General features: G+C 31.9%; 5 protein-coding genes across 8 annotated transcripts in view; 1 reads left to right on the top strand and 4 right to left on the bottom strand.

Annotated features, from left to right (window-relative positions):
- Positions 1 to 13,504: 13,504 nt before the first annotated feature.
- On the top strand, positions 13,505 to 16,308 carry LOC101492479 (formin-like protein 4). The gene is made up of 2 exons (XM_004489832.4): positions 13,505 to 14,707; positions 14,970 to 16,308. Exons 1-2 carry the CDS (start codon positions 13,650 to 13,652, stop codon positions 16,168 to 16,170), a joined length of 2,259 nt encoding a protein of 752 aa, XP_004489889.1. The 5' UTR covers positions 13,505 to 13,649; the 3' UTR covers positions 16,171 to 16,308.
- Positions 16,309 to 26,735: 10,427 nt separating this feature from the next.
- On the bottom strand, positions 26,736 to 33,443 carry LOC101493141 (pyruvate dehydrogenase E1 component subunit alpha, mitochondrial-like). Its single transcript, XM_004489834.4, has 8 exons — positions 32,559 to 33,443; positions 32,160 to 32,239; positions 31,205 to 31,282; positions 30,980 to 31,075; positions 30,817 to 30,888; positions 27,785 to 27,838; positions 27,609 to 27,674; positions 26,736 to 27,216 (listed from the first exon to the last, which is right to left on the bottom strand). Exons 1-8 carry the CDS (start codon positions 33,244 to 33,246, stop codon positions 27,172 to 27,174), a joined length of 1,179 nt encoding a protein of 392 aa, XP_004489891.1. The 5' UTR covers positions 33,247 to 33,443; the 3' UTR covers positions 26,736 to 27,171.
- A 5,922-nt stretch (positions 33,444 to 39,365) lies between these two features.
- LOC140918716 (uncharacterized) lies at positions 39,366 to 40,208 on the bottom strand. The gene is made up of 3 exons (XM_073363511.1): positions 39,888 to 40,208; positions 39,603 to 39,662; positions 39,366 to 39,497 (listed from the first exon to the last, which is right to left on the bottom strand). The coding sequence occupies exons 1-3, from the start codon at positions 40,206 to 40,208 to the stop codon at positions 39,366 to 39,368; spliced, it is 513 nt and encodes a 170-aa protein (XP_073219612.1).
- A 1,105-nt stretch (positions 40,209 to 41,313) lies between these two features.
- Positions 41,314 to 42,067, bottom strand: LOC101495609 (uncharacterized). The gene is made up of 2 exons (XM_073363512.1): positions 41,713 to 42,067; positions 41,314 to 41,621 (listed from the first exon to the last, which is right to left on the bottom strand). Exons 1-2 carry the CDS (start codon positions 42,065 to 42,067, stop codon positions 41,314 to 41,316), a joined length of 663 nt encoding a protein of 220 aa, XP_073219613.1.
- Positions 42,068 to 67,641: 25,574 nt separating this feature from the next.
- LOC101493694 (paired amphipathic helix protein Sin3-like 4) overlaps positions 67,642 to 72,089 on the bottom strand; it is an 11,439-nt gene continuing 6,991 nt past the window's right edge. For all 4 annotated transcript variants that reach the window (XM_073371001.1, XM_073370999.1, XM_073371000.1 and 1 more), the window contains exons 15-22: positions 71,772 to 72,089; positions 71,547 to 71,647; positions 71,318 to 71,456; positions 69,748 to 69,906; positions 69,268 to 69,425; positions 69,071 to 69,176; positions 68,707 to 68,887; positions 67,642 to 68,093 (exon numbers count right to left, since the gene is read on the bottom strand). The exon at positions 71,772 to 72,089 is cut by the window's right edge and continues 315 nt beyond it. In XM_073371001.1, the coding sequence (XP_073227102.1) occupies positions 68,732 to 68,887; positions 69,071 to 69,176; positions 69,268 to 69,425; positions 69,748 to 69,906; positions 71,318 to 71,456; positions 71,547 to 71,647; positions 71,772 to 72,089 (1,137 nt within the window). In that variant the 3' untranslated portion in view covers positions 67,642 to 68,093; positions 68,707 to 68,731. The remainder of the gene's footprint in view (positions 68,094 to 68,706; positions 68,888 to 69,070; positions 69,177 to 69,267; positions 69,426 to 69,747; positions 69,907 to 71,317; positions 71,457 to 71,546; positions 71,648 to 71,771) is intronic.

Below are 72,089 nucleotides of genomic sequence, written 5' to 3' on the forward strand. Positions count from 1 at the left end.
ATATTAGGATGCGATATTGATTGACAATTGCTTTTAGAAAGTTTTATCTCATACTCCCACGTCTTGATAAATTTTATATTTTTATATTTTTTTATATATTTGTGTTCTAAAAATTTTGAAAAAGTTTTTCAAAGTATAATTGTGTTCGAAAAACTTAAAAAAATAATTTGAAAAAATAAAGTTTAAATTTTTTGAAAATATTTATGTTTCGAAAAACGTTTTTGAAGTTTTTCTAAATACATTTGTATTCTAGAAAATTTGAAAATTTTTTATTTTGAATTTTTCAGAAAACATTTGCGTACTAGAAAACTTTTTTCTAAAGTTTGACGGCATAAATGTATTTTGAAAAAAAATAATAATAATATACAAAGTTGAACTTTTTAAAACATATGTATATTGGAAAACTTGAAAAAAGATTTTTGATATAAAAAGTTTAAATTTTCTAAAACACATGTGTTCGAGAATTTTTTTTTTTAAATTTTCCAAAATACAAATTGAATTTAGTGGAGTAGAAAAAAATTATTTTTTTGAAAAAAAGTAAATAAATTAGATAATTTGTATAAAATGTAAAAGTAAAAATATAAATGTAAGGGTACCTTGTAAAATTTGCTTCCTTTTACCATTATTAGAGAATCAAGTTGAAAACAAGGTTACACTGTATTTTTCGAGGAAAATTAAGGTTGTAACATTTTGTTAGAAAGAATATGATGGATTACAATTAATAATTAAATTAAAAAAAATAGGGGTAACCCAATACCTATCCCAACTCAACCTAAAAATGAGCAGTTTGATCAAACTCAACATAGTATCTTAACATACCGTTCTTTTACCAGGCTCAACTCAGTCTTTCCTACACGGTTTATGTTTAGGTTTTAATCAAACTCAACCCAAACCAACTCATGTACAATCATACTTTCAACATGTTATTTTATCACAATAACAAAAATAGTTTTTTTTTTTTTTTTTTTTTTTTAAAATTAAATCTGTTTACCTTTCAATTATCACATTTATTGTAGTTTTGATCTCAATTTATATTTTCGTCACTAAAATGGTTACTTTTGGCACACAATGGTAATTTATTGCTCCAATTGTAAATGTAAAAGAAAATATCACTTCTAGAGTGAAAAATCACTATTTCTAGTCTAAAAAATGTCATTCTAAGGATACGAGTTATGGTTGAGTCCAACATTGCAACAAATATGATAATTGATAAACTAAAAAATTTGTTTTGAGATATTGTGACTATTTTTATTAGTATGATAAACTAGTCAACCAAAAGTCCAATTACGTCTAACGTATTTAATTGATACCATAATACTCATCAACTTCACACAACGTTTGAACTTATAATTCATATCGTATCATTCTTCTCTTAATTTTAACTTCACTTACTTAATTGTAATTATTTAAATATTAATTAACAATTGTCATTTGATATATATTAGTTAGGTCAATTACTAATTTTGTTATCAACGAGGTTGGATCTAAGTGGAAGGAACTAGTCCTGCACAAGATAACGAATCATTGTTCGAATCTCCATTTGGAGAAGTGCCAAGGGGACAAATTTTTTTTGGATAAATATTAATCTAATTTCAATCATAAAAGTTACTTCCTTTATCTCTATATATAATACTCCTTTGACAAAATCATAGGAATTATGATAGTGGATTATATTATTAAATTTGTTGGTAGTTTGAATTGTTTTACTAGTTTGTCTTTGGAGAAAGAGAATTAATTTATGTTTTTATTTTAGTAAGATGTAATATAACTAGAGATAGATAAGTAGCGAAATAACTAATGTAATTGAAAAATAAAAAAAGATTTTACAAAGAGGGACAAAGAAAAATCTCAAAAGAAATCTTATATTTAAAGACGAATGTAGTATATAGTATAATTAATAAAAATTTAGTTTATATGTTTAGATAATAAAAAATAGTTTAGATAATAAAATATATTAATGATGATGATGTAAACTATTTCCTCTATTCCCCGATAATTAACATATTAGTTTTAAATAATTGATTCTTTTAATTATAGTTTTCTAAATGTATCATCTATTTAATACTAGATGTATCATTCCTTATTCAATATCTTCAATTTTGCATTTATAATAATTAATAATAGTTATTACATAAATACTTTATTAAGATAATTTAGTACTAGTGTTGTTCTCTCTATTTTATTTATATATTTTTCTTAATCAATATAAAATGGTAAAATAGGTCGATTATTATGGAAAAATGGAGTATATGTTATAAAGCTTTACCACAAACACACCATTCACACATAGACATCAATGACAATTTAGATTAGTAGAAGTGATTATATATAATTATATGTTTCGATATCGGATATTAGATGCTTCTTCAATGAAGAAAGTTTATATTACAAAGCTAATATGTAATATAATATAGGCAAAATTACCTTTGTAATTATTTATCATATTTATGATGTGTTTGGTTGGAGGGGTCTCGACGGGAGGGGAGGGGAGATAATATTTATAAAAAAAGTTTGTACTTGATTCAAATTTTAAGAAGGGATAGAGAGGAACATAATCCTTCCTTGAGTGATTTCTGTTTTCCATCTATTTTGGGGGGATTTGGAAGGGATGAGAGGGAGCCAATATAATTCAAAAATCATTTAAAAATTTCTTCCATCTCCTCTTTTGAACCAAACATGTCTCAACTTCATCTCCCTTCTCTCCCATTCATATTACGATTTTTTTTTTCCCATGTTCTTGCATATATTTATAGATGTAATTTTTTCCGTGTCGAAGCTTCTGACTCGGATTTAGTTGATTTTGAAGAATCAGATCATTCCAAAGATACTTCAAGAATCTAGCTTAGGCTACACAGATTGCAAATAATCATAACTGTAATTCAAGAAGTCTTTGGGTCCAACTTATCTATTTCAACTAACACGTAACAACTACAAGAGGATAATCAACTTTAAGATATGTGTATTGTAGGTTCTTGGAGTGAAGCACTGTTAGAGGAGAACAATAACTATCAAATATCTTTTGATTTGGAAGTCAATTTACACTCAAAATCTATGGTGACATATATGACATATCTAAAAATTATTGTCACATATGATAATTTACATCCCACAATTGCTTATGACTAAGAGATATTAGAGAAAAGAAGACAACTGCTATTAAATATTTGCAACATTGTTCAACTGCCAGTGATAAACCTTTTATAGAAGTGATTTCTAACGAAAGAAAAAAGAATATGGAAAAAACCAATGTATATAATACTCATCAAATGGTCAACAAACCTGATTAATTTGTGGAACTATTTTTGTTTTTTCTTGGTTCTTTTCTTTTCCTGTATAAGGTTTATGTCCCTCAATTTTTATTTTATGTTTTTTCTTCTAACATTGAAAGAAGAACCTTTACAAATAAAATCCATAATACCTTGGAATCAAAATCGAGCACTACACAAGGAAGTGGTAAACCCATGACTAACTTGATACTCAACGAAAGACCTAAAACTCCATTAAAATCTCTAATGATAACACCACAAACACTATTATTAGTAGAAGGAATATGATAGTCATCCACATTAATCTTTTAAAAACCTAAAGAAGGAGGTCTCCAATTAAACAACATAAATGCTTTGAAAGCTAGAAGATTGATGGCAGGTAAAGGAAGTTTGATCCTTGATCTTGAAAAAAATATTGGTCGTTATAATCGACTGCAGAGAGAACACGAGAGCATTTTTAGAATTTGGTGAATAATCTTAATTAGTTAACAATATTGTACATCATAGAACCCACCCTCAATCTTAATTTATCATTTGTGCTTTTGCTCAAATTTTTTTATAAGAGATCAAGAAATTTTGGTGCCCAAAAAATGAGGCTTGTTCAATGGAACCTCTATAACGTGTTGGAAGCCACCACACCCACCACAATATATATAAAGGAAGGACATGCAACAAAATTCTCTAATTACTTTCAATAATTTTAAGTTGTATTTCAGTAAACTTTAGAGTTAGGGGAATGCGATTGTTATTAGGAGGCTGCAAGAAAAGGACTTTGGTCTTTGTTCACATAAGATGAGAGCAAGATTTTGTGCTTACTGAAATAATTAGAGTAAAAATGTTCATAATTAGAGTAAAGTTACATTTTAGATGTTGTGAAGTTTCCACGACTTCACTAGGGACGAGTACCTAACGTGCATTTAATGACACTTAGGAGTAACATTGAATCCAAATTATATTATGGTAAACCATTTGTTGATTAGGGTGATCAATAAGGGAATTCAAGGATGCTTTTTAGTTTGTTGTTACAAAATAAGTATTATATGTGCTTTATGAAATTGACTATATCCATGTGTTATATGATTGTTTTTATGACTTGTTGATTGATATGTGGAGATTTGTTGATTATGAGTTGCTATCTCCTTAAGATATATGATCTAGATAAGATAATGATTGTTTTTACATACATAACTGAGGCAATGATGAAATGATTGGGTCTAAGAGTATTATATTTTCTTGTGCTTTTGTTTGTTTGTTTTAAAAATAGTAAATGACAAGGTCACACTCACTACGCGAAAAAACGCATTTTACAGCGTTTTTTTTAAGTCATTTACAACGTTTTTTCAAAAAAATAAGCGCTATAGTATCTAGCGCTATAAAAAGATACAACAACGCTTTTTAAAATAAAAAAGCGTTATAAAATAGGTAGATATTGCGCACTTGTTATACTCATTTTACGGCGCTTTTTAAAAAAAGCGTTGTAAATGGTGCATTCAATATAGCATTATTATGTATCTATTACAACGCTTTTTTGAGAAAACGATGTAAATGGTGCATTCAATATAGCATTATTATGCACCTATTACAACGTTTTTTGAGAAAGCGCTGTAAAAGGTGCCAACAATAGATGCATTATTATGCACCTATTACATCGCTTTTGTGAGAAAGCACTGTAAATGGTGCATTCAATATAGCATTATTATGCACCTATTACAGCGCTTTTTTGAGAAAGTGTTGTAAAAGGTGCAAACAATAGATGCATTATTATATGAACTCAGATCAGATTACATGGGTTATATAAAATAATTAAACACATTAAGATGCCTTTCTTCTTTTCCTGGTGGTATTCACATTTGTTTGTCCATTAACGATACAAAACGATGTATTAATCCAAATTCCATCATCGTGATCATCTCTAAGATATAAACCATCATCAGTTGAATCAATTTCATGTGGTTGTGATGTTGCAAATAAAATATCATTACCAACATCTTCATCATTATTGTTATCATCACTTATTTTATTGGTCGATAGGACAACATACCATTTATCATCAGTAGGATCAGTGACATAAAACACTTGTTCAGCTTGCGACGCTAAAATAAAAGGCTCATCTTTGTATCCCACCCTATTAAAATCGACAAGCAAGAACCCTGACTCATCAATCCGAACGCCATTATTATTATCGGCCCACTTGAAACCAAATATGGGAACATGAAACATTGTGTAGTCTAACTCCCATATGCGCTCGATAACCCCAAAATATGATAGATTTGCATATATTGAGTTTTTGTCTTTTGCACTTGAGATATGCATTGCTTCAGCTACGAGAGTGACTCCGCTATTTTGCATAGTGGTTTGATCATCTTGTTCTTTGCATGTTCAAACTAGATAACTGATCCATGTGTATTGTAACATATAGTTGAACCTCATCATCATTGTGCAAAACATACAATTGTGCCTGCTCTCATTCTATCCTTGATATAGTCATTAGTCTCTTTCCAACTATCCCTTCTCCTGATATTCTTCCCGAATGACGAGACATGGGAAGCCCTATGGATTCAACATTGGACAGATATTCAATACAAAATTCAGCAGCTTCTTCGACAATATACTGTTCAGCAATACAACCTTCTGGTCGACTTCTACTTTTTACGTACCTTTTTAATATTTTCATATATCGTTCTATCGGATACATCCATCTCATATAAGCTGGCCCACAAAGTTGTGTCTCCTTAACAAGATGAACAAGGGTGGGAAATACATTTCAAGCTCACACAAAGTAACTACAATTTCCCTCTGCAATGTCGGTAATTTCTTAGAATCGATCACTTAACTAAAAATTTCCCTAAAGGAGAAATATAATCTAGTTATGGCTCGTCGAACTTTTTCAGGTAAAATGGAACGTATACCTATTGGTAGCCAATGCTCCATTAGAATATGACAATCATTGGTCTTCAAACCTTTTAACTTGAGGCCTTTCATACAAACGAAATTTTTAATGTTTGAAGAGTATCTATACTGTTCAGCAATACAACCTTCTGGTCGACTTCTACTTTTTACGTACCTTTTTAATATTTTCATATATCGTTCTATCGGATACATCCATCTCATATAAGCTGGCCCACAAAGTTGTGTCTCCTTAACAAGATGAACAAGGGTGGGAAATACATTTCAAGCTCACACAAAGTAACTACAATTTCCCTCTGCAATGTCGGTAATTTCTTAGAATCGATCACTTAACTAAAAATTTCCCTAAAGGAGAAATATAATCTAGTTATGGCTCGTCGAACTTTTTCAGGTAAAATGGAACGTATACCTATTGGTAGCCAATGCTCCATTAGAATATGACAATCATTGGTCTTCAAACCTTTTAACTTGAGGCCTTTCATACAAACGAAATTTTTAATGTTTGAAGAGTATCCTTCTAGAACTTTAACTTCGTGTAGAAATTTACATAAAACAATTTTTTCCTTTCTAGATACAGTATGAGCGGCTGGAGGTAGATATGTGTGATTTCCTTTCTTTACGGGACCCAATTCATTTCTTATTCCCATATCGACCAAGTACAATCTTGCATTGATGTCATCTTTAGACTTTCCTAGAACATTGAGTAACATACCAATAACACTATCAAATACATTTTTTTCAATATACATCACATCGAAGAAATGTCTTATATACAATGACTTCCAATATGGCAATTCCAAGAAAATTGACTTTTTCTTCCACCCAGTTTTGACCAGCTCTCCTGCAAAAGGTTTGCCAAATTTATTGGTCAAACTTTGTAATTTTTCAAGTATTTGATATTCAGTCGGTGCTAAGGAGCTTTACCTTCCTCTGATTTTCCATTGAATGCATTTCTCCACCCACGATACTGATGACTATAAGGTAAAAATCTACGATGTGCTAGAAATACATTCTTTTTACAATGTTTCAATTGCATCCAAATTGTACTCTCTTCACATATAGGACATGCACACTGACCTTTAATGCTATATCCTGATAAATTACCATACGCTGGAAAATCATTAATTGTGCCGAACAACATAGCCCTCAAATTGAAACATTCTTTCTTATACGTTGATATCAATCTCCGGTTGTTTGGGTCCAGAAATTAACAGAGAAAACATCATAAACTTACGCTTCATAACCATGGAGGTAGGTTATAAATCAACAAAATAACAGGCCACATGTTGTGTGAGATGCTTTGAAGACCATGTGGATTCATTCCATCAGTAGAAAGTGCAAGCCGTAGATTTCTTGACTCTATCCCGAATTTAGGATACACGTGATCAATTTTTGCCCATTGTGGAGAATCTGCAGGGTGGCGAAACTTTCCATCTCTAATTCTTTCAGCTGCAAGCCATGTCAACAGTTTTGAATCTTTTTCAATGCGATACATGTGCCTAAATCTTGGTATTATAGGAAAATACCACACGACTTTTGCTGGAGTAGATTCTTTCTTCTTATATCGAGAGACATTGCATTTCGGACACACCTTTAGTAATTCATATTCGTTTCGAAATAAAACGAAATTGTTATGACACACATGAATCCTTTCGTAACTCATGTCAATAGAGCACAAAATTCATTTAACCTCGTAGGTTCAACTGAGAAGTTCATTATCATCTGGCAACATATATTTTAAGAGTGTTAATAATTATGTGAAGCTTTTATCAGACCATTCATTACTCGCTTTTAAGTTGTACAACTTTAATATCACTCACAGTCTTGTAAATTTAGTACAACCATTTTATAATGGTTTCTCTGCATCACTCAACAAACTCTCAAATATTTTAGGACAATCCCGAAGATCTTATTCAACTGCTTTTGCAATCTCCTCAACTCGGCCTGGCTCATATGTATCTGTGTCGAATTCAGTTGAAGCATATGTCGAACCATTCTCAAAATTAATGTTTCCTTTTTTTTTTTAATCACTATGTCTTATCCAACATGTATAGCTTTGATCAATTCCATGTCATACTAAATGTCCTTCCAATTCATCTACTCTAACGCATTTTCCAAAACAACATTTTAAATAAGGACAAACGACTCTATTTGGATCTTTTGAATTCTTCATTGCAAACTCAACAAACTCCTTCACTCCATTTTCATACTCTTTTGACAATCGATTGACAGACATCCATTTCTGGTCCATATTATATGACCTATATAAATGCAGTTACACAAATAATAAGCTACTGATAACATTATACTAATATATAGTACACATATCTAATATTGGAAAATGGAAACCAACGTCCAAGTCTGATTTCAAAATAGAACAGATCAACATATTTCAAAAAAGAATAGATTTTATATGATTTATTATGTAACAATTTATTAGTTTTAGTGACAACAACAAATTAATAAATACAGTAAATCTTGGTATTATAGGAAAATACCACACGACTTTTGCTGGAGTAGATTCTTTCTTCTTATATCGAGAGACATTGCATTTCGGATACGCCTTTAGTAATTCATATTCGTTTCGAAATAAAATGCAATTGTTATGACACACATGAATCCTTTCGTAACTCATGTCAATAGAGCACAAAATTCGTTTAACCTCGTAGGTTCAACTGGGAAGTTCATTATCATCTGGCAACATATATTTTAAGAGTGTTAATAATTATGTGAAGCTTTTATCAGACCATCCATTACTCGCTTTTAAGTTGTACAACTTTAATATCGCCGACAGTCTTGTGAATTTAGTACAACCATTATATAATGGTTTCTCTGCATTACTCAACAAACTCTCAAATATTTTAGGACAATCCCAAAGATCTTATTCAACTGCTTTTGCAATCTCCTCAACTCGGTCTGGCTCATATATATCTGTGTCGAAATGAGTTGAAGCATATGTCGAACCATTCTCAAAATTAATGTTTCCTTTTTTTTTTTTATCACTATGTCTTATCCAACATGTATATCTTTGATTAATTCCATGTCATACTAAATGTCCTTCCAATTCATCTGCTCTAACGCATTTTCCTAAACAACATTTTAAACAAGGACAAACGACTCTATTTGGATCTTTTGCATTCTTCATTGCAAACTCAACAAACTCCTTCACTCCATTTTCATACTCTTTTGACAATCGATTGACAGACATCCATTTCTGGTCCATATTATATGACTTATATAAATGCAGTTACACAAATAATAAGCTACTGATAACATTATACTAATATATAGTACACATATCTAATATTGGAAAATGGAAACCAAGGTCCAAGTCTGATTTCAAAATAGAACATATCAACATATTTCAAAAAAGAATAGATTTTATATGATTTATTATGTAACAATTTATTAGTTTTAGTGACAACAACAAATTAATAAATACAGTAAATCTTGGTATTATAGGAAAATACCACACGACTTTTGCTGGAGTAGATTCTTTCTTCTTATATCGAGAGACATTGCATTTCGGACACGCCTTTAGTAATTCATATTCGTTTCGAAATAAAATGCAATTGTTATGACACACATGAATCCTTTCGTAACTCATGTCAATAGAGCACAAAATTCGTTTAACCTCGTAGGTTCAACTAGGAAGATCATTATCATTTGGCAACATATATTTTAAGAGTGTTAATAATTATGTGAAGCTTTTATCAGACCATCCATTACTCGCTTTTAAGTTGTACAACTTTAATATCGCCGACAGTCTTGTGAATTTAGTACAACCATTATATAATGGTTTCTCTGCATCACTCAACAAACTCTCAAATATTTTAGGACAATCCCGAAGATCTTATTCAACTGCTTTTGGAATCTCCTAAACTCGGTCTGGCTCATATGTATCTGTGTCGAAATCAGTTGAAGCATATGTCGAACCATTCTCAAAATTAATGTTTCCTTTTTTTTTTTAATCACTATGTCTTATCCAACATGTATAGCTTTGATCAATTCCATGTCATACTAAATGTCCTTCCAATTTATCTGCTTTAACGCATTTTCCAAAACAACATTTTAAACAAGGACAAACGATTTTATTTGGATCTTTTGCATTCTTCATTGCTAACTCAACAAACTCCTTCACTCCATTTTCATACTCTTTTGACAATCGATTGACAGACATCCATTTCTGGTCCATATTATATGACCTATATAGATGCAGTTACACAAATAATAAGCTACTGATAACATTATACTAATATATAATACACATATCTAATATTGGAAAATGGAAACCAAGGTCCAAGTCTGATTTCAAAATAGAACAGATCAACATATTTCAAAAAAGAATAGATTTTATATGATTTATTATGTAACAATTTATTAGTTTTAGTGACAACAACAAATTAATAAATACAGTAAATCTTGGTATTATAGGAAAATACCACACGACTTTTGTTGGAGTAGATTCTTTCTTCTTATATCGAGAGACATTGCATTTCGGACACGCCTTTAGTAATTCATATTCGTTTCGAAATAAAATGCAATTGTTATGACACACATGAATCCTTTTGTAACTCATGTCAATAGAGCACAAAATTCGTTTAACCTCGTAGGTTCAACTGGGAAGTTCATTATCATCTGGCAACATATATTTTAAGAGTGTTAATAATTATGTGAAGCTTTTATCAGACCATCCATTAATCGCTTTTAAGTTGTACAACTTTAATATCGCCGACAGTCTTGTGAATTTAGTACAACCATTATATAATGGTTTCTCTGCATCACTCAACAAACTCTCAAATATTTTAGGACAATCCCGAAGATCTTATTCAACTGCTTTTGCAATCTCCTCAACTCGGTCTGGCTCATATGTATCTGTGTCGAAATCAGTTGAAGCATATGTCGAACCATTCTCAAAATTAATGTTTCCTTTTTTTTTATCACTATGTCTTATCCAACATGTATAGCTTTGATCAATTTCATGTCATACTAAATGTCCTTCCAATTCATATGCTCCAACGCATTTTCCAAAACAACATTTTAAACAAGGACAAACGACTCTATTTGGATCTTTTGCATTCTTCATTGCTAACTCAACAAACTCCTTCACTCCATTTTCATACTCTTTTGACAATCGATTGGCAGACATCCATTTCTGGTCCATATTATATGACCTATATAAATGCAGTTACACAAATAATAAGCTATTGATAACATTATACTAATATATAGTACACATACCTATATAAAAACGCTTTAAAAGCCATGTAACATAAGGTGGGAGCGCTACATTTTACAGCACTTGTGTTTAAAGCGCTCAAAAAGCGTTGTAAAAGTTATGGGAGAGCGCTTCAATTTACAACGCTTTTACAAAAAGCACTATAAAATGGTGTTAAGCATTATGTGTAAGCGCTATGTGACCCTATATGACCCTACAACAGCATTGTTGTATCATCCGTTATTTTTAAAAAAATTCTACAACAGCGCTTGTATTTAATAAGCGCTGTAAAAGACGCGCTATAAAATATCATTTTTAGCGTATTGACTGGAAATTAGTGTTGTTACGATCTTTGAGTGGTGTGACACCAGATTGAGGTTCTGTTTTGGTGAAATATAGTTATTAAAGTAAATGATAAGGTCGTTCTAGTAGTAGAGAATTTCATGACTTATGAAATGAATAAATGTTTTGAGAGTCATCCACATTAATTTGTTGCAATCGACTTATAACGTCTCGACTCCAAATGAAGTTAGATGATCTCCACCTAAATGTTACGTAGGAGTGTGTACGAAAAATAAGAATAAATGTCTGGGTTTGACATGCATTCATGACTAATAATATTTGAGGATGCTATATGTTTTCTATATATGGTCTTTGCATTAGTAATTTATACTTTACAATTTTATCTCATTGATATCACAAGAATCTTAATCCTATGTTGTTGTAGTTCTTGTCATAATTTTTTTATAATTTATAATTCTTTAAATAGATATTAATAATTATTTTGGAAATATTTCAAGATGAGTGCAAGATAATTTCAAGTATTGTGAGACAATGGTCTAAACTTTTATTATTAAATTAAAAAATTAAAAACTTTATCCTATATCTTTCTCTCCAAAATTTCTAAAAGAGGTCAAGAAAATTCGGGGACTAAAAATAGGCTCGTTCCATCGAACCTCTAGAACATGTTGGAAGTCAAATATATGTGTGTGTATAATTGCTCTTTTTAGAAAGAAAAAAAATGAATGTGACTGTTTTAATCCTCTTGATAATCCAAAGCAAAGGAAAAAGAAGAGAATCCAAGAAAAAATTTCAATGAAAACCAAATTGAAATGTGGATAAAATGGCTTTTAGTTAAGGCTATAGTAATGTTCCAAGTAAAAGTTAATTTTTAGAGAAATAAACTAAAAGCTAATTTGGTGAGCCACTTTATCCTATTTCTCAACATTGAATATTCAGGAATGGCCCCTATCATGACTACTAAGTCACAACTAATTCCTTAAGCTAAAAAGTACTTTAATTGAATCGGTTTCCATTTTTTTTATTTTAATCCCTTAATTAGAATCTATAGTTTAAGAGGAGTTGTTAGATTAAGTTGCACATAAGTGGACACCAACTAAAGTCAGAAATCGGAAGACTTCTTAAATTTTTGGCACAAAAATAAATAGCTTTAATATATTTTTGGTTCTATTATATATTTCAATTTTTTAATTTTAACTCTGCAATATTTAATTTATGCTCAATTATTTCTTGTTGTTGTTAAATAACTTGATTAATCGTATATAGTATAAACATTTATCGTATATGTGATTATGTATAAATTATTTTTATAATAAAAAATAAAATAAAATAATAATATTTGTATATAAGTTATTAAGTATTTTCTTAAATTATCTTGAAAAATTTATAAAAATTAAATCGAAACAATATATGAATGTCATAAATTGTTTCTATAAAAAAAAATTGATGTCATTAAACTCAAATAAATCTAAGAAGACTAAATCAAAAATATATATATTATAAAGAATAGAACAAAATAAAAATATATTAAAATGACAAGTTTGAAATAGAAAAAAAATTAGGGACTAATCAAAAAAGAGAAATATTTACTTAGAAAAAACATACTTAAGCAAAAAAAGGCATTAGAATAATGAAAGCAACACTTCACATGTGTGGCATCATTTTTTGTTTGACAAAGTAAAACCAATCACTTTCAACCCAGCTGCATCATTGCATGTATCCATCCATTTATGATTGTTAACAAATACCAACTTTCCATATTAAAGTACAAAAATAAATAATCCCTCATATCAATATGCATGGCCTATTCAATTTCATGGAAGGCCAACAACAATTTAACTGCTTCAACTCTTTTGAAACTGTCAAAAACCAATTAACATAACTTGCAGTTATCAATCATCAATGAACACAAAAACTAAAACAATAACATTCTTTTCTTTAGAAACCTCATTTCCTCTATGGCTTTGAATATGATATTTCTTTTGTGTCTTTTTTTTCTTTTTCATATTTTTTCAATACCAACATGTTATTGCCAAAACAATTCTAATTCTCTTCAAAACATAGAAACTTTCTATCCAAATGAAACTTCACCTTCTTCACCAACAAATCAATTACCACCACCATCACCTTCACCAACACCTCAAGGATCAATTGATGTATCAAAAAGTAGTTCATCAAATGCTAAGATAGCAAAAGCTGTGGCTGCAACAGCAGCAAGCACTATAGTTATTTGTGGTTTAATTTTCATTTTAGTTAAAAGGTTCTTAAGGAAAAGAAAGAGAAAATTAGAGACAAATAACAATACTTTTGATGGAGATAGACAAGTTGTTGTGGCAAAAGGGAATGTTTTTGAAAGAATTGATGGAAATGTGAGAGGTTTGATTGTTGATGAAGATGGTTTGGATGTTATTTATTGGAGAAAACTTGAAGGGAAGAACTCAAACAAGGATCTTCATAAAGAGGTATTGAATAGTCCTAAAAATAAAGAGGAATTGGAAGATGAAAATTCAGTGAAAAAATCTAAGTCCATTCAAGAAATTCCACTTCTTAGAGGGGAATCTTCAGCCTCTTGCATGAATATATTTCAAGAAGAGGATGAGCCTTATAGAATTGCAAGAATCCATCCTTCTACTAGTTTTCGTGACGGAGTCGATATAACAGGTGTTCAGATGAAAAGTCTGGTTGACAAACCAGATTTTTCATCTGAACCATCCGCTCTACCATCAATACAACCGACTGTTTCTTTTTCCGCGGTTGCAGCACCACCTGCCCCTCCTCCAATTCCAGCTAAGAAGAGTCCAGCAGCACCACCACCTCCTCCTCCTCAAATGAAGACAAGGGCTTTGAATTCATCAACAAAACATATCTCCAACAGCAATCAGAGAAACTCTTCAGGGAAAGGCATGCAAGAATCAAACAGTGATCAATTGAAGTTGAAGCCTTTACATTGGGATAAAGTGAATACTAATGCTGATCATTCGATGGTTTGGGACAAAGTCGATCGCGGATCATTCAGGTAATTCTAATGTGTTCAAATTCTTTAAATAAATTTGTATATGCAAGTTTTGGAATTTAACCCTCTAGTTCTCAGAGAAAAAAGTTCTCGTAATCTAAAGATTGACCGAGTGATAAGTAAATTCTAGTAAAAAATATTTCAATTAAGACTTGAATTTAAATACTTTAGTTCATTAACCACTTGAAATAAATATATATATTTTGATGACTCAAGATTTGATTACATTGATCATCATAACAAGTTTATGAATTCATTACATCAGGGTTGATCAAGATCTTATGGAAGCTCTCTTTGGTTACGTCGCAACGAACCGAAGGTCGCCTAAAGGAAAGAGTGAATCAACAAGTCCAAGCAATGATGCCTCAACAAAAACATTCCTTCTTGACTCTAGAAAATCACAGAACATTGCTATTATTTTGAAATCTATAGCCGTCTCACGAGACGAAATCATCGATGCACTCATGGATGGAAAAGGCCTCAATGCAGAAACACTTGAAAAGCTTTCAAGAGTTTCTCCAACAGAAGAAGAGAAATCACTTATCCTTCAATATAGAGAAGATCCATCAAAACTTGCTGCAGCAGAATCATTCCTATATCACATCCTTAAAGCCGTTCCTTCGGCATTTGATCGCTTCAATGCAATGCTATTCAGATTGAACTATAACTTAGAAATTATGGAAATCAAAGATTATCTTAACACAATTGAATTAGGGTGTAAAGAGCTTAGAACTCAAGGACTTTTTTTGAAACTTCTTGAAGCAGTGCTTAAAGCAGGTAATAGAATGAATGCAGGAACTGTTAGAGGTAATGCTCAAGCTTTTAACTTGAATTCTCTTAGGAAACTCAATGATGTCAAAAGCAACAATGGAAAAACAACATTGCTACACTTTGTAGTTGATGAAGTAGTCCATTCAGAAGGAAAACGCGCGGTTCTTAACCGCAGCGGAAGCCTAAACCGAAATAACAGTAGGAGCAGAAGCAACAACATTGACACAAATTTTGTTTCTGATGAACTAAGAGAAAGGGAATATACAATGCTAGGGTTATCAATTGTGGGAGGAATAAGTTCTGAATTCTACAATGTTAAAAAAGCGGCGAATTTCGATTATAAAAGTTTAGTTGGTTCAATTTCAGCACTGTCAAATAGGCTAGTTGAAATTGAAGAACTTGTTAACCAATGTGGGAATGGTGAAAGAGGGTATTTTGGAAAAGAAATGAAAAGTTTTATTGGAAATGCTGAGGAGGAATTGAAACTAGTGAGGGAAAAACAAACAAGTGTGCTGCAAGTTCTTAGTAAAACAACTCAATATTATGAAAGTGGTGGAGATTCAAAAGTAAATGCTGAAAATAGTGTTGAATTGTTTGTCATTGTTAAGGATTTTTTGGGAATGGTTGATCGAGTTTGTATTGAAATTGCACGTGACATGCAGAAGAAGAATTCCAAAGGAACAAATAAGTCGTGAAATTTTCAAGAATTACAGTTGCGTGAAGAAGATACCTTACATTCAAAAAAAAATATAACTCTTGGAAATGGTCAATGAATTTTAACTACTGCTTAGAGTTTTGTTGTATGGACCAAAGCTTTAATAGCAAGAAACAAATTATCATGGCATCAAAAAGAGAGTTAGTCAATGGCCTAAAACTTAAAGACTATGTTCTTCTCCTAGCCAATGAAAATTCACTAGCAATGTGGAAGTTGGCTATGATTTTATAATTCATAATTTATCTATTATAGTTTTCATGTAAATTAACTAGGTTATGATTTTCTGTTTTTGTACATTCACTTGTATTTTTGTAATTTTTTATAAATTGATTTATTTTTGAAAAATTAAATGGATAAGATGGTGTGGAGCAATTGACTTGGCATATCTCATAGGTCACACAGAAGGGAACAAGTCTAATCAAGATATATTTGACTTCATGAGCCACTTCAAATCATGTCATCCACTATGTTGTTATTTTATCTTTTTTGCCTAAAGAATTAATCATCATTGATTGCTACCAATTCTTTTACCTAACACCATATTTGACGTAATTATGCTTCCTATTTATTTTTCATTTTTAAAATTTTCAGCTTCAAAATTTAAATTATATATATATTTGCATCATCCTTAATAAAAACTGTAATATTTTGATAAATTTTTTTTATCGAGTTTACTTTTTTGAGATTTAATATTAATTATAATTTGTTTCTGTTTTTTCGATTTAAGTGATCTTAAGATATTTTCTATGACACATGTTTAACCAAGCATCCAACAAAATATAAAATTATATTATATAAATCAACAAGGAGTTTTGAAATAATGTATGTATAATGAAACAATTGCATGTGATTGTTGAGTTTAAACCTTCAACTTAAATTCTTATTAATCAAATAAATATAATATTAATAATTACTAAGCAATAAAAAATTTGGTGTTCTTTAGTAGGTCATCCATCATGTCTATGTTTAGAGTCACTTAGTTGTTGTGAGATATAATTGAGTACATTATATTTAATTTATATTCATATAAAAACTCTTTCACATATATATTCAAACACATTTTCTGATTTCACTTTATAAATATTTGTAAAAATCTTTTATGAATTATAATAACTAGTGACATTATGATGTAATTTGATCGATTTAATTGTCAAAAATATTATATTTTGTAAGTGAATATAAATTAGAAGTTATTCTTATATTGTGATTGGATAGAATATATATAATTGAATATCTTTATATGAGTACATACAGAAATATTACAAACATGAGCAACTAATCCACATAATGGATGTTTCCTCTAAATTTAACCTTAAAAAGAATAAAAAATAAAAATAAAAAGTCAAGAATAAGACAGCTAACAGTCATGAAACTATCTGTATCAATTATGCTCCAACAATTTGGTTGACAAATTGCTAAGGGACTAAGGTTAATTATGTGATTGAGATTCTATCTCAACAACTCCAACCTAAAAGTTAAACAAACTAAGTAACTTATACAATGCATATTACAATGAAATTAAAATTACTTCGAACAAATTATTTGGTTGATTGATTCCATTATTAAATAAAGCATATTGTATGATAATGAACTTCATTAATATGGATCTAATAACCCCACTAGTCTTAAACAATTAATGAAGCATAGAGTACGAGAAAATATTTGACTAGTCACAAGATCTTGGATATAAAATTTAAACACAGATAAAAATATATTATTTAGTTATTTTCTCTTTTTATATTTTTTTATTTTTTAGAGTGTGTCCAAATTTTGTATCTAAAATCTTGTGATTGCATCAAAATTTCTCTTATGTATTATATATCCAACTAGAGAGACCAATTGGGTAGGGGCACAAAAACAGATTGGGCATGTGATAAATCTATGTCGATGTTCAGTAAAAAAAAAAAAAAAAAAAAATCTATGTTGATGTTGGAGTGATTGATCTATTTTGTCTAACGATGGATAAAGTTCAATTCTAAATTAAAATTGCTTATAAACCACAATTTTTTGCATTTTTTTATAATATAAAAATTTGTAACATAACCACAATTTATCTCACACATATGACCATTTTTCAACAAATAAGTAGTTGTCTATAATATTTTATGGAAAATTCTAAGATAAAGTAGAGAAATAAACATTTTTGGTGAAGTTAAATCTATAAAGAATAGTTGATTGTCATTTTATTTAATGAAATCAAGTCCTCCCTTTTATATTGCAATTGAGTTCCTAAATTAATTAAATATAAACTAATTTTTAAAAAAATTCTTAATTATTTATTTAATATTTTCAGCTTAAATTTGATTTTTGTAATATTTTTCGTATTTATATATTAAAATAGTTCAATTTATTAAGGCTAATAGATAAATATAATATATGATATATTAAGTTATTAATTTTTAAGGTATATTTAGTTTAAATAGTTAATATTGAATTCATGGATCATCGAAATTTAAATTTATAAGTTATATTCAGTCTAAATAGTTAATATTAAATTAGGCTAAATTACATTCGTGGTCCCTTAACTTAATTTCAGGTAACGTTTTAGTCTCTTATCTTTTTTTTTCCCGATTTAGTCCTTTATTCCTAATAATATCAAATAAAGTATGAAAATATGAGTTTATTTGAAGATTTGCGTTACGAATTTGATGAAATTTGTATTATATTGAAGAATATAATTAATTTTATGAGCTTTGATTGAATTTTTTTTTTTTTTTTGAATTTTTGTTTAAAAAAGGATAACGTTGTTGAAATTTTAAAACATAAAATATCAAATTGTCATTTAAAATTAAAATAAAGGAATAAGTCGAGAAAAAAAAAAAGATAAAGGACTAAAACGTTACCTGAAATTAAGTTAAGGGACCACAAGTGTAATTTAGCCTACTAAATTATTAGATAATTTAAATTTAAATTTATATGACTTATTTAGTTTAATTAGTTTAGATTAAACTGTTAAATCATCAAAATTTAAATTTCTAAGTCATAGTCAGTCTAATTAGCTAAAATTGAACAATCGAATCATTAAAATTAAATTTTTCAATCATAGATAATCTAATTAAGTTAGAATTAACCGTTGGGTTGATGAAATTGGGTTGATGAAATTGGAATTTCTGAGACATATTTAGTCTAATTATTTAATATTAAATCATTGGATTTTCAATATTAAATTTTTTAAATCATAGTCAGTCTAATTAGTTAAGATTGAAATGTCTGTGATCATCAAAATTAGAAATTCTTAGTCATATTTAGTTTATTTCGGTTAGGTTTAACTTTTGGATCATTGAACTTAGAAATTCTTAGTCATATTTAGTCTAATTATGTTAGATTGATCTTTTAGATCATCGAAATTAAAATTTCAGAGTCATATTTAGTGTAATTAGTTAACATTGAATTGTTAAATCATCGAAATTTAAATTTCTAAGTCATAGTTGAACTAACTAAGTAAGATTGAATCGTTTGATCATTGAAATTTAAATTTCTAAGTCATAGACGGTCTTATTACCTAAGATTGAACTGTTGGATCATTAAAATTAAAATTTCTAATTAGTTAAGATTGAACAATTAGATCATTGGTTTTTTTATTTCTTAGTTATAGTTATTCTAATTAGCTTAGATTGAACCATTGTATCATTCAAATTAGAATTTCTTAGTCTAATTATGTTAGATCACAATTTCATCATTTAAATTGAAATTTCTAAGTCATGGTAAGTCTAAAGAGTTAAGATTGAATTGTTCGATCGTCGGAATTATAATTTATAAGTCATATTTAGTCTAATTAGTTAAGATTGAACCGCTGGATCCTCGAAATTGAAATTTATAAGTCATAATTAGTCTAATTAGTTAAGATTAGACCGTTTGATCGTCGAAATTAGAATTTTTAATTAATATTTAGTCTAATTAGTTAAAATTGAACCGCTAGATCATTGGACTTAGAATTTATAAGTCATAGTTGATCTAATTAGTTAAGATTGAACAGTTTGATCGTCGAAATTAAAATTTAACTATTGGATCGTCTAAATTAAAATTTAACTATTGGATCGTCTAAATTAAAATTTTGAAGTCATAGCCAGTTTAAATAATTAAGATTGAATAGTTGGATCGTCAAAATTAGAATTTGTAAGTCATAGTCAATCTAATTTTGATTATCCAACAATTAAATTTCAATAAATTAATTATGACATAAAAATTAAAATTTTGATGACTCAATAATTTAATCTTTACTATTTAGACTAAATATGATTTAGAAATTCTAATTTTAATAATCCAATAATTCAATCTAATATAATTAAAGTAAAAATGATTTAAATACTTTAGGCTTGAATATGCAAAAGGTCTATGCAAATAGAGGTCAATTTGATTTTAATTTATGTAAAATGTTTTTCTTTCAATGTAACCTTGCAATTTTAAAGAGTTACTAGTAACTTTTTTGTTCTCCCTAATATGGAAGTAATCTTCTTGCCAGAAAATTTTGCTTATAGTTGAATAAATTTTGGTGTGAGTTGATGCAAACCTTGAACTTCTAGAGGTAGAAATTTGGGATGCTATTGCTACATATAAAGGTGGTGCCTGTTTCTTCTTCATCTTTGCTGCATTGTTTTTTCTATTCGCAAGCGTAATAACCTTTCCAAACTAGATGGTGAATAATAGATTTTTTTTGAAAAAATATTTTTTAATTTTCGTTTTCTAAAATTTGTATTCATTTTTAATTGCTAAAGAGATGGAAGATAGAAGACTCATGTAATAAAAATATCGTATTAAAGAGAAGATGGAACACAAACTAGGAATAATAATCAGCAATAATAAATGGTGATTTGATATTTTTGAAATTTTCAAAAATGCGATATGTTTTCAAAAGATATAAAAGAAAATGGTGAAGAAAATATCTAATCTATATTCTTTGAGATTAATTTTGACGAACTGTTATCGTAAAATTTTGTATACAGACAATTAATTATAAATCATTATTTGTATGATTTTTAAAATAGATGCTATTGATATGTTAAATCTTTTTAAAGATTGTTATGATGGATTGTAAAATATCTTTAGTACATATCAACTAAAGTCATATTATTTTATGTTTATTGATCAAAGTAAAAATAAAAACAGGAACATAGGAAGTTAAAAAAGTCTTAAATATCCAAATTTCTAACGATGTTGGATGTGTTTGTTATGGCTTTTTTGTAAAATAATTATTTTTCAAAAAAGGATAAACACTTTTGAAAGTTTGTGTGTGTTTGTTAGAACTCTTAAAACAATGAAAATAAAATAATAATTTAAAAAATGCATAAAATAGATATTATTAGTACTTTCTAAAAAATATTTTTAATAACTTATTTTTTTTTATAAATAGTGATTTTCACTATGACAAATAAACACAAAATAACTTTTAATTTTCTTAAAAATCTCTAAAATATAATCTTCAAATAATAGAATCTCAAAACCACTTTTTTTATAATCTATAACAAACGGGTCGTAGTGTAAATCTAAGAACTACTCTTAATTTTCGATAATTGAAAAGTTGGTGAATAAATAAACTAAAACACGCCCTTTTAGTATATCAAAAATATTTGCACACCGTGGGGTGGTTATGATCATGATAGGATTGTCATCAAGTGACTTAAGTGGATATATTTTAGATGAGCTATCACATCCATCATCATTGGATCTTTTCCATGTCATCTAGTGGTTATGATTGGTAGTCCAAGTGATCTAGAGTAGACCATCACTTCATACTCCACCAATGTGGGCAGCTTTCCATAGCTTCGAGAAAGTTCTATGATACTTTTTGGTTGGGTCAAATTTGTAATAGGTCTGGCCTATGTAGGCGCGAGTCTGGCCTAGAACAGTTGCCCCAAATCGGCCATGTCATGAAGTCAGTGATTGACTTGAGTACAGATTTGTTTGTCTCTTTCATAATGGTATCTCTCTCGGAGTATGACTTCAGATGCATAACGATCGATTATTAATTTGTGACAATTTCAAAATTGAATTTTCTTGAAGCCCTTCTTGATCTCTGATCTCAAATTATGAAGAATCACTTCATTAATGAATGTATGTAAGAGGATTCTTTTTTTAGATGTCTTTTCAATCACTTTCTCATGACACGTGTCAAATTTGAGTGTTTATCATTACTCTAGACTCTTAGGGTTTTTAGGTCAAACTTTTAAGAGTCGTTGGATGCGTGTGTTGGAATTTGTGTTAAGCCTTTGGATTCATATTATAAATAATGGTGAGAATCTTTTTGATTCCCCTTCTTCGAAATTTTGAAATCTCTCTGAAAAACCCTATGATTTGTTACCGCAAGCTGATTCATCTTTTACCTTTTTCCTCATAAGACTTTACTAGTTAGTTCTTTTTCTTTTCTTTCTTCTTAGTTTGGTTTCAATGGTGCTTTTGAAAGTATGTTTTGTTGTTACGATTGAGTATTACATGTCGCCACTTCATCTTGTAATTCTTTGATTCTAGTCGCCGTCTGCGGTGGATCTCATGATGGTTTTAAGAGTTTTTGTTTCTTTCTCCACTGTGGATGGGGGTTTTGAGAATTTATTCTTTCTCCCTCTCCCGCCATGAACGGTGGCGTTAGATATCCTCTTTGTTTCTGGGTTTATTTCTCCATTGCTCGATTTAAGTTTAGTTTTGGTGACCCTTCACCTCCTTTCATTCTTTCTTTATCAAAGTGCATGAAGGGGTGTGAATATTTCTTTTGATTCATTCTCATCCATTTTGATCGAACATGATTTGAAATAGTTGATGATAGAGCGTCAACTTCAGAAGTACATATATTTCCTCCATATTTCAAATATATGAATTGGGTTACTAATGAAATCCTTAGAGATGTTTCTATTTTCTCAGAAGAATGGAATGATATTGCGGATGCGTTCAGGAAAGTGGGGTCGAAGAATGTTTGGACTACTAGAAGACCTCAGCAAACAAAGATGATACGTAGTGACCCCGACAATTGTACGATTATTATGTATGAATATTTTTTTGGGCACATGGGATTCCACATTCCTTTTAGAATGTTTTAGATAGAGATCTTGGACCATCTCCAGTTTTCCCCTTCACAACTTCATTCAAATAGTTGGGCTTATATCATGGCTTTTCAATTCACATGCGAATTTATGAAATTGATCCCCTTTGTTATTTTCTTTTTCAACATCTTTGGATTACTCTTGCATAAGGAAAATCCTAGATTGAAACGGGGACATGTATCCTTTAAAAATATAAAGAAGTGTTTCATGGATTTCACTAATAAATTAAAAGGGTTCAAGAGGCAATGTTATATTGTGGCGAGATTAGAAGAAGCCCATAAAAACTTATGCATTATCAGTCCTATTTAAGATCGAAATAGGAAAATTGTCATGGACGAAGATGGTGAACCGAAGACGACTTGTCGGGTTCAATTTCCAAAGGTTTGGACTAAGGCTCACTTCAGTCGCAGACAGGGTGAATTGACGTACAAGCTTAAAGAACTTATTCGTGTCGACCTCTATAAAGCTAATTATTTATGACCGTTCTTCAATACTTTCGAGAAGGAACTTAAGGTTGATAAGAAAGGAAATTTGGTGTTGGATGCGTAAGGAAAGCTTCAATATGTTTCTCGTTGCATATATACTAGGGAACTTTTGGTTTTCCGTTATCAAGAAAATGCTAACTATCTCTTATGTGGTTACTAGAATTATCGTTATATTGTTAAGCTAGATATTTTTCCTTTTTCTTAATTTTAACTTTCTTTCCATTTTCATGTTTACGGCGAACTTGGTTTCTCTATCTTTTATGAAGAAGTAAAAACCGAAGGGTACCAGAGCATCTTCTTCGGCTCCTTCGCAAGTCCCTCCAGCTCCCCCTCAACCAAAGGAAGTGGTTGGAGATGTCCCCGTCTCGGGGACCATTCCAACTTCTCCTCAAAAAACCACATCGGTTTCTTCTAGCAAGAGTTTGAGCTTCATTGATCTTCGAGATGGTCCGAAGCGGAAGAAAGCAAATATAGTAGCCACTAAAGGCACAACGATGGCAAATACGTCTCTTGCATTTCCTAGTGCCATTTATGTCGAACTCCCTGAAGATCTTATTGGGCTTAGAGATATGGTCAATGAATCTGATGTTGCGAGCTTGGATGACACAGTCACACTTGGTCGTCCAAATATATTTGCAAAGAGCTTGTTGCACTCGTGTAAGGTCTTTGTGGTGTATGCCTCTATGATGACTGCTAACCAAGAATTTTCATCGAGGTAGAAACTTTTCACTCTAAAGTTGCTAATCTCACTGCAAATCACCTTGATCATGAAAATACTATAACAGGCCTCAAAGACACCCATGCCAAGGACCATTTTATTAAAGCTAATGCCAAGTTGCTAAAGAACGACGAAGACCTAAAGTCTTTACGCAAAAAGAATGAAGGTCTTTCTTCTCAACCGAGTGGAGTCAAGGCGGCATCCTATGTTCTTGCTGATGTGAAAAAGGTCTTGGAAAAAACTATAGCTCGACTAGATAAGAGTGTCGAAAAGACTAGATCCAAGTTGTATGACTTGTCCAAGAAGGTCAATATCCTTGAAAAAGAGAAAAAGGACTTGGAAGATGAGAAAGCTACTTTGATCAACAATTTGTATTATGCGAGTAAAGACTTTTTTTAAAATTCCCTTGCTTAAATTCAATTGGTGAATCCCAGATTGGTCGTTATTATGGATGGAATGGATTATACTAAGGTAATCAAAGGTGGAGAAATTATTGAGATCCCGAACGATGAAGAGAATGCACAGGATGGGATGGCTAACGAAGTCGGATAGTAGGATGTTGAAACTTGGTTTTATTGTTGAATTTTGAGGTTGTATTTCACCAAATGTTGAATTTTGATGTTTGTCCGTGGTTCTTTATTGTAATGTTTAAAACACTTTGTCGGCTTATGACCGTAATATTTGTTGATATTTCATTTTTTCTCTGTTCATCAATTTACGCTGATTTCATTGACTTCTTCATATGCTTTGTTGTGATTAAGCAATATTTTTTCTTGTTTAGCTTCACAGTTGCTCGCGTTCAGTTGTTCTTTTTTTACTTCATTTTATATTCGTTTGTATGAGATATTGTCGATTCGCTTAGAGAAAGGCATCCCCAACCAAGAGTTGTTTCCTATCATCCCCTAGTTAACAATTTGATATCATAAACCAAAAGTGGTTTGATTGTCAGGTCCCTTTCTAATTTCAGTGGATATCTGAAAAGGGGTGTCTTCGAACCATTGTGCAAAATGATTTCGTCGTTGTCGTCATTTGATTGTTTTGAAGTGTTGGTGGCTTTGAATCACTCTTTTGACAGTACATTGCACTGAACACATAACAACAAAAGGAATTTTTCATTAAATATGTATCACAAGTCAAATACACCTTACAAACCGTTCAGATTATCTACTTCAAATGTATTATTTCTTTGTTTTTTTTATGCATTCCATGTTCTCGAAATTATATTTCCTTCTAAAGTTTCCAAGGTGAATGCTCTTGTTCCCATTTTTGAAAGAATTCAATATGGTCATTCCTAGGTTGGCACTAATTTTCCTTGGCCTGCATTCTTCATGCTGACGTATGCTCTCTAAAGAACTAGGTCATCTATTTCGAGTTTGCAAGGCTTTACCTTCTTGTTGTACTTGATTGTCATTCTTTCCTCGACGACGGCTTCATTGAGGTTTGCAATGTTTATGTCTTCATCTAGCATGTCAAGTTCTTCTTGTAGTGTTCTTTCGTTTTTATTTATGCTTAAGAGATATGAGGTCCTCCAACCGAGTTCTCCAATTTTAATTGGGATTACACCTTCAAGATCCATAAGTAAGTCAAAAAGGAATTTCACCTAAGGTAGAGTGTGGTGTAGTTCAATAAGACCAAAGAACATATGGTAGATCAATAGTCCAATTTTCTTTTACTTCACCCAATCTTCTTCTAATCCCTAGTAATATCATTGTTGACGTTTCGACTTGTCCGTCGATTTGTGGGAGTTGCACACAAGTGAAACATTAAGTAACCCCAAGGTTAGTCATTAAGTTCCGATAAGATTTGCATGTTAATTGTGTTCCATTGTTAGTGATTCCTACCTCAAGTATGCCAAACCTCATCAAAATATTTTTCAGGAAGAAACAAAGTATGTAACCTACAATGATTTTAGCCAAATGTTCATCATCTATCTATTTGATGAAGTAATCGACTACTACCACCAAGTATTTTACTTGCCAAAGTGCTAATCGAAATGGTCCAAGGATATCAATTCCCCACCAAGCATGGGAAAATTATTGGGAAAATTCATCTTTTGACCAAGAAAATAACTAAAGAGGTTTCTTCTCCCACTCATTGCTCTCCGGATTGGTCAAATCGAATTTGCATTTTGACAAAAACACATCCAAAATGGCTAATCCAGAGGTATATTTTGAAAAAAATTGAGAACATATAAGGACTGGGAGAAGAAGCTATAGATGTACCTATAATACTGCTTTCACTTTATGTGCAGACAACTGAAATGGGAAACATAGAGCCATAAACTAGAAACATAAAATCAACAGGACCCAAGTAAACTAAAGTATCTGCATCAATAATTCAATCTGCAAAGAGGTACAAAATTTCAGAAATGGTCCCAAAAAACAAGAATTCTTGATACCCAAAATTAATGGTGTAATTGAAACAAAATCTGATGGGTACATGAAAAAATAATGACATTTCTCCACCAATTGTGGAACACATTCAAAAGAAATTGAGCACAATGAACTCTTCCAATTTGCATTACACCACCAATTGCATGTATAATCAATTAAAATATGGGTCCCTCCAAAATTACATGCTAAATGTTTAGGCCGCCACATTGCTACTCAAGAATAAATTTCATATACAATTAGGCAAAGCTTCACCAATAGACAGAGACGTTCTGCTGCTAAAAAACATTTTATTCTTCATTATTTTGATTGGTCTGTAACCAAGGGAAGAGGATATTCAAAGGATAAAATTCTCCATTATGGCAAAGTAGCTTTTACTTCTTTCCTATCAGGGCCAAATGCCTGCAATTCAAAATGTCGTTAACAGTAAGATTTTAATAAACACACCATTTACCAAGTTACATTAATTATATCTGCTTCTCTTCATCGTGTAACCTTAACAACCAGGGATCATGTCCTTCTGTTTAGTGAAGCTTTATAACTATATAAAACAAAATCCAGACAAATAATATTCATTTGTCTACAAATTAGAAAGTCTTTCCTGTATGCTAACAAATATCTGTACTTCTGGAGTAATATTCTCCACAAGTTTTATGCAAAGGATTGTTGAATCTGTGTCATACATAGTCTGATATGCATTTGCTTGTTTATACTCGAATTTATATAACATGAGGTATTTTCACTGAAATACATGAAAGGATAAGGAGTAAAGAGTAGAGATGAAATAATTTTACCTCGACCCCTAAACCTTTAACATATACATTGGTATATAGATCAGATGGGTCTGGCATTTGACTTTCCTGGAAATATAAGAAAATAAAACAGAACTCAGATTGTAAAGAATATACAAATATCTGGGATACCAAAGTTAGTATAGTATGAGAAAAATAAAATAAACCAAGGTTCTAACCTTTGCTTTGGCAATGGCTTCGTCAACTTCTTTTCTTGCTTCCTTTTCAATGTCCTAAAAGAAGAAATTGCACAATATTTTTAGCAATTGAACTATAAAGGTTAATTAAAGAAAATGGAAAATGATAGGCACTACAGCTTCTGAGGGGCCCTGCCTCCTTCCCAGTCCAATCTAAAAGCTCCCAAATACTCTGTTAAAGCCCTAACTGACTCACTCAAACACTAAAAGTCTGCCCCTCACTCTGCTTTTTATTATTTACTTTTAACATATAATTCACACCTGACACCTTCATTACTACATCCTGCCCCATGGTAATTCTGTTATTCCGTGCCTGTTAGAATATACAATAATCTCGCATCTCATGATATTACGTTAGATTGGTTTATCTCCTATGATCAATATATAATCTTAGAGTATCTTAGGTTATCTTCTAGAACTAGTTTTCATATTTCTTAGTTATTATCATTATCTATTTCTTGATTTTCCTATTTAATCAAGTTATTATCAATAATATCTCGGGATTAGCATTTAGCCTTTTGTATTAAGCTATAATAATCAAGTTAGTATCAATAATATCCAAAGCTCTTATTATTTCTCTCCTTTAATTTAAATTTAAAATAAATAACATTGACATGGTATCTAGAGCTTGGTTTGATCTTCTGACCTGCCTCGTCTCTGTTATGTTGCCAAGTTCCAAATCTTTGAGAATGTAGTAATAGTTGTATTTAACATTTATTTTACTAAACCCTTGTCTTTTTATTATTAGTTTATACCGGTTTCGTCTTCTTTTCTTCCGGTGTCATCCTTTCTTTGGCGTGTTTTCAATTGTTTTCAAACTCCTCAACCGCAATTGTCATTGTCCACCATGGCTTTTCTGGAACCCTTTTTGGAAACTAACCCAACCATGCCGATTGCCTCCTTGAGCTTGGCCAGTCCCTAAAAGATCACCACCGACAACCTCCTGACACACATATATAAGCAACTATAAATTATTGCACTCAAATCCCATCATCGTCACATGTTGCCACCATTGTGGCAGCTCTTCAAGGCGAAGTGGCCACCTTCCTCTGTCAATCCCAGTCTAGTGTTTCATCCTAAATGCACTGACTACATCTTTGTCTCAGATGCATTGGGCTCGTCTCTGTCCCATAAGCAATTTTTATACATGGTTTTAAGTTTAAATATTTTTTATTCTCCGGTATTATTGGTTTGAAGCTTCCAAATGTAGTATTGAGAAGGGCAGAGCTTGTTTAATTTGATTGCTTTCCATGAAATTTTGCAGGCTGATGATCATTCCAGCTATCTTTTCGGCGATTCCCTTTGAGTCCCGCATACTTGAGTTGCCTTCCAAATCATTATTTTTATTTGCGTTGAAATATATTATTTTCTCGTAACAAGCTAAAGCTTAGTAAGTTTTAGCTTGAGGGGGAGTGTTAGAATATAAATAATCTCATATTATTATGATTATATGTTAGATTGGTTTATCTCCTAGGATCATTTTCTAATCTTAGAGTATCATAGATTATCATCTACGATTATTTTACATATGTCTCAGTTATTACCATTATTTGTTTCCTGGTTTTCCTATATATTTAGGATTATGAGTCTTGTATAAATAAATAGGGGTTAGTGCTTAGTCTTTTGTATTAAGCTATTACCAAGTTATTAACAATAATATTCAAAGCACTTATAATTTCTCTCCTTTAATCTAACATCCTGAACATCAATAGTACCTTTACTAAATATTCCCTTAAGCCTTCATTCTATGTGAGAAGCAGAATAGACAAGGGGCAATAGGACATTGGAGTGGTGTATCGGATAATTCAAGTAATCAAGGGGAGTGGCTGAAGCCAAGGGGCACAGAAAGCATAGGTGCTTTCTCTGATATTCCCTTTCTTTATGTTCTGCATTGTCTGTTCTTGTGCAGAGCTAATCTTCATTTCTTTTATAAGTTAAAATCAACTCTTATCAAACTGGTATCAAAGATCACAAACCTTGGGAGCCAGCAAATAGGGACATCATTCAGGTGTCCATTCAAGAACTGACACAAGTTCCAATGTAGACAATAGATACATAATATGGAATTGAACTATTGAAGGAGTGACCAAGTAGGTAAGGGAAGTGAGAGTGGTGATATAGCAACAACAAATTTCATGAAAGATAAGAACTGTGAAGGGAGGACCAGTGAGAAGGGTTGCAACATATTTCAAGGAGAATCAAATAGAAACTAAAATTGCAGAATTAGAAAATCACACAAGAGGAAGTAATTGGCTGAAGCTTGAGGAAGTGTATTCTTTATGAAAGAAACTGAACTATTGAAATACAAGATAATCATAACTAACTAGAGCACGGTTCCTACAGAGCGCATAATAATGGGCCTGAATGGACGCTGGTCTGTTGGCCCATTTTTGTCCCATTCAAGAGTAAGGTCCTATCAGAATCCTTATGTATTGGTTCCAGAGTGGTGGGAGCTGCAGACAACAACGGCGAGTTGGTTGGTACGCATGGATTGAAAGATGCAGGGAAGGCTAGCAGATACTCAGTTCAGAGGATCTTGATTTGTTAATGGTGATGACTCAAAAAGTGGAAAAAGAAATGGGACAAATGGATGATCTAACAATTCTTTAACCTGAGGAACTAGGTAGCAAACAATAAACCCATAGAGGAGGAGATACAACCACGACAATAGAGGAACTATGTGGGGCTGTTGTTATGAAGAAAAAGAATGCGAAGGTAGATGAAAGTGGAGATCTGTTTGGTAAAAATAGGTTTTGATAAAAATCATACATGAATGTGGATACTCTTTTCTGCAACCTTCAGTCTCCCCCTATCTACCAATTCTCTCTAACAACTCAAACCTAAGATGCCCTACTTAATAATAAAGAAAACTGTTTCTATTTATGAACTTATGAAAAGCCAGAAAAATTTGAAGACCAGTATAAAGAGGAACCCAGGAGTATTTTATACAAAATAAAGACAAATATATCACATTTAACAATAGTTAAGCATGAATTCAAACTTCCTCCAATCACCTTAAGCTCCTTTTCAGTAGCAATGTCGTGAGCCAAAACCAGCTTTCTTACTCTCTCAATTGGATCACGCTCCTGTAATAATAGCCAAGAAAAGGAAGAGAACAATGAATTCCTCCATTTAATTAAACAATCAGGATATTTGTTGCTGGCGATAGTGATATACCTGTCTAACACCGCTAATCTCATCACGTGTGCGGTATGTGCTGCCAGGATCAGACATGGAGTGGCCATGGTATCTGTATGTGTCCATCTCAAGAATCTGGACATTATAGTCAAGGGAGAAAACAATCATAATCTAACAGAGTAACCTTTGATACTTTAATCAATCAAAATCAAACAAATTTCAGTAAGTTTTAAAAATGAATAAACAGCAAGTATATTTACTCACAAGGGGACCATTCTTCAAAGCATGTTCCTTTGCAAATTTGCAAGCTTGCTTTACAGCAAGAACATCCATGCCATCTACCTGTACAAAGTATATATATTTATTCAAATTTTTCAAAAGGGTTGTTTCAGAAAATGCTTCAATATACTTATATTTGATTAGCGTGTGTATATACAGAGAGCCACACATGCTATCCTATACACCCACAGGCCACAACCATACCCATAAAGTATCTGCCCGAACAACGATAGTAAAGACTTATATGTCAAACAAAATCAAACATACCTAAAGCATGCATAAATCTACATATCTAGGCATGAAAAAAGAACACTTTAAATGATGACAAGAAAAGAGCCAAACAAGAAGAACCCAAAAAAGCACCAACACAAGAACAAGAAAATCACCAGGCCAAACCATGTCCATCACTCGAAACCTCATTAGGAATTTACATCCCGGGCTAGCTAAATTGAGCAATAAAAGATACAATGCACAATCTTATAACGACATGCACACAATATACATCATATTAAACCATTATAAAAAATAAATAAAAAAGTTCGAAGAAATACATTGCATGAATAGTATAAAATGCAAATCCTTGAAGTACGCAAAACATTGTAATTAGAACACACAATACTTCCCATGCAACCACAAGTAACACATATATTACTGTGTTGGGTACCCGCTTAAATCACCTAGGTCATCAACCATAATCTAGCCACAAATCTATACTTTGAACTAAGAAAGAACAATTGCATTGCATCCCACAGGCAACATAGCAATAAACCATTTCAAAAGACACTATGCTACTACTCCTTCCTAGAAGATAACAAATAACTATGCATTAACATAATAACACAACAATACATTATTAAAAAGTGATTCCAAAAGATATGCAACTAACAAAACCTCAACAACACCACATCACACAATATCAAAATTTCTTAATCTCCCTAACCTTCAATCCAGGAGCATAATCCCCACGCTTGTAATAAGCAGGACTCTTAGCAGATCTCCACTCTGCAGTCCCCATTCCATCTGATACACAAAAATAACCAAAAGTCCAAAACAAAATCAAAATCCAAAAACAAAAAAACCTCATCATGTAAACCCATTAATTAACCAAACCAAAATAAAAATCCACATCCAAAATCACAAAAACTCATCATGAAAGCTCATTAATTAACCAAACTAAACCAAAAATAAATAAATAAACTCATCATGTAAACTCATTAGTTAACCAAAATCCAAATCCAAAAAACAAACCCAAAATACAAAAACTGATCATGCAAACTCAACAATTAATTAAGTCAAAGAAAAAAGTCAACAATTAACTATCGAAAAGAGAAGAACTCACAATGGTTATTCTCACAAACCAAAATTGCAGGAAGATCCCAAAGAGCAGCAATATTAAGCGCTTCAAACAACTGACCCTGATTAGCAGCACCATCACCATACAAAGAAAAAGTAACATTTGGATCTTTACTATATTTCTGACCAAAAGCCAATCCAACACCAAGTGGAATCTGAGCCCCAACAATACCATGGCCACCATAAAACCCACCTTCCTTCCTATAAAAATGCATCGAACCCCCTTTCCCCTTCGAACAACCATCCTTTCTCCCCATAAGCTCAGAAAAAACCTCAATTAGGGTTCCACCTCGGCATAAAAAGGTACAATGATCACGGTAAGCAGTAATCACACAGTCTTTAGAATTAATCGCCGCTTCCATTCCGACGGCAACGGCTTCCTGACCGTCGTAGAGATGACAGAAACCGCGGATTAGTTTGGCCTTGTAGAGCGAATCGGCAGCGATCTCCATCCGACGCATGAGGACCATGTCGCGGAAGAAGGACATGAGTTCAGAGGTGGTTGTTTCGACGGAGCGTGAGGGCGCATCGCAGTTGTGGGCGGTGAATGGGATAGAGGTTTCGATAGTTAGGGTTGTGTCGTTCGAGATGGAACGATGTCGTAGTGAGGAAAGGATGGATGGGATGAGAAGGTTGGTAGATCGGAATGGGGATGTAATGCGTGATAGTGCCATTGAGATCTGTTAGTTAGTCAGTTACTGGAAAATTGTTATTTAATAAGAAAATGAATGGAACGGTTATAATGAATTGAGGAAAGTGAGGTATTGGAAGAAGAAGAAGAAGAAATGATTTAGAAGGGGGTTAGGTGAGGAATGAGGAGGAGGGGTCAAATGAGGGGTGCTATGCGAAAGAGTGAGATCACCAGAGGAGTGAGGGTAAGGGAATTCTTTTTTTGTTTTTCGATTTTGATCACAACCGTTTAATTGGATCGCACTACATTTTTTATAACATAAGTCGAATAATATTAACCATTTAAATCATTCTGATTAATTAATAGTATAAAATTGTTTTATATTATCAACGTGTTAGTTTATTTTATTTTTATAAGAATATATTGTTTATGTAGAAATAAATCCAACTTTAAAAATATTTGGACATATATTCAAAAATAAATAAAAAAATAGTAGTTGTTTATTTTTTTCTTTAATGTTACTCAAAACATGTAAAAACTGTATTAAATTGAATCATCTCTTATATTCAAAAATTTCATTTTTCACTATTGGATCTCGTACTTATAAAAAATTGAGAATTCTAGGGTTAGAAGACAATCTATCAAAAATTAATTAAGAAATAATTTAGTCATATCACTTAATATTTTTTCTTTTAATTTTTTGTTTTATATGTGAGGGGTGTCAAATATTGTGTCAACACAAGTATCTCTTTTTATTTTTTACAAAATAGTTCAAGATTTTAAGGATGCGTTAAATGAATTTGGTCTTAACCGTCTTTTCATGTCACGAAAAGCCAATCCATGTTCATGATCGTGTAGTGATGCGGAATTTATTTTTCATATTGATTTATTATTAATGTGATAAATATATAATAAAAATATATATATTAGAAATAATGGTACAATTGAAAAAAAAATACATTAAAAATTAAAATAATCAATTATTTTGAGATAAACTTTTTTACAAATGAGTCAATTATTTTAAAATAGATGGAGTACTATTTTTTTTATTTAATTAGTCAATAGGTAATTCATTATAAACTTAATCAAGAACAAGATGTGCTTGAAAAAGAAATATTACAAAATCAATTATCTACCAACCTCACATTCACTCACCTTTTATTTCCTAAGCGCTAGTTAAAATATTATAAAATATATTTTATATTATATTAAAGTATCTTAAGTTATTTTTTATGATCAATTTATAATTATAAAGATATCTTAGAGCATATTTTATTATTATTATAATTTATTCTTGCTTTAGAATTAAATTTATATATCTCTATAAATAGATATTAGTAACTAGTCTTTTATAATTAAGTTGACATAAAACTATTACCAATAATATTCAAACTTTTACTAATTTCTCTCCACCTTTTATATAAAATCCCACAACTTCAACGTGGTATCTAAAGTCTAGTTTGATCCTCCTTGAACTATTTTGCCACTATTTCACTTTTGAGTTACCAACAGTTTTGAGAATATAATTGTCGTTTCTCTTTTATAGTGTGATCATTCTTTTTCTAATTATTGTCATTTTCACCAAAAATCTTTGTTGTCGCTCTCGTCTACCGCTGCTTCCATCTATTGTCGTTGCTAGAAGAGTTTTCTAACAAGTTTTTCGACATAATCATTTCCATTGTGTGTGAAATCTTTTAATCTACACACCCCAATTTTTTATGGCCAAAAGTTTCTCCACGCGTCTCCAAGATTTGCCCCGTTCATCCCACGCATCGCCACTAATAGCCTCGACCAAAGACGTGTCAGTTCACCTTCCGCCACAGTGTTTCAGTTGTCCAAATTAGATTTTTTCCTCCTGGTTCCATATTTGTTTTCAGTTTTTTTATTTTGAACCACAGGAAAACATGCGGCTTTTTCCTCAATGTTTATCATGTAATTAAGTTCTTACTAACATATTATATCAGTGGCTTATATTCCCACTGATGGTCATTCTAGTGATGTATTTTTTCCATGGACGAATCATATTAGCGATGACTTATTTTTACGTTGGTGGTCATTGTCAGAGTGTCTTTTATTTTCATGACTCACCCTTTAGCTTGGAAATTTGTCTCATGCATTGGCATCATCTTTGTCCCAAATGTACTGGTCTCTCATCTCTCTACTGAAGCACATCTCTCTCCTTGAAGCATATTCAAGTTTTAATATTTTGGATCTCTGATATTATTGGTTTGAAACTTCTAAATGCAGTATTATAGAAGAACGAACCTTGTTTTGTTCAATTATTTGCCACAAATTTCTCTCAGACTGATGATAATTCAAGCTATCTAGTTAGGCTATCTTTATAGCAATTAGCAATTATTCCAACTTCACATGCATCCCTGAGGTACCTTTTTATGTTGTAGAATAATATATTGTTTTCTTGTAACAAGCTAAAGCTTAGTAAGTTTTACCTTGAAGGTAACTGTTAGAATATTAGAAAATATATTATAATATGTTTTATATTATACTTAAATATCTTGAGTTATTTCCTATGATCAATTTATAATCACAAAGATATCTTAGAATATATCTCATTATTATTATGTATTCTTGATTTAGGATTGAGTCTATGTATCTATATAAATGGAAGTTAGCATTGAGTCTTTCGTAATCAAGTTAGCATAAATTATTATCAATAATATTTAAACTCTTATTATTTTATCTGCATTTTTCATCTAAAATCTCACAACTTCAACACACCTCAAATGATTGTTACACCAATATTGCGAGTAAATATAGTTAAAATCTCTATCATATGTCTCAAGGCAACCATGAGCTAAGATCTTGACATTTTTAATAATTAGATTCACATTCAAAACATGCTAACTAAAAATAGCCTCATTTCTTGCTTATCATATCGACCATATAGTACCCACAATACATTAATTATTGAGCATGATCACTTACGTTATTTGAAAAAGTACATAGCACCCCTTACCACTCCAAAACACCATACCATATTATCTCAAATCGAGGACAATAAAAAATAAGTTTATATAATATGTGGATGAAACAAATTGTCGACAATCTATTTTGAAACAATTGCTACACAAATAATGCCACTTTAGAAGGTACAAAAAGATTCCAAACCATAGATTAAAATGTTGGAGTTTCCACATCAACAACAACAACTTCTCGTAACACCAAGTAAGCCTTTTTAACTAAGTAAAATGCACCACGTTTATTGTTCCATGTCCATTCATGAGTTGTGTTAGCCTGCAAGTGAACTTTCGCTAACAACCACTTACATCACTTCTCCAGCAATGTCACATTAAAGAGCTTTGAAATCTTGAACACTCAAGCTTCTCGTTAGACAAACACAAAAACAAGTATTCATAAATAAATAAAAAATCAAAAACTATTATTTATTTAATATTTATTAAGTGTCATGCTAAATAAACAATTAATAATAATATTTTGAGATCAAAAGTTTGATGACTAATACGGTCATTTGATTTTTGTATATTTTAAATGCATACAAATTGTAAAAAAATAAGAGAGATAGTAATAAATGTATATGGTGTCACATATAATATTGGTATTTTGAAATTCAATAACACAATTATAACAAAAAATGTCTATATTTTTTCAAGATAAAATTAGTTAGGCTAAATATCACTTGTAGTCCATTAACTTAATTTCAGTTAACGTTTTAATCCTTTATCTTTTTCTTTTTTTTACCGATTTAGTCCTTTATTTTAATTTTAAGTCACAATTTGATATTTTATGTTTTAAAATGTCAACAATATTATCCTTATTTTTTGCAAAAATTCAAAAAATTCATAAAAAATTTCAAACAAAAATCATAAAACTAATTATCATCCTCAATATAATGTAATTTCATCAAATTTATAACTTAAATATTTAAATAGACTCATATTTTCATCTCCAACAACATCAAATAAAGAATGATAAATATGAGTTTATTTGAAAATTTTGAGTTTTTATTAAATTTGTTTGAAAATTTTGATGAATTTTTGAATTTTTATAAAAAAAAAGGATAATATTGTTGACGTTTTAAAACATAAAAGATACAATTGTCACTTAAAATTAAAATAAATGACCAAATCGGGAAAAACAAAAGATAAAGGACTAAAACGTTAACTGAAATTAAGTTAAGGGATCACAAGTGGTATTTAGCCTATTAGTTATTTTAAGTATACTCAAAATTAATACGGCATTATGTGCATCAGTTACTAGTTTATTATATTTTAGGTTAAATTACATTCGTGGTCCTTTAACTTAATTTCAAGTAAAGTTTTAGTCCTTTATCTTTTTTTTTTTTTCCGACTTGGTCCTTTATTTTAATTTTAAGTGACAATTTGATATTTTATGTTTTAAAATTTCAACAATGATATCCTTTTTTATACAAAATTTCAAAAAAAATTCAATCAAAACTCATAAAATTAATTATATTCTTCAATATAATACAAATTTCATCAAATTCGTAACGCAAATCTTCAAATAAACTCATATTTTCATACTTTATTTGATATTTTTAGGAATAAATGACTAAATCGGGAAGAAAAAAAAGATAAAGGACTAAAACGTTACCTGAAATTAAGTTAAGGGACCACAGATGTAATTTAGCTTATATTTTATTATTTATGTATAATTGAAGTTAATATCCATCATTGTTCAACGTAATTTTATAAAATTGTTAGACTCTTTTATTTATTTACAATTTTTTTTATCATGTGAAATAATCTAAAATGACATTTTTCATGGAACGAAAGGAGTAATGATTATTTTCAAAATAGGACTAAATAGCAATAAGTGATCCAAATGAAACTTAAGAACTCAAATGTCAGTTATAGTCTTGCAGTAAGGTCTGAGTGGGTGTTCAAGACACGGGTGGTATAAATGAGTTTGAAAGAGTTTTGTATAATTGTGCTCGAGTTAAATTTGAACTGTTGAAACTCATAATTTAATAAATCATGTGTGTTAGTGTGTGTCTCTTGTTAAACCTAGTACAAAAGGTTGATTATAAGTGAATAGAAAAATTAATATTTGAAATCGTAAACATCCATTAAAATAGTCTTTGATATTTGAGAATTAAAATATATTTTTGAAATTTTAAATTGTCATTTAAAATTATTTGTTTGGTAACTTCTGTTATAAGATATTATGATATGAAATGTTAGAATGTCATATTGCTTATGCAATTTATTCATATTAGAAACAACTTTATCAGTAATTATTATTGTCGAAGAACTAATTATTGACAAATTAGTGCTTAAGAGAATTAAATTTTAGGATTTAATCCGTATAAAACGTTTGTATACATACATCCAATCAATTCACTCTATGTAGTTTTTTTTATAGATATTTTATGAATTTATCTAAAAAGTGGCACTATGGTGGGATACGATAAGATGGATGTGTAAAAAAGTTTTACTCCGTTAGTGCACATAAATTAATCTTTAAATTTTATTGGAAAATTAATTTCTAGTGTGGAGACACTATGTAGAATAAACATAAAAGAGCTTCATATTCAATTAACACTAGTGTGTAACTCGTGCGTCACACGGATATAAATTACTATTTTGATAAATATATTGTTACATAAAGTTATATAATATAACAATTTGAACTAACATTGACATTCAAGACATAATTTTATTGACATTGACATTAAAAGCATAATATGAATTTTATCATCAATTCAATTCCATACACACACACACACACAAAACTTACAATAAACAAATTTAACCGTAAAAAGAATGCCGTCTACATGTTTACAAATTATTGAAAATTTCTTTGTACACAACATTTTTGGTGTCGGTACATGGTTTTCCTTCTTCATCTAAAATAACAATCTTCAATCCTTTCTTGGATTTTACTCGTGAAATAGACACATAGAACTGACCATGAGTAAATACAGGTCGCTTTAAATACAAACTAACTTGAGAAAGAGATTGACCTTGACTCTTATTTATGGTCATTGTAAAACACAACGACAATGGAAATTATCTTCTCTGGAATTTAAATGAGAAAGATAGATCAGATGGAACCAAATTCATCCTTGGTATATAAATCTTATCACCGATGTTTTTTCTCGTGATCATAGTTGCTCCAATAATATTTGTACATAGATCATTTATGAGCAAACTTGTTCCATTACATAATCCATTTAGCTTGATCAATGTTCCTCAAAAGCATGACTGGAACACCAATCTTTAATTTTAATCGGTGATTTGGAATTCTTGAACATTTCATGTCATTTAAAAATTCAAGTGTGAACCAATCTCCCTACACAACACAATTTTCATCAGAACATACAATTGAGTATGAACTAATGTATTCATTTCCCTCACCTGGAATTAATGATAAAATATAATCATTAATGATATCTACAGTATCATGAGTCTGAGCAAGTATTTCCCTCTCTTCATAGTATTTCAAGTTGTTCATGTTCTGTAAAAGCAATGGCTATGTCCATTCAAACAAAGATAATAGAGGATTTTGGGAATTTGTTACCAATATGTCTTCAGGAATATTAATAATACTCTCTCGTAGCTCATTTGAGTCATGTTTACCGTTTCCAATATTAAGCATCCAATATGCAAAATCTTTAATGTCATTAGTATATGCATTGGGTTATGCAGATGCTAAGTGCATGTTTCTTGATAATGTCAAAACCTTGCAGTATTTCCATAATTCAGATGAGTTTATTGAAGATGCCACTATATCATGTCTACAACATTTTCTAACAACAGGTAATATTTTTCTAAAATCACCTCCAAAAACAACTACCTTCCCACCAAATGGTTTATGTAGGTTAGCCTCATCTATAGTCCTCATGATATCTCTGAAAGTACGATCTACAGCTTCAGCACAAATTTTATTTAGCATTGGAGCTTCATCCCATATAATAAGTTTAGCATGTAGGATAAGATTAGCTTTATCAGTGCATTGTTTGATGTCACATGTAGATGTTTTGGTTGTAACCAAAGGAATCATTAATGCAGAATGAAATGTTTTTCCTCCAGGTAATAATAAAGTTGCAATCCCACTTGAGGAAACATTTAAAACAATTAAACCTTGGGATCTTAGTGCAGCTGATAAAGTTCTCCAGATAAATTTTTTTCTTGTGCCTCCATATCCATAATAATGAGATGTGGGTTGCAGCTAACTCATCTTTGTCATAGTTTAATTCATCAGCCAAGAACCTATTTTCAAATTGATTCATATTTGAATGTGTAGGGCATGGCATGGTCTTAAAACTTTTAAGAGATTTACCACTCATGAAAAGTAGTTTGTCCAACTCAACCAAACAAATATTTTTTAACTCATCATCACTTATTTGAATGCCTGAATCGAACATAACAATTTTAATCATATTGTTAGTGTTGTAAAATATTAATAATAATAATAACAAAAAATTAATATATATATATATATATATATATATATGTATATTATATTTAATATTTAATTGCATACTTGGGTTGTTTAACATTTTCCTTTTTTCGTATAAAATTCCATCACATAAAAGTTTCCATGTAGCTTCCCAAACAACAAAAGGATTTGTCATTGGATTCATGAACAATAATATAACAAATAATCTCCTCAATTGATGTCCAGAGGCCAACTGACTTGCTTTAGTAATAGCATACACAAATTCATTGTCATCCTGCAGCAACCCAAGTGCAAAACACGTTTCCTTAAAGGTTTTATGTGTTGTGCCATCCACTTTCTTAATATCATTGTAACTTGTGCACCCTTTTTGTATTGTCAATAGAGTCTCAAAAAATAAACATCCCCACCTCCTGAGGGAATATAAGTAAGTCTTCCAATTGAATTACCTTGCTTTCTGGGCTGCCATGTTCTGCTATTTTTTATATAAACAAGTAGGAAATTCGGCATAAGTCAATTCTCTTCCTTCAGGATACTTTTTGTTTGCCTCAAACCAAACCAAAAACATTGTGTCAGGCTCTTCATTACGCGCCACAACATATTGAATTGGATTATTTTCTGAATACATTACAGATTGCTCATTTTCAAGGTAAAATGAAAGCCTTATAACAGGAGGCCACATTTGATGGATGTCGTACTCAAAAGTCCTCTAAACAGCCTCACACAGGGCCAAATATCTGCACTCATAGTATTGTTTTATCTCATCTAGTACATGACCATTTTTTGTTTGGTTTGAAATCTCTATTGCGGCTCTATCTGGTCCTTTATTAACATACTTAAACAAATACTTTATAGAGTTTCCCTTGTTGTAATACTCAACATTGACATGTGCTTGATATTTCATCAACAAATGTGGATTGTATGGAACTACAAACCTATTGTCCAAACTGATTCCTTTTTTCAAAACAGATAAACTAGTATCTCGTCGCTTGTACTTTGGATAACCTTCATCGTCAACTATAGTTGAAAGTTGGTGATCCTTTGGGAAGTAATATATATTTGTATAAAAGTAATAATAAAGTAATACAAAATAGATAGTAATTATTACCTGCAACAATTTCACCAAATATTTTTTCCTTTTTAAAATCACTCGTCATGTGATCAAGCTTTGCCTTAAATACTCTACAAATAATGTATGTACGATCACTTGTTTTAAGGCCTCTAATAGAAACAAAATTTTGCCAATTAGCATTGCACGTTATGCTGATAAACAAATTAGGATACCCAAACTTTTTGCAAATAGCCATTGCATCTTGACAGTTATTAAACATGTATCGTAGATCTCCGGTAAAAGATGTTGGTAGTACTAGACGTTTTCCGACTGCAGATGTATGGGTTTCTCTACTATGAACAACTTCTTGTAAACCACTTAATATGTCACATCTAATTGTCAATTGATTCATTCGTATCCAGTATAACCTTTGCGACTCTATCAGAGAAACAATCAACAACAAACTGTTAAAATAGTTTGTCAGCATTTACAATAATCCCATCTTTGAAATCTCTCTCTTGTATGCGGAATGCAATAGTCTCTCAATGTAATGCGTATCCTCTTTCATTTTCCTTCCTTCATAACATCCTCTCTGATAGGAATTTTTTTTTGATATTGGTCATCACCAAATGGAAACAACAACGAATATTGAAGGGGTATGAACGAAGCATGAGTCTCTTTTATTTTCTCCAAATAGACGGATGTCTTTCTAACAATAATGTCTCGACCAGGATCAAGGTTGTCCAAATCACCAACTATTAAAGCAGCAACTTCATCACATGATGGCATATTATGTGTTCTTGGATCCTTTGTTCTGTTTCAAAACAACCTTAGGCACACATTAGAGGTGTTATTGTGTTGTAGGTGGTCACGAACTTTCCTAAAAGACGTAGCTAAGACATTGTGTTCATCCACCATTCTTGTGAAGTCTTTAACTAATGTTTTATCTAGATCTTTGTGTTGTCCATTTGATCTGGATAATAATAAAATAATTAATAAATAAATAAATAAGTGGTCACATAAACAAACAAAAAAATTCAAAATTATTGTATAATATATACCAAATAAGATTTATACCTTAAATGATTAAATTTGTTAGATATCTCATTCATTGTGTCATATATATATATATATAATTGGCCAAATTTTGGAGTTGCTTCTTCCTCTGGAATTAGACTGCCAATTCTGTAGAAATTTTGTCCACTGAGAATAAATTGTGGTGGTCCTCCATCCCTACTCAAGTTTGATTGGATCTTTCCACCAATTGATATGAAACAAAACATACTATTATATGCTCGAATATTTTCTTTAAAATGTTTACTCCTTGGATCATGTCCATGTATTAAGCTCATTAGCAACTCCGGAGGCCTTTTAAAATATGGAATATGTACTATTTCTTTTATACAACAAAGTGAAAAGTTAGGTAGGCTGCTATTAACACTTTTCTCATCTCGCTCCTCATACCTGATTTGAGCACCACATTAAGAGCATGTATAAGAGGGATCTCCAAAGTCTACTATTTATGTTGAATAAAACGAACTCAAATTTTAGGCAATAAAGTCAATTATGATATTATTCATGAGTCTTTGATGAAAATAGGTTATTGAGGTGTGAATCTGACCTTGTGTTTCAGCAAGTCCAAACATTTCACAATGGAAAGTAGTCCTTTGACCACTTATACTTGTACTTTATGAGTAAAAGGATAGAGATACAAATAGAAAATTAGGATTTCACAGTCAAATTTTTTGAAAATGGAACCTATTGATTAGAAAAAATAAATACATTTTTTTTCACATGTTGGAATAACGAACCATTTGAAAAACTAATTACGAATGAAGGTATCGATTCAAGAACATGGTAAGGTAGAGATACAAGTTTTGTAACATGTATTTATCACATCTAACATAGGAGTGTCATATATCAATTGAGTAGCGCCTATACAATATAAAAGAAAGAAACATGTCATTTTAAATGCAATGAAACTTATAATTTGTAAATGTCAAAATGTAGTAGGTTAATAATTATCAAGAAAAAATAAGAAAGCATCCAATATGAAAATAGAATATACTAACCAGAAATAGAAACATGTTTTCTTGACTGTGTTGCCTCGCTTCTCATTATGTTTTTCGTACGAATTATAGAGGAAGCTAAAATACAAACATAGTTTAGTCATATATTATTTTGAGTTGATTTTAATAAATAAATGTGAATATATATAAAGAAAACATCTTGAGTTGATTTTAATAATAATGGATTGTCAAACCTGCATCAACTGTATGGTCACAAGAGGTTGTAGTGAAATAAGTAGGATTGTTACGTTTGTTGTTCAACGTGATTAATTGTATGTCAATTGAAGTTGTGGCAATTGAATTAATATGAGTTGTTCCATTTGTTGCTGCAAAAAAGATTCTAAAATAGAAATTATTGAAGATTGATATGAATGATTAAATTTAGTTAAGCATTGAAGATGAAATTATGTATGTCTATTTACCAATGGTTAACTCAGACAACAGAGTTCGTGTAACAAAATTTTGTCCAGTGGTTGAAACACCACATCTACTTGTATACATGTGTGGCGTATTATTTTCATCTAACAAAGATTAAGAAAGTTTATGTTAATTTTATAAACTTGATAGTTAAAAATTTAAGTTGGTATATACATCATTTTTGTGTGGATGTATATAGTCCACGCTTTAACACACTATTAATACCTAAGATTTTTAATGTTTTATTTGGATGACTTGGCTTTCATCAATATTTTTCTCCTCAACCGGAAGCTGAGTTGTTTGCATCCATGGGTAAAAGCTCGAGTACGCTGTAGATTGAATCTAATTTTGTGGCAGTAACTATCTAGTAGAGAATTTAAAATCGGAGTTATTACGATAAACCTTACCAATAAATGTTGGAGTATGTAATCTTCATCAATAATTTGAAGTAGTTGTTGCTAAAGTAGTGTTCAAAAAATCATTACTTACAAAAAAAAACTGTCAAATCATGATGTAATAGATTTGCTAAAGTAGTGTTTGAAAAATCATTATTTTAAAAAAAAATACTATCAAATCTGGATTTTTTTTAATTCCTAAATAAAATTTTATATTTGCCTAAGTAAATTTTTTTGTTTTAATTACTTCCCTTTCATCATTATTTTTTTCTTCACTCTTCTATAGAAGTTGAGTTGTTTGTTGTAACGTCCCGGATTTTGATCCAAGACATTACTTAAAAATATTTATTTTCTTTCAAAAATGACATTATTTTTTTTTAAAGTAGTTCATCATATAATCAATAAAATTTCTCTAGTAAATAGTTCGATTTCATTTTAAGAAATAACACAATGCAATTTATCAGATATTATTATTTTTACAAAGACAATTTACTAATTGTAGAAAATGTTCACTTAAAAATAGAATAATTCAAGTTTTTCCTAGCGGAAGGACCCCGCCTCCGCATTTCTATTTAAAATCGACGATGAAAAGTAAATAAACTTAAAAATTGTATCACACCGGTCTTATCACTACAAGCATTATTATTATTTTATTAAAGTACCCATTTTTCACACCCGCGTGCGCCAAACAAACATTATTCATGCAACTCTTCGAGATCGTTTGTACTTAAATGTTGGTGTAAGGGGTTAGTTCATCTCACGGCAAAATTAAACCAAATAATAAGTTAACAACCATAAAATATAAATATAAAGTCTTTTTGTAATAAAAGGTTTAGAGAAATTGATTTTTATAATTCGCAAGGTGTATCAAAAGTTATCAAATATATTCAAATAACTCAAGTATTAACTCACCTTAGAACAAATAATTATATAAAAATAACAATGACAATAAAATGCATGCAAATTATGCATGTCCTAAACATATATGATCCGGATATAGCCAACCACTAAGGCGTCCACACAGAAGTCACTAATACCAATGGGGAAAATTAAACCAACCACTAAGGTGTCTGCAAAGATGCATATGGTATGTCATGACAATGATAATGATGTTCGAAATGTACAAATCACTAGCCACTTAGGCAACCACAAAGGCAAATTATTTCAGATTAATTTTTTTAATTACATAAAACATCAAATTTACGTTATCATGGATGTTCATAGTTAGAACTCAATAACTTCAACACATCAAATGTGAAAAAATATCTCAAAATCACCATTTTCATTTTAATAACCCATAAGATTCGATTTGGTTACGTGTTACTTATAAAAATTAAAACTCATATCACCAAGAATACAATAACAACATAAATTTCATTCCTTTTACTATAAAGTTTTCCGCATTCTAAAAAATGACTATTCATTAATGCATTCAATAATCAATTTTCTCATATTGTTAAAATTAAAAAAATATATAAAATTCTCGTCAATTTCCTCAAGACACATATATTGTTCATAAAAGTCAAGTTTTAAATTTAAAATACTCAAAAGTCAAGAATTAAAATCAAATACATCATAATAAACATGTTAATAATGATAACTTTATAATTAAGTACTATAAAACATGTATGACATTAAACATTCACTACAAACATATTGATCAAGATATGACAATAAAAATATACTCTATAATTAATTTCATCAATATAGAGATATTACTCAAAGGAACAATCAAAGCATTATAGTTAATTTCTTTACGACGAAAATAAAATCGACATTTTTCTTTTAAGACATCCATACATCATATCAATATCTTACGAATCGCTAATTTCATATCTAGTCTAACTCTGCATGGGGAAAAAGCACTTACCTCAAGTGCTTTCCTCCCAGGTGACACTATAAAGTCCTCGAAAATTCCACCAAGATGAATAAAAGTTTATAACTTCGATCAGAATGCGAGGGAATGTAAGGATGGTTGTTTGAGTGGCTTAGAAAATATTTGAGATAAATGTAATGTTGGTAATGGTGTGTGAGTGATTATGACTTATTTTTCTTTACTGCAAGTTTAATCGTGTCCTAAGAAGGAGAGGTGTATGTGACTAATAAAGGAGGCATAGAGCTGATGAGAGAAAATGAATAATTCTCTTCATTGAGTTTAATTGCACACATGAATGAGAAATTAAAATGGAATAATGTCATTCAATGACTAACCGTTACGAATTAATTGGCATTCATGTATTTATTTTTGCTAGTTACACATTTGAATGGACACAATATAAACTAAATGTTATTAAAATAAAATATAGTTATAAAAATAGTAGTGTGGGTGATTCAATTTTGACTTAGTCAGAATTGGCTTGGTCATTGTTCACTCTAAGACGGATATTTCTACGAGTTTTAATTAGTCAATAATAAAAATCCCAATAATGAATTATTTAATATAAAAATACTTCATCAAATAATTAAACATCCAAAGAAAAGTTATCTTACTATCGTCACACTAAATTAATCAAAAAATAAACAAAACTAAGGATTTTAAATTAATTAATTAAAAAAAAAAGATGTTACATTTGTATCCATGGATAAAAAGTCGAGTACACTAGCTCTAAATTTAATTTAATGTTGTGGCACCAACTATGAGAATTTATAATCGGAGTTATTAAGACAAACTTTACAAATAAAAGTCTCCGCATCAACCCAACAACTTCTTGTAACACCGATTTTAACTAAGTAAAATGCACCAAGTTTATTGTTCCATGTAACATTAAAGAGCTTTGAAATCTTGAACACTCAAGCTTCTCGTTAGACAAACACAAAAACAAGTATTCATAAATAAATAAAAAATCAAAAACTATTACTTATTTAATCTTTATTAAGTGTCATGCTAAAAAAATAATTAATAATAATATTTTGAGATCAAAAGTTTGATGACTAATACGGTCATTTGATTTTTGTATATTTTAAATGCATACAAATTGTAAAAAAATAAAAATAAGAGAGATAGTAATAAATGTATACAGTGTCACATATAATATGGGTATTTTGATATTCAATAACACAATTATAACAAAAAAATGTTTATATTTTTTCAAGATAATATTAGTTATTTTAAGTATACTCAAAATTAATACGGCATTATGTGCATTAGTTACTAGTTTATTATATTTTATTATTTATTTATAATTGTGGTTAACATCCATCATTATTCAACGTAATTTTATAAAATTGTTAGACTCTTTTATTTATTTACAATTCTTTTATCATGTGAAATAATTTAAAATGACAATTTTCATGAAGGAGTAATGGTTATTTTCAAAATAAGACTAAATAGCAATAAGTAATCCAAATGAAACTTAAGAACTCAAATGTCAATTATAGTCTTGCACTAAGGTCTAAGTGGGTATCGAAGACACGAGTGGTATAAATGAGTTTGAAAGAGTTTTGTACATCTCTTGTTAAAACTAGTACAAAAGGTTGATTAAAGGTGAATAGAAAAATTAATATTTGAAATTGTAAACATCTCTCAAAATAGTATTTGATATTTGAAAATTAAAATATATTTTTGAAATTTTAAATTGTCATTTCTGTTATAAGATATTATGATATAAAATAGAAATATAATGAGCTTGACAACTACTATAGAATAGAGATTCATTAAGATTAGTGTATGTTTAATTTCTCATTAATTAAGTTGTATCTATGTTATATAAATATATTTTAGTTCACTCTATGAATTTATGCATTATATCTAATAACATAAGGTAACTAATGTGTTTATATTATTAAAATAATGCATAATATATAATAACAGTATTTGGAAAGTTAAACAATCCTTCTTCGTGCATGTCTTAGTTTCCCTTTACCCCTTTCTCATTGATCTCTTGTTCTTTATTCTCTTCTATGTTTTCCTCGTCGTTTTTCATCATCACCGTTATTTTCTCTTTTTCTTATTCTCATAACTCAGATTTTCATTATTTTTGTTATTACTTTGTTTCAAGTTTTTGTTTACTTTTTGTTGATATCTTGATGATACATATGTGATATGAGGTTGATGACTTTGAATTGGTTTATGTGTTTTACTTTCTTTTAGATTTTAATTTCCAGATTGATTAAGGTCATGCATGTTCTTCCTTACCATCATCTCTCAAGAATATATCTTTCTTCATGTAGGTACCAAAGGATATTCTTGATTATATTCAATGACATTCACTGAAATTTAATCAGTACCTCTTCGTTATGGTCCAAGCATACCCAATATCTTGTATAATTCATGTTATGACATACATGATTGTTCGGATTGTCAAAAAATGGAATCATTCTCATGTTTTCTTTTTAAAAAACGAGATAGAAGATTGTCTCTAAAATAAATTTGTCATGTTATCATATGTACATCGATTAACTACAAACAACTTCATAGATCTAATCAGGATTTCTAAAAAATAAATTTATTGAAGTGACACGGATCAGATTATCGTCTCAACCATAAAGATGAGAAGAGTCGTGAACTTCTACTTTTAAAGAATATCGTTTATCCCCGTTATAATTTTAATTGATTTTTAAACACTAATTTACAATTGATCATATGTTGCGTTGATCCATTATTCACTTAAAAGCAAAATCACACAAAATTTAATTAGACAGAGAAATAGTGTACTAATCAATGTATGATCAATTGTCTTAAGAAATATCTACTAGAGACCATCCACTTAGTCTATAAATTTTCATAAATCCCAATTACGTCTGCCACATTTTCTATAAAAAAATATCTGAAATAAAAAATATACTCTAACAATCTAAATATGGAAAAATTCAAAGTTTCATAAATTTTACATTTTAAAATTTTGAAAAAAAAATTCAAATAAAATATGCTAACATCGTATTAGAAAATATACATTTACAATTCTGTTAGAGTCAGTTAGAGTTAGTTAAGAGTCAGTTAAGTCCAATTTTAGAGTTACAAGTGATCTTTACATATAAATAATGATCACACCTTTGTAATAGTTAAGCAAGATTAATAAAATCAGTTTAAGCTCACTGAAGCTTTTCTCTCAATCTCTTTAATTTATGTTTACTTTCTGTTATTCATATTCTTATCATGGTATCTTAGAGCTTTTTTTTTTCCTTTCTTCTCTTCCTTCGATCCTCATTCATCAATGGTTTCCACAGATCCATTTCTTGGTGCCTCTGATAATTTTTCTTCTTCCCATGTTAGATTCTCTCACCTCATTTCTGTTAAACTTTATGAGAAGAACTTCAAGCAATGGAAACAACAAATTGATGGTGTGATTCGCGGCCACAAACTTCAGAAGTTCATCACTGAACCTTTAGCGCCACTACGATACTTGATTGAATCTAATCGCACTGCAAATCGTCTCAATCCTCTATTTCTGAAGTCGGAGCAACAAGATGCATTCGTTTGTACCTGGATTCTCTCAACAATCTCTGATTCGATTCTTACAAAGCTTGTTGATTGTCACTATTCATGGCAAGTTTGGGAAGAAATTCATCGTCATTTTCGCACTTTACTCGCAACAAAGGCGCGCCAACTCAGATCTGAGTTACGCAGTCTCACCAAGGGAGATCGCAAAAGTTGATGAATTCATCATTCGTGTTCGCACCATCAACGAATCCCTAATTTATATTGGAGATCCGGTCCCTCATTGTAATCTCATTGAAATCGTTCTTAAAGCCCTACCTGAAGAGTATGATTCTGTAGTTGATGTTGTTACGAGCAAAGAAGATACATGCTCTTTGGATGAACTCGAGTCATTCCTACTTGCGCATGAGATGCGTCTTGAGAAAAACAAGAAGCTTCAGGAAGTCGTCGTCGTCAATCTCACTTAGGCAGCGTCGCCGGCCACGTGTGTGAATTCTACTACTGAACCTCTGTCGCATTCGAACCCAAATTTCCCGTCAGGTACAAGTCATGTGATTGCCAACCAGAACCACTCAAATTATTCAAGGTATAGCTCTCGTGGTGGTCGTAATGGTCGTAGCGGTGGTCGTTATGGTCGAGGAGGTCGTAGTGGTCGTGTGCAGTGCCAGATATGTAACAAATCTGGTCACGATGCCTCCATATGTTATTTTTGCCATTACGGATCTGGTCAATCCACCCACTCTCCTTGGGGAGCACCTCCATCCACTCCATTCTTGATGCAGCAACGGTCCTCTGCTCAACCTCAATTTGGTTATCCCAGCCCTAGACCTGCCAATTCGCGTCTCTTTCATCCTCAGACGCTTCTTACTGGTGCTGACTCTGGATTCAAATATCACTGGTGGTATCCAGACTCAGAAGCTTCCCATCATGTCACGCCTGATGCTTCCAACTTTGGAGATGCATTTTCACTCCCTGGATCAGATCATGTGCTAATAGGCAATGGCCAAGGTTTGTCTATAAACTCAATAGGCACCATGCATTTTCCTTGCTCAACACATCCTAACACCAACCTTACACTCAAGGATCTTTTACTTGTTCCATCCATTACCAAAAATTTAATTAGTGTCAGTAAATTTGCACAAGATAATGGAGTTTTCTTTGAATTTCACCCCACTTTTTGTGTTGTGAAATCACATGCTTCTTTTGAAGTTCTGCTGAAAGGAACCGTTAGAGCAAATGGTCTCTACAAGTTTCAAAAACCACTTTACTCAGATTCTATTTTGCAAAATCATAATTTTGAAACTAATGTTGTTTACTGTAATAATTCTTTTCATAATGTACCTACTAGGTTATTAATCATTAAGGCAAAAAGGAGAAAAATTTGATTCAAAAATGGTAGATTGAAATTCCTAAGGATGGCCTCGCAAAGGGAATGAAGATTCAAATCTGAACAAAACGTGTCCTCACCAGAACAAATGTTTTTATTCATTAAAGAAATACACAAAAGTATCAAAGAAGTTAGAAGGCCAAAGGAAAAGGACGAGAATGGCTAGATCTAGACTAAAGGATGACAATGCTAGGATGGAGGATGGTTCAGTAAAATTGAAAGCAACCCATAAAACATGTGCAAAGGCTAAAAGCAGACCATTTATTGTGCTTGCACGAATGAATACATGAAGAAGTCAAGTTACAGAAAGGCAACAACAAACAAGTCAAAAATGGAAGACTTCACATGTTAAAAGCAGATCTGATCCTCGGACTGGAGGATGGTAGTCCTATGTAAGAGGCTGGCTCTCTCTCTTATCAACATCACTCTCAAAAGTTGAAATCAACCTAGTCCTTAAAGTTTCTCAAAAGGTTGTAGCTCATATAGTCAAAGAAACAGCCTTACACTCTTTGAAGAAAGAGAATAGAAAAGGACATCTCAAGATCAAGTTTCAAGGAAGCTGATCTTCCTACGCGAGGATGGCCTCTACCAGTCCAAGAATAGTTGGATGGCAGTTTTGTATATATGATGAAAGACCTTGGATCTTTTGTAATGAATTCCAACATTCATCAAGAGCTTGGCACATGAAAGGAACATCATAAGACTTCTATAAAAAGCAGCAAGCTCTTCATCGTTAAAAACACAACAATATTGCATAAAAAGATCAAGCATCTTAAAGCTATCAAGAGCAATACCCATCCTCTCTTCATACTTTCTTTAATCCTACATTAGATCTTTGTAAATCCTTTGAGAAAGTATTTAGAATCAATCACTCTCATATCACTCTGTAATTTCCACGTGAGATACACTTGGAAATATTTGAAACTTGATTATAAGCTTGGTGAAGCTAAAGAATACACAATTTGTAATCATCCTCAGTGAGAGGTTGATCTGTTTGAACATTAGTAAAATCTCACAAGAGTGTGAGGACTGAACGTAGCCTGCATTGGGTGAACAGGTATAAAAATTGTTTGTGTCATTCTCATATTTTTCTCTCACTCTTTTGCTCAGCTCAAATCTGAAGGTTTGAAAAACCCATCTTCGGGCTTGCCATCCTCTGCGAAAGGATAGTTTTAAAAACACTTGAAGATTATTTTTAACAGCAAAATCCCTATTAAACCCCCCTTCTAGTGATATTTAGCTACATCAATTGGCATCAGAGAAAGGTCCTCTAAAAAATATACCTAACAGTGTAAGAGAAAAAGATCCAAAAGAAAAAATGTCAAAAGCTCAGTTTATTCCTGAAGGAGGATCATCTAGCCGACCTCCCTATTTTGATGGTACAGATTACTACCACTGGAAAGGTAAGATGAGACTATTTCTCATATCACAAGTCAACAACATAGGGCATGTCGTGGAAAATGGATATCGCGTCATCAGAACCAACAACACAAACGCAACCTCTGATGAGAAACCTCAAGCACAATGGACGGTGGATGAAAATGCAAAGGTACTCCTAAACTCTAAAGCTTATTTATTTCTAACGTGTGCTTTGAGCAGGGAAGAATATGACAGAGTTGAAGAGTGCAAAACCACTAAGGAGCTCTAGGACACTCTAAGAATCCATCATGAAGGATCAAGCCATGTAAAAGAAGTAAGGATAGACATGGGAGTAAGAGATTTTGAACTATTCGAAATGAAGGAGGAAGAAACTATTGATGAAATGTTCTCAAGGTTAACAATCATATTAAATAACTTGAGATATCTTGGAAAGGTATACTCTGTTCAAGAAATGATAAGAAAAATCCTAAGAAGTTTACCAAAAGAATGGAGGCCAATGGTAACTGCCATTACAGAAGCAAGAGACTTGACCAACATGAAATTAGAAGATTTAGTTGGAACTTTAAGAGCTCATGAACCATTGTTGCTGGCAGACAAACCAAGCAAAAAGGGAAGAATGGTTGCTCTAAAAACCAGCCAAATAGAAAGTTCATCCTCCAAGAAGAATGAAGATGTCATAAAGAAGGAAAGCGCAGAGTATCCTCTATCTGAGGATGAGGATGAACTCGCTCTGATTTCCATAAGAATTCAGAGGATGATAAACAGAAGAGGACAGAATAGATGACCTCCTCAAAAATAAAAAACATACAAAAGTCAGATAACTTGTTTTGGATGCAACAAGATGGGGCACTACAAAACTGAGTGTCCTCTTAACAAAAGGAACTCAAGAAGATTTCCATACAAAAACAAATCAATGATGATTACTTGGGATGACAGTGATGAGTCATCCTCTGAGCAAGAAATGGAAGAAGAGATCAACCTTTGTCTCATGGCAAAACCAGAAACTGAAAAGATAAGTATTTCTTATCTATGTCCTACTTGTGAGAAATTAAAAATTGAATTTGATAGCCTCTTAAATGACTCAGACATTTTATCTCAAAAATGTATATTTAAAAAATGATGAGTATATTAAAATCATTCAAGATTTGCAGCGTTCTCATTTTCAAATGTCAGAGCAACAAAAAACTTTTAACGAGAGGATAGTCGAAACCCATCCTCAACGTCCTGACGAGGACACATAAAAGGAAATTTTGAAAACAGAGGTTAGGGAACTAAAAATTGACATTTCCAACTTTGTCAAATCTATAGAAACATTTCAAAAGATAATGGGGTCTCAATCTGGAATATTTGACAAGACTAGTATTGGTTTTAAAAGCTCTCAAAAACAAAAATTATATGAAAATTTTTTCTTGCCTAAAAAACAAGAGGATAGGCCAAAATGCACTTTTTGCAAAAAATTTAGGCATACTTTCAAGATATGTCATGCTAAGAAGAAAGCTGAAAATATAAAGAAAGCATGCTCATTTTGTGGTAAACATTGGCACCTTGATTCTATTTGTTTTCACAAACGGAAAGTCCTCACAAGAGGAAAAACTAACCAACAAGGACTCAATGCTATATGGGTACCTAAGTCATTTTGAAACTCTAACACATGTTCATCCTCTGATCAACAAAAGAAAGCCTTGTTACTTGGACAGTGGTTGCTCAAGGCATATGACAGGGGATAAGCATTGCTTTATGTCATTGGAGATAAATGATGGAGGATCAATCACATTTGGTAATAATGATAAAGCTCAAATAAAAGGAACAAGTATTATTGGTAAAAATAATTATGCAAAAATTGAAAATGTTCAGTATGTGAATGGCTTAAAACATAACTTGCTAAGCTTTAGTCAATTATGTGATAGTGGATTTAAAGTTATTTTTAAGCCTACTCTATGTGAGGTTAAACACTCATCCTCGGGTAGAGTTTACTTTTCCGGTTTTAGAAAAAAGAATTTATATGAACTTTATCTGGATAATTTACCTACTGAATCTTGTTTTGTATCCATTGATAAAGATATATGGATTTGGCACAAAAGGGTTGGTCATACAAGCTTAAAAACTATTACTAATTTATCAAAGTTAGAATTGGTTAAAGGTCTTCCAAAAATTAATTTTGAGAAAGACAAAGTTTGTGAAGCTTGTGTCAAAGGAAAACAAATTAAAAGTAGCTTTCTCTCAAAAAATATTATTTCAACAAATCATCCACTTGAACTGATTCACGTTGACCTTTTTGGTACTATCAAAACTCCAAGTCTTAGTGGAAAAAGATATGGTTTTGTAATTGTTGATGATTTTTCTCGTTTTACATGGGTCTTATTTTTAAAACACAAAAATGAAGCTTTTGAGGCATTCCACCATTTTTGTAAAAAGATTCAAAATGAAAAAGGTTCAAAAATTGTTTCGGTGAGAAGTGACCATGGAGGTGAGTTCGAAAGTGAATCTTTTAAAAATCTTTTTGAAGAAAATGGTATTTCTCACAATTTTTCTTGCCTGAGAACTCCTCAAAAAAATGGAGTTGTTGAAAGGAAAAATAGAACCTTACAAGAAATGGCTAGAACCACTTTAAATGAAATCAACATTGAAAAATACTTTTGGGCCGAAACCATTAACACTACTTGCTATGTTTCAAATCGTGCATCTATTAGAAAAAATTTGAACAAAACTCCATATGAACTATGGAAGGGCCGAAAACCAAATATCTCATATTTTCATATATTTGGATGTAATTGCTACATTCTAAATAATAAAGAAAATTTGGGAAAGTTTGACCCAAAATCTGATAAAGGTATTTTTCTAGGATACTTCACAACGTCAAAAGGTTATAGAATATATAATCTTAGGACTCAAACTGTGGAGCAATCCATGCATGTTATTTTTGATGAGTTTGATGACTTGTGTTTAGAAAACATGGATAAAAATGAAGAAGATGAACATTCATCCTCTCAAGTACCTGGTCCTCACGAAGAGGATGAGTCTGACTCAACCTCTCAGCAACCTCCAAGAGGATGAAAACCGTCACACATCATCCTCTAGATCTAATCATTGGGAATATTGCAGATGGTGTGAGAACCAGAAATTCTCTAAGGGAAAATACTACCGACATGGCCATGATATCACAAGTTGAACCCAAATCAATTGATCAAGCTATTGGTGACAAATCATGGGTTGAAGCTATGATGGAAGAGCTTTCACAGTTTGAAAGAAAGAAGGTATGGAATCTTGTACCCCATCCTCTGGACAAATCTATTATTAGGACTAAATGGATTTAGAAACAAACTAAATGAGAATGGAGAAGTCATTAGAAATAAAGCAAGAATAGTGGCACAACGGTACAATCAACAAGAAGGAATTGATTATGATGAAATGTTTGCACCCGTAGCAAGACTTGAAGCAATAAGGATCCTCTTAGCTTATGCTACTCATAACGGTATCAAACTATTTCAAATGGATGTCAAAAGCGCCTTTTTGAATGGGTTCTTAAATGAGGAAGTGTATGTTCGTCAACCTCCTAGGTTTGAGGATGAGAAGAGGTCGAACCATGTGTTCAAACTCTCAAAAGCTCTTTATGGTTTAAAGCAAGCTCCTCGAGCTTGGTATGAGAGGTTAAGCTTTTTTCTAAAAGAAAATGGATTCATTAGAGGACATATTGATATTACTCTTTTCAAGAAGACTCTTGAGAAGGATTCATTGGTTGTTCAAATATATGTCGATGACATAATCATTGGATCCACAAATGAAAAGATGTGTAAAGATTTCTCCAACCTCATGCAAAGTGAGTTTGAGATAAGTATGATGGGGGAATTAAAATTCTTCCTTGGTTTGTAAATCAAACAACGAGAGGATGACATTTTTATATCACAAGAAAAATACACCAAGGATTTACTCAACAAATATAACATGAGTTCAACCAAGAGTATGGGAACTCCTATGCACCCATCCTCCATACTCTACAAAGATGATGAAGGAACTCCAATATATGAAAAGGAGTACATAGGGATGATCGAATCCTTGTTGTATTTAATAGCTAGCAGACCAGACATAGTTTTTGCAGTCGATCTTTGTGCAAGATTCCAATCATCTCCTAAAGAATCCCATCTTACTGCAGTAAAAAGGGTTTTTAGATATCTTGTTGGCACTATAAATCTGGAAATTTGGTACAAGAAATGTTCCAATCTTGACCTCATAACTTATTGTGATGCCGACTACGCGAGAGACAAAGTTGAAAGAAAAAGCACAAGTGGTATTTGCCAATTTCTTGGTAAATCTCTAATAAGTTGGTCATGCAAAAAACAAAGTACTATTGCTCTTTCAACTACAGAGGCAAAATATGTATCAGCTGCTCAATGTTGCTCACAATTACTTTGGATAAAAAATCAACTTGAGGATTACTCACTAAGGTACACAAAAATTCTCATCCTCTGTGATAATACAAGTGCAATAAATCTGTCTAAAAATCTCATTCGACATTCTAGATCTAAGGACATTGAAATTAAACATCATTTTATAAGAGATCATGTGAAAAAAGGGGGATTTAGAACTGATTTTTATTGACACTGAAAATCAATTAGCAGATATTTGTATCAAACCTCTCCAAGAGGATAGGTTCAAAAAGATCTTGGAGGAACTCTCAATCTTTAATTTGTCTAAAATTAATTGATTTATCTTTTTTTATGTTCCTTTATTATATTTATTTTATTATGTTTTTTTTACTAAATAAAAATTCAAAAAATTATGTTGTTTATTTTATATGTATATACATTTTAGTCTAAAACTGTGAAGATGGCAAAAACCACCAGAGCACGGAATGTCCTTATTGGTGTAACTTCCCTTGACACGGCAGACAAGAAAATATGCACGCGCCTCCTCTCTCATTGGCCAGTATGTGTGGCGCCTGCCTCTGTGCTTCACGCCGTGCATTTAATGCATTAACGGCTACGTGCCCCCAGCCTTTCTCATCCATCATCACATTAGGTTCCTAGGTAAACGACGCATTAATTTCCCTTTCCTCACACTTTCTTCATGTACAACTTCCATCCTCCTCAAATTATTTTTCGTCCTCCATCATTCTCACTGATCAACCCTCTGTTCAAAAAAATTTCTTCACTCATCAGTTGCATTTCAATCTAAGTTTTTTTTCAAATGGCTCGCACCAAAGTTACTGCAAAACGCAAAATCTTTTATCAAGAACCTGAAGATAATCAAGATGTCTACTCAAGCACTGAGTCAGATTTCCATGAGGAAACCCAATCTGAAGGAAATTCCTTGAACACCATTCCTTCCTTTCAACCATCTAAAAGTTCTTCTTCTCCTTCTATTACTTCAAAATTCTCAAAAAACTTATCCTCCTCCGGTCCCATAAGGCGCTCCTCCAGGATTATGTCTTAGAGTTGTTTCATCTAAAAAGGCGCCCCCTCAAGACAACACGATTCATGTCATCCACTCTGATGATTCAGAGACAAATATCGCTCTAGAATCTTCACAGCAGCCTCCTCCTGGGAAATCTACCTCCAAAACTCCAACTCCTGAAAAGGCCAAACCTTCTTCACCAAAACCCTCATCCTCATCCACAAAAAATTCTGAAAATACTCCACTGTTTGATTCGGCCGAATTATAGACTAACTATGTCTCAAAATGGCAAAACAAATATGTGGTCCATGGTAAAATCATTGACCTTGTGATATCAAACAAGGAGGATTTAATGTGGAAGAAATGTTTGACCAACTCGGATGGACCTCTTTTTTCCAAATCAATGAACCCCAGTATCCTCGCCTTGTAAGGGCTTTCTATGCTACTTCAAAGGGTTCAAAAGGCACCACTAATTTTAATATGGTACTAAAAGGGGTTCATATGGAGATAAATCCCACTACGCTATGTCAAATTCTTGATATACGCGATGAAGGAGCCTACTGCTTATCGGATAGGTGGTATTCACAATATGTTATCACTAGGACCTTTGTACTCCAAAACACTATCATCAAACCTCCAAAATTGTTAGTGGCTTCCAACCTCATTCATATGTGTCGTATCCTCCACAACATTTGTGTACACTCCATTACGCCCAGAGCTGGAAGTTTTGAGAAGGTCATTGAGCTTGACCTCATGATCATTCATCATTTGATGACTGGTACTCCTCTTCATTTAGGACATGTTATTTTTTGCTTCATGTTGAATGCTGTTGTGATGGGACGATTTGCTCCCTATGGGATGATTTTGACTAAAATCTTCAAATTTTTCAAAATCCCAGTTGAGGATGAACCTTCCATTCACTTCAACAACACTTTTTCTATGAAGAATATCAAACAGATGAGGATTCAACATGATGACCTCCTTGCCTCTAAGAAACGGAAAGCTCGTTATTCCTCATCTCCCTCTCAAAAATCTGAAGAAGAAATCACTCAACCTCCACCTGAGGATACACCATCACCACTCATTCAATAACCCACCTCTCCACTACGTAACTCTCCTGATGATACTTCATCTCCATTTTGTGACCCTCCTTCTCCTGACTCACCTGTCCAAACACCACCTCAGTCTTCACTAATCCACAATCTGACTCCCCTTCATGAAGTCGATCCTCTCCCTGAGGATACCTTCACACCAACTCCTCTTCAAAATATGGAAGATGGCAAGGAGTTACATTTTGATCTCAATTTGTCTTATTCTCCCTATCCTACGGATGTGCCTAAGGCTTCTACTCTAACTGTGCCAATAGAAGAAGATGTGCTCCCATAACCAAATCTTTCACAACCAATTCTCATTCCTCCTGCTGCAAATCGTGAAGAACCGGCCCAACCTCTCCCTGAGGTCACAGGTTTGTTCAGTTCCCTTGACTCTTTTTTTACTACCACGACTCATAACTATTCGAAGGACAAAGCTGGGAGCTTTCAGAATAAGAGTTCCAGTGTAAATGATCAGCCTAAGGACTCCATTCCTAGCAAGAGGACTGAGGACAACAAAAGAATCAGAAGCATATGAAACTTCTCAAATCAATTAGGAAGGATCAAACGAAAATCCTTCACAGCTTCACTCACTTTCAGAACTCTTTGGTTCCATTTGGTCTCATTCTTGAATGGGTTACCAAACACTTGGTCCCTACTATTGCTTCTAGAGATCATCCTCCTGAGCTACCAGCCCAGCTTTCCTCTCCTATTCCATCTCTTTCATCCTCATCGGACGAGCCATCCTCATTTGACTAACACCATGGTTCTTTCTGTTTTTGATGCTGCCAAATTCAGGGGGAGAACGATTATGCTTATCCAGTAGTTGTTTTTGTGTTAACCTGTTTGTTAAGTTAAATTGTTGTGTTGCCTATGTATCATGTTTGATGTTTATGTTGTGTTGAACAAATCTTTGGAATATTGTCTTATTATTATGAAGTTTTATTTATGGTTAAAATGTTATTATCTCAAAACTTTGGCATATATTCAGGGGGAGTAATGTTTTTTAGTTTTAAAAATTATTACACATATGATTGAGGGAGAGCATAAACATTTTATCTTATGAACTTGTCTTATTTAAAATTATAATCTAAAGAATTATGTCATCATCAAAAAGAGGGAGATTGTTGAGACAAAATCTCTCAAATTATTTTAATGATAACAAAATTACTTAAGAGATTATGATTGTGGCTAATAACTAATTTGTGCTTTTGAGTGAATTTATAACAGGTTATTAATCATTAAGGCAAAAAGGAGAAAAATCTGATTCAAAAATGGAAGATTGAAATTCTTGAGGATGGCCTCGCGAAGGGAATGAAGATTCAAATCTGAACAAAACGTGTCCTCACCAGAACAAATATTTTTATTCATTAAAGAAATACACAAAAGTATCAAAGAAGTTAGAAGGCCAAAGGAAAAGGACGAGAATGGCCAGATTTAGACTAGAGGATGACAGTGCTAGGCTGGAGGATGGTTCGGTAAAGTTGAAAGCAACCCATCAAACATGTGCAAAGGCTAAAATCATACCATTTATTGTGCTTGCACGAATGAATACATGAAGAAGTCAAGTTACAAAAAGGCAACAACAAACAAGCCAAAAATGGAAGACTTCACATGTTAAAAGCAGATCTGATCCTCGGACTAGAGGATGGCAGTCCTATGTAAGAAGGCGGCTCTCTCTCTTGTCAACATCACTCTCAAAAGTTGAAATCAACCTAGTCCTTAAAGTTTCTCAAAAGGTTGTAGCTCACATAGTCAAAGAAACAGCTTTACACTTTTTGAAGAAATAGAATAGAAAAGGACATCTCAAGATCAAGTTTCAAGGAAGCTGATCTTCCTGTGTGAGGATGGCCTCTGCCAGTCCAAGAACAGTTGGATGGCAGTTTTGTATATATGATAAAAGACCTTGGATCTTTTGTAATGAATTCCAACGGTCATCAAGAGCTTGGCACATGAAAGGAACATCATAAGACTTCTATAAAAGGCAGCAAGCTATTCATCATTAAACAGACAACAATATTGCATAAAAAGATCAAGCATCTTAAAGCTATCAAGAGCAATACTCATCCTCTCTTCATACTTTCTTTTAATCCTATATTAGATCTTTGTAAATCATTTGAGAAAGTATTTAGAATCAATCACTCTCATATCACTCTGTAATTTCCATGTGAGATACACTTGGAAATATTTGAAACTTGATTGTAAGTTTGGTGAAGTTAAAGAATACACAATTTGTAATCATCCTCGGTGAGAGGTTGATCTGTTTGAACATTAGTAAAATCTCACAAGAGTGTGAGGACTGGACGTAGCCTGCATTTGGTGAACCAGTATAAAAATTGTATGTGTCATTCTCATATTTTTCTCTCACTCTTTTGCTCAGCTCAGATCTGAACGTTTGAAAAACCCATCATCGGGCTTGCCATCCTCTACGAGATGATAGTTTTAAAAACACTTGAAAATTATTTTTAACAACAAAATCCCTATTAAACCCCCCTTCTAGTGATATTTAGCTACATCAATTAGAATCCCCCCCCCCCCCCCCCCCCCCCCCCCCCCCCCCTCTAGTGATATTTAGCTACATCAAGATGGTCTCTACAAGTTTCAAACACCACTTAACTTTGATTCTGTTTTGCACAACTCAAATTCTATTTTGCACAATCATAATGCTGAAACTAATGTTGTTTACTGTGATAATTCTTTTCATATTGTAACTACTGCTCTTGTAACTACAAAACACATGAATAAAAATGTTTCTAGTTTATCTTGTTCTCCAATTTCAAATTCTGCTTATCATCTATGGCATGCTCGTTTAGGGCATCCTCATCATGAATCACTTAAGGCAGTATTAAAGATGTGCAATATCACTACACCAGCAAAAGATACCATTGCCTTTTGCTCAGCATGTTGTCTAGGCAAGGCACGTCGTCTGCCTGTTTCTTCCTCTACCACCATATATCATAATCCCTTTGAACTGGTGGTTTGTGACTTATGGGGTCTTGCCCCTGTTACATCCCATGGAGGATACACATATTTTCTTACATGTGTTGATGCTTACTCTAGGTTTGCTTGGATTTATCCCCTAAAACAGAAATCTGACACTCTCGCTCATTTTAAACAATTTAAATCCATGGTTGAATTGTAATTTCAGTGTAAAGTCAAGACTGTCCAAAGTGATGGAGGGGGTGAATTTCATCCATTCACCAAATATTTGGCTGATTTAGGTATATTTCATCGCTTTACCTGTCCACACACTCATCATCAAAATGGTTTAGTTGAGAGAAAGCATAGGCACATTGTTGACACAGGACTCACACTGTTGGCATAGGTTGGAGTTCATCTAAAATTTTGGGATCATGCATTTGTTACAGTTGCGTTTATCATCAATCGTCTGCCAACACCAGTTCTCAACAATGTATCTCCATATTTCCTTCTCCACCACACCCATCCAAGCTACAAGGACCTCAAAGTGTTTGGTTGTGCTTGTTTTCCACTCCTAAGACCCTACAATCCCAATAAACTTGCTTTTAGATCCCAAGAATGTGTCTTCATGGGATACTCTTCATCTTACAAGGGGTATAAGTGTCTTAGTTTTGATGGAAGAATATATATATATATCAAAAGACGTTTTGTTTAATGAAACAAGGTTTCCCTACTCTGAATAATTCTCTAAACCTTTCACTCCATCACAAGCACAATCCACTACATCATGGCTACCTCTCTAAGTAACCCAACCCTCGCCTCCTCTTCACACTACTAATGTCACTAGCATTATTCCTCATCACACTGCTGGCACATGCTGCAATTTTAATCCAGCAGTTCCAACATTTTCCAACCCTGATTTAGAGTCCAATTATGTCATGATATCTACAGCCTCTGGTGCAGCACCCGGTCCAACAATCTCTGCACTCAATCCAGCAGCTTATGCACCCAGTCCAGCAGCCTCTACACCTAGGCCAACATCTTCTGCACCCAGCCCAGCAGCCTCTGAACCCAGGCCAGCAACTTTTGCACCCAGTCCAACAGCCTCTGCACTCAGGCCAGCAACTTCTGCACCCAGGCCAGCAGCATCTTCACCCAGGCCAGCAGCCTCTACACCCATACTTGACAATTCCATCCAAATTCAAACTCAAAATACACACCCCATGCAAACAAGAGCTAAAAATGGAATTGTTAAGCCCAAACTGCATCCCACTCTACTCCTCACTTACCTAGAACCTGCCACTATTCAACAGGCACTTTCTGCCCCAACAGTGGCTGGCAGCAATGAAAACTGAGTATGTTGCACTTCTTCAAAACAATATGTGGTTCCTCATCCTTCCACCATCTAATCATAAACCTATAGGATGTAAGTGGGTGTTTAGAATTAAAGAGAACCCTGATGGATCAATTAACAAGTATAAGACACGCCTTGTGGCAAAAGGGTTTCATCAACAGGCTGGTTCTGACTTCACTGAAACGTTTTCTCCAGTGGTTAAACCAGTCACTGTCCACACTGTGCTTACTATTGCAGTATCCCAAAACTGGCCTACTCAGCAAATTGATGTCAATAATGCTTTTTTAAATGGTGTTTTAGAAGAAGAAGAAATATACATGATGCAACCCCCAGATTTTGAGGTTAAAGACAAAAGTATGGTATGCAAGCTTAACAAGGCTTTGTATGGACTAAAACAGGCCCCAAGGGCCTGGTTTGACAGACTCATAGGAGCCCTCCTTCACTATGGCTTCACTGCCAGTAAATGTGACCCCAACCTCTTCATTCTAAATTCCACCTCATTTACATTAATGGCTCTTGTTTACGTTGATGATATCATTCTTACTGGGAGTTCACTAACTCATATTCAACAACTTATTAAGAAACTGAACTCTGAATTTGCACTTAAACAACTAGGAAATTTGGACTATTTCCTTGGAATTGAGGTGACTCACTTACCTAATGGCTCTTTACTTCTTTCTCAATCAAAATATATATGTGACATACTAGCCAAGGTGCATATGGGGAATGCAAAGGGAATGCCAACACCAATGTTGTCCAGCAGTAAACTGTCCAAGTTTGGTTATGCCCAGCTGCCAGACCCGACTCATTTTCGCTCTATTGTGGCGGCATTGCAGTATGCAACCCTCACTAGACCATAAATATCATTTGTTGTTAATAAAGTATGCCAGTTTTTGGCTCAACCTCTTGAAGATCATTGGAAGGCAGTTAAGAGAATTATGCGCTATTTAAGTGGCACACTGCATCATGGTCTTCTGCTCCAGCCAGCACCTGTGCATCAGCCTCTGTCTTTAATAGGCTTTTGTGATGCAGATTGGGCAGTAGATCTTGATGATCGCAGGTCAACCTCAGGGGCATGTGTGTATCTTGGTCCTAATCTCATCTCATGGTGGTCAAAGAAACAATCTCTAGTAGCAAGATCAACAACATAAGCTGAATATAGAAGCCTGGCACAGCTTGCAGCAGAAATTCTTTGGATACAATCATTGTTAAATGAGCTTCATTGCAAGTTCAAGACTCCCCAAATCCTATGTGATAACTTAAGCACGGTCTCCCTTGCACATAACCTAACTCTCCACAATCGAACCAAGCACATGGAACTTGACATCTTTTTTGTAAGAGAAAAAGTGTTGAACAAAAGCCTCGTTGTTTCTCATGTTCCAGCTCAAGATCAATGGGCAGATATATTAACAGAACCTCTTCCTAGCACCAAGTTTATAATATTTTGTGACAAACTCAGAGTGTTTGACAAACACTCCTTAGTAAAACCACACTCAGATTCTAAGGGGAATATTAGAAAATATACATTTACAATTCTGTTAGAGTTAGTTAGAGTTAGTTAAGAGTCAGATAAGTCTAGTTTTAGAGTTTGTTATAAGTGATCTTTACATATAAATAATGATCACACATTTGTAATAGTTAAGCAAGATTAATAAAATCAGTTTAAGCTCATTGAAGTTTTTCTCTCAATCTCTTTAATTTCTGTTTACTTTCTGTTCTTCATATTCTTATCACATCGGACTTAATGTAGATTAATTTGTCGCTGATTCAAAACTAAAATCATATAAAGAAATCATGGATACTTGGTTGTTGTTATATATATATATATATATATATATATATTTTCAGGTGTATTATCAATTTGTCCTACATTGAAGCCGATGTTAACATTTTAGAAAATGTTTTAATTCAGATTTATATGATAATTCAACTCTTTAAAAAAATTGAAAAAAAAAATAAATGAAGTTTCTTCTATTTTTATATGTTCTAACATAGCGTGGTTGCATATGCTAAGTCCAACATTAGTTCTTTTTTAAAAACTGAAAAATTTATGATATATTTTAAAAAAAAAATTGGAAAATCCGAAACAAGACCAAAGTGGTCCTTGAAAGTAGAAAATTTATCTTTTTCTTGTGATATTTTGTGTGAGTCACTAGATCTTTGTTTTTTAGCCATAAAACATGTGCATAGCGATTTCAGTGTCTTCTGGTATTTGCAATTTCTCAAGCAAAAGGACAGAAGTAAATGCAACGACATTTGCTTTTTGTTGTCTGTTTAACTATACTTTTATCATTATATTTTGTCATGCAGAAAAATATACTTTTTTTTTTATTGAAACACATCACGTCCCTTTTCTAACTTTTTTATTTTAAACAAATCATGTTCCCTTTCATGTTTATTGAAACATGTCACTTTTCAATTTGAGAATAATGGATAAGTAGTTTTATGAGTAGTTAATTTTATGATTTTTAATAGATTAAAATTATAATTATAAGATGAAATAATAAATCAATGGTAACTATCTATCCAGTATAAAATTAGTTTATACCACGATTTATTATTTTTTTCTCTTTTAATTTTTTTATATCATTTTTATTTATTTATTTATTTATATTTTTTTACCATTTTTTAATTTGATTGATTTGCACTCAAAATTTTCCAATCAACTCACTTTTTCTTTTGTCAACTCAATCAACCCATTTTCCCATGTTAAATAACCCGATCCATAGCCAGCTATAATTTTAGATTTCAAACCCAGTTTCATAAATTGATAAAAGCATGAATTAAAAAAAATATTATGGTTGCAAAGCAAATGGGTGACCATTTTGCAACCCTGAAAATGTAACCAATTGTCCCATCTTATATGCCCTCCAACCTTTTCACAAATATCATGCAACAAAATACATTTGAGAGAATTTGTTTTTTCACACCCTCACGAACACTTTGGAATACTTATTCAAAAAAACACAATGTTTTGTTCCAGATGTGTACTTTTAAAAATGTTCTGGTTTCTTAAAAATATAAAGGATTAAAAGTAACTCTCTTATTAACCTAAAAGAGGCAGTTGTTTGGCCAGTTACTTACATCCTTTTTTTAAAATATTTAATATTTGTTATAGTTTTTTTTAAAAGAATTTAAAAATAATAGCATAAAATAAAAATTGGATTTAAATTGCTTAACATAAAAATAAAATCATTAATATTTCATCTTTTTTTACAACATTTTTTGGATGATAAAATTTTATAAAGTACTTAAATGAAAAGTTATTATGAATAGACATTCATTAAAATTATTTTTGATATATATAGACAACATATTAAATAAGAATAATTTTACAATGAAAATGTGAGAGAGTTAAATTTTGATCATAAAACTATATATAGATGATTGATCATGATTAATAATTATTTAAGTGACACATGACCACTTTAAAAAATCAGATGACTTTTACTTCTAATTTTGACCATTCATGTATTGTGTGATTAATATTTAACCCTATCACTATTTAACCCTATCACTCTCTTATTTGATATGCTCCCTATATTTATGTATATTTTTTAAAATATAATTTCTATAATGTTAAAACCTCCAACACCGAATATATAAGTTATGATTATCAAAATTGCTTTAAAAAATTAATTTGAAATAATTTATACTATTTTTAGTAACTTCTCAACAAAATCATTTTTAAAAACAAAGTTAAAATTGAGTTTTTAAAAATTTATAATAGGACATTATCCATCAACTTCAAAATTTGTTGACTCCAGAAATATCTAATAAATTATTCATAATTACTCTATTTAATAACTCAATATAAACAATAAATTTTATTAATCAAACCAATGAATCAAAGATTCTTATTAAGTATTAAATAATTTTAAAATTTTATTAAAATATGTGAAGTTTAATTAATTAAGAACTTTTGATTTGATTCATTTATACTAAAATTTTATTAAAATATGTGAAGTTTAATTAATTAAGAACTTTTGATTTGATTCATTTATCCTAAGTTATTAACCGGAATAACTGTTCACAGAGGCCTATCTCCACCTATATACATATAATGTGAATAACATTAATAGTAAGATGCTTTGCTGGAAAAGTGGAAAGCCAATTACCAATTCGTCCATTGCCTACAACATATAACTTTAAGCAAACCAAAGTGCTCTTTAAATGCCACGAAAATGTGCCATTTTAGATTACATATACGCAATGAAAGTGAATGTGGCATTCAATCCAAAGTTAAATTATCTTTTGGGACCAAGATCCACAATGTAAGTAAATGTGGTGGCCAATTGCAGCCACCAAATATTTCATAATTTGAATAGTCTCAATAAATTGGTAGCCAACTAAAGAAAGAAATTGAAGCTTATTCAGATAACAAAAATGTGGATGGATGGATGAATGGAAAAAAAAAATGTTTCCTAGTTCCATTACAAATTACCTCTATTTACATGATTATAACTCATCAGTCACAATATTATACAATCTCCTGAGCCTCATCATCTCATTCCTGTATGCCTTATTTGGTTGCAAGGGTTGAAGATGTGAAGGACGCAAGAAAGTTACATCTCAGAAAAACATATTTTTCTCCATTTCTTGGATGCCATGTCATCGCGCCATCTGGTGTCGGTGCCACTGATGAATGACCGAAATTACTGCAGACAACAAAACCGTAAATAATGGACTATTTTCTTTTAAAAAAATCATTAACTTGGAAATTGCAAAAAAAATGATTAAAGATGTCTAGTTGCAATTTGATTTCAACGAAAGGAAAAACATTTAGCTTTTTTTTTTTTCAGTTACACATTTAGCTTTGACAAGAAAAAATTCAATTTCCCAAGTGAAGGAGGATCACATGTTTAAGTTTTGCGTGAATAGAAGGCATAACTCAAGTGGTTAAGTTGAGACACCCAAAGGAGTTTGAAAAGGAGAACCAGGGTTCAAATACTGGCAAGTAACATAACATACTAACAACTAACATTTGCTTATTAATAGAAAACAAAGTAAGACTGTCTACAATCGGCACACAATGGATCCTACTCTTATGTGGACCCTGTCTTATAGCAATTTGCCCAAAAGCTAAGGCTCTAATATTGTTGGATGAATATTTAGGCTCTAGACTATCTTAAAATTTAGGCATAAATCAACTCCAAAGGCTAAGGGGTGAGGTGATGGTTGTTGAAGCCTTATCAGAACTTCTTTGTTTGTTTGTCTATTATCCCTAATTGGTATGGGATCTCAAATAGCAATAAAGGGAAAATCACATACCATATGTGGCTCAAATAGGATACAATCATTTGATGGAAAATAATTTGCAGAACCGCTGTACTCTGCTTGAACAAGTGTTTGAAGACATTGCCTGTTCACGATATGAATTGTTCTGATACAAAGTTCTCCTTTTCCTTTTTGTTCGAAATAAATAGTCTTCAGTATCTAAAACGTATGAAACCTAACAACATGCAATGTGTTCACAAAGAACGGGAGTTCAGAAACAGAATCTGAAGATGCATGAAACTCTAATCAAATGCATGGCATTAACAAAAAGGGCAAAATGATAAATATTCATATTTCGTGCTTTAGGATTAAATGGCGTATAAATTTATAAAATATGCAGAAGTAAATGATTAAATACCTTGGATGAATTGCATGCAATCTTACACTCCAAACCATTGATGACTTGTACTCCATCCATGACCTGGTTTGAAACTTCATCACTCAAGGCATATTTATTTTTATTCCTGCAGAAAATAAATGAACCAAAGTAAATACAAAGGTTAATGAAGCATTGCAAATGCAATGGCACCAATAATTTTTCCCACTTACAAATACCTTTTTAACAAAATTCCTGACTTCTCCTTTTTGTCTGGGACAACAGATAGGAAATCACTGTACAGATAGGTTGCAAAATTAGGATCTATTGACACAGCAGTCACTTCAGGCTTATCGTGTCCATAGTCCATCAACTGAATAGACATTCGAGTAGGGGACTGCAAGTAGTATTAAATAAAACTGTTACAGATCATATAAACTTAATCTTGGACAAAGACATAGCTGTAAGAGAAATTCTCAAGCTGGAGGTGTGGTGGTCAAGTTAGAGTCTTTCTTAAGTGGTGAGTGGTGACTCCAGAATTCAAACCCTTGACATTGCAGGTAAAGTTTGCCTGGAATCTCAATCCACTTCCACTACAACCATCCACTCTTAAGTATATGAAACTTTCTATTTAAGATTCCATTCACATGCTCAACATGAAAAATAAAATAAAATCAAAAGTTGATCCAAGTACAGAAGTGGAAGAAATAAAAACTTACACACTCAATGCGATATATGTTCTCGTCATGAAGAAGAACACGGGCATTTTCATGATAGACTACATCAACAAAGCTTCCAGATTTTCTTGATTGTTCGTATGCATATAGTTGAAGAAGTTTGTTATCCATCTCATCAGTGGCACTGGCAACAGCTTGAAGCTGAAACAAAAGATGACAAAATTTCAGGCTCAGAAAGAAGATAGAATGGTACAAAACGTAAACGAAAAAAGGAAATTGAGAAACAAGAGAAAAACGGAAACTCAACAATCTAATGAAAAAGCATTAATGAAATTATATAAGCTAAGCCTTATGAAGCACAAACACCTTTGGTGTTAGGCGTGTCTCCGTTTCCAACATGTATAGTTGTTGACACTTGTACGACACGTGTTCGACACTCAAACAAGTGTCCAAAATAAACATTTTTTGTGTTTCAAAACACCTTAGACACTCGTTGGACACATCTCAAACACATCTACAAGGGTTGAAGATGTGTCAAAGGAATGATGATCAATGAGGGGTTAAAACATATAATATGTGTTAGGATATAGAATACAGGATAATTAGAGTTAGTAGAAGTTAGTAAGTTTATGAGTTTGTTAGGTGGTTGTTAAAAGTTGTTATTTTGGTTATTCTTAGAAAGTCATTTAAATAACTCTCGATTGGTAGAGGAGAAGGATAGTTAGAGTTAGGATATAGAATACAGGATAATTGGAGTTAGTAGAAGTTAGTAAGTTTATGAGTTTGTTAGGTGGTTGTTAAGAGTTGCTATTTTGGTTATTCTTAGAAAGTCTTTAAATAATCCTCGATTGGTAGAGGAGAAGGATAGCTTTGAAGAATTAAGCTTTGAAGAATTAAGCTTTGTGACTGGAGAATTTTCTAGTCTAGCATGAAAGGAGTGTGCTCCTTTCGGGGTAGACTTGTGTACAAGGTTATATTCTTCATTGTCAACATTTTGTATCTTCTCTTTCAACATCATTAAAGGAATAAGAAATACTTCATTTATTAACACAATCTTTACTCCTTTGAATCTGTTTAGGAATAAGATACTCTTTGTACTATAGTGTACATGGGTTAAATAATAAATATTGTTGAGGTATCCCAATCATAGTTATAATTTTACATCTATAAACGGAAAATTACTAGTGACAGCAGACAGAAAATTGTACACTAGGGTTCTTCAGAAGAATGCATCAGAAAATGGGTTCAATGTGTAAGGAAGCAATGAACGCTGCATAGTATGGCCACCAACAAAGGAAGTTAAGATGGCTGCAAGGAAGGCAGCTATGTTTTTTCCTTTTTGGTGCAGAAGGCGAGCCTCCCAGATCGGGAGCTCTAATACCAAGGCGAAAACAAGAGAAAAAATGAATCTTGTTAATTGAATGAAAAAGTAAAAGCACTAATTGATTATATTGGCTAAGCCTAATAAATCTTAATCAAGAAAAACGGGAATAAAATCTGTCCTATTAACCACAGATACTAAAATATACACATACTAAAGTATTCACAGGATATTCTGTCATAAACAATTATCAATTTACATATTTCCAAAAAAGGAATCTGTGCAAGTTACCTGTTTAACAAGTTTATATATCAGTTTGTCTAACGTGAACAAGACGTATGACTGAGTTCCAATAATAGCTCGACAATCGTCCTCAAATTTTGAATTATCAGAAGAACCATCCAGTAAACTGTAAAGAGAATTCATGAACCTGTAGCATAGAGGCCGCCATCAGTCTTGTATAGATATTCAAATGTATATTTTAATTTGTAATAAACAGTAAAATTCCAAGGCATATTACCTGCCATATTGATCAGTAGAACTTGTATCATTTGAAGCTCTCCATTTCTTTTCAGCAGAAGATGAGTTAATCTTTGCTGATCGTATTCTCTCATACAATGTCTGTCAAATTAGCAACAAAAAAAAAGAAAGAAAGATAAGGAATATATTATGAGCTCTGAAACTTCTGGTCAGTCTACAACCATAACAATAAATGCATAAAATACATAAACTGACACATTCGTACCTGATGAAGTCTAAATAGCACATAAAAGGAGTCATTTCCATAAAAAATTTGAACGTTCTTTTCTTTCCCATGCAGCACTGGGCCAACATGTTTTACCAGAGGCTTAACAGTGAGAAGAAAGCATTCTGAATATGGCAATGAGGATCCATCTCCTTCAACATCATTGGCATCAGTCATTCCTTCAGCTTCACCTTCACTCTCAGCCTTGTTACCATGTTCATGATCCCCATCCTCTTCATGTTCTTCCCGAGAACATTCCTCACCATCAGCAGACTCTGTACCAGAAACATCACCATTTTCAGACGCATTTTCACTGTC

Source organism: Cicer arietinum, chromosome 7, assembly GCF_000331145.2.
Source record: "Cicer arietinum cultivar CDC Frontier isolate Library 1 chromosome 7, Cicar.CDCFrontier_v2.0, whole genome shotgun sequence".
Classification (NCBI taxonomy): domain Eukaryota; kingdom Viridiplantae; phylum Streptophyta; class Magnoliopsida; order Fabales; family Fabaceae; genus Cicer; species Cicer arietinum.

Excerpts from the sequence above, each read along its gene's own strand:
- LOC101492479 (XM_004489832.4), top strand. The coding sequence starts at position 13,650 with ATGGCTTTGAATATGATATTTCTTTTGTGTCTTTTTTTTCTTTTTCAT. Across the intron at positions 14,708-14,969 it reads GTCGATCGCGGATCATTCAG|GGTTGATCAAGATCTTATGG; the intron begins GTAATTCTAATG and ends TCATTACATCAG.
- LOC101493141 (XM_004489834.4), bottom strand. The coding sequence starts at position 33,246 with ATGGCACTATCACGCATTACATCCCCATTCCGATCTACCAACCTTCTC. Across the intron at positions 31,076-31,204 it reads CTTTGAAGAATGGTCCCCTT|ATTCTTGAGATGGACACATA; the intron begins GTGAGTAAATAT and ends TATAATGTCCAG. Across the intron at positions 30,889-30,979 it reads AGATTAGCGGTGTTAGACAG|GAGCGTGATCCAATTGAGAG; the intron begins GTATATCACTAT and ends CTATTATTACAG.
- LOC140918716 (XM_073363511.1), bottom strand. The coding sequence starts at position 40,208 with ATGATTCCTTTGGTTACAACCAAAACATCTACATGTGACATCAAACAA. Across the intron at positions 39,663-39,887 it reads AATTATGGAAATACTGCAAG|AACATGAACAACTTGAAATA; the intron begins GTTTTGACATTA and ends TTGCTTTTACAG. Across the intron at positions 39,498-39,602 it reads TTGCTCAGACTCATGATACT|GGAGATTGGTTCACACTTGA; the intron begins GTAGATATCATT and ends TGTGTTGTGTAG.
- LOC101495609 (XM_073363512.1), bottom strand. The coding sequence starts at position 42,067 with ATGAATCAATTGACAATTAGATGTGACATATTAAGTGGTTTACAAGAA. Across the intron at positions 41,622-41,712 it reads ATTTGGTGAAATTGTTGCAG|TTGACGATGAAGGTTATCCA; the intron begins GTAATAATTACT and ends TTTCAACTATAG.